Below are 72,089 nucleotides of genomic sequence, written 5' to 3'. Positions count from 1 at the left end.
TACCGTTTACGCTCACTTTTATCACTTGCTACCTTGCTGTTTTTCTATTTTCAGATTACAAAAACATATATCTACCTTCCATATTGCACTTGTATCACCATCTCTTCTCCGAACTAGTGCACCTATACAATTTACCATTGTATTGGGTGTGTTGGGGACACAAGAGACTCTTTGCTATTTGGTTGCAGGGTTGTTTGAGAGAGACCATCTTCATCCTACGCCTCCCACAGATTGATAAACCTTAGGTCATCCACTTGAGGGAAATTTGCTACTGTCCTACAAACCTCTGCACTTGGAGGCCCAACAACATCTAAAAGAAGAAGGTTGTGTAGTAGACATCAGTCTACATAGTTCTCGAACCCGTAGGGTCCTCACGCTTAACAATCGGTGACAATCGCTATTAGAGTTTATGTGTTTTGATGTACCGAAGGTAGTTCGGAGTCCCGGATATGATCACGGACATGACGAGGAGTCTCGAAATGACATAAAGATTGATATATTGGATGACTATATTCGGACATAGGAAGTGTTCCGGGTGATTTCGGAGAAAACCGGAGTGCCGGAGGGTTACCGGAACCCCCCGGGGAAAGATTGGGCCTACATGGGCCATAGGGAAGAGGGGAGGCAGCCCACAAGGGGTAGCCACGCCCCCTACCTATAGGGCAGTCCGAATTGGACTAGGGAGGGGGCACGCCCCCCCCCCCCTTTCCTTCTCCTCTTCCTCTCCTTTCCCTCTTTCCCCTCCTCTTCCTAGTAGGACTAGGAAAGGAGGAATCCTACTCCTACTAGGTGGAGGATTCCTCCTCCCTTGGCGCGCCCCTAGGGCCGGCCAGCCTCCCCCTTGCTCCTTTATATACGGGGGCAGGGGGCACCCTAGAACACAACAACAGACATTGTCTTAGCCGTGTGCGGTGCCCCCCTCCACCATAATCCACCTCGGTCATATCGTCTTAGTGCTTAGGCGAAGCCCTGCGCCGGTAACTTCATCATCACCGTCATCACGCCGTCGTGCTGACGAAACTCTCCTCGACACTCAGCTGGATCAAGAGTTCGTGGGACATCACCGAGCTGAACGTGTGCAGATCGCGGAGGTGTCGTACTTTCAGTACTAGGATTGGTAGGATCGTGAAGACGCACGACTACATCAACCGTGTTGTCATAACACTTCCGCTTTCGGTCTACGAGGGTACGTGGACAACACTCTCCCCTCTCATTATTGTGCATCACCATGATAGATCTTGCGTGTGCGTAGGATTTTTTTTGAAATTACTGCGTTTCCCAACATGATCCGCGCAGGGCTTTGCCTAAGCACTACGACGCTATGACCGGAGGAGTAAACTGTGGAGGGGGCACCGCAGACGGCTAAGAGAACAATTGATGTGCCTTTGGGGTGCCCCCTCCCCCATATATAAAGGGGGAGGAGGAGGTGGCCGGCCAGGAGGGGGCGCGCCAAGGGGGGAGTCCTACTAGGACTCCTAGTCCTAGTAGGATTCGCCCCCCCCCCCTTTTCCTTTCTCCACCGGAGTGAAAAGGAAGGGGAGGAAGAGGGAGAAGAAAGGGGGGACTGTTGGGGATCGTAGTAGAATTTTAAAATTTCCTACGCATCACCAAGATCCATCTATGGAGTATACTAGCAACGAGGGGAAAGGAGTGCATCTACATACCCTTGTAGATCGCGAGCGGAAGCGTTCCAATGAACGAGGTTGATGGAGTCGTACTCGCTGTGATCCAAATCACCGATGACCGAGTGCCGAACGGACGGCACCTCCGCGTTCAACACACGTACGGAGCAGCGACGTCTCCTCCTTCTTGATCCAGCAAGGGGGAAGGAGAGGTTGATGGAGATCCAGCAGCACGACGGCGTGGTGGTGGATGTAGCGGGATCTCGGCAGGGCTTCGCCAAGCTTCTGCGAGAGGGAGAGGTGCTGCAGGGGAGGAGGGAGGCGCCAAAGGCTGTAGTGTTGCTGCCCTCCCTCCCCCCCTTATATAGGCCCCCTGGGAAGGGGGGGCGCCGGCCAAGGGCCCATCTAGGGGGGGCGGCGGCCAAGGGAGGGAAACTCCCCCCCCAAGTCAAGTGCCCCCCCCACCCTAGGGTTTCCAACCCTAGGCGCAGGGGGAAGGCCCATGGGGGGCGCCCCAGCCCACTAAGGGCTGGTTCCCTTCCCACTTCAGCCCATGGGGCCCTCCGGGATAGGTGGCCCCACCCGGTGGACCCCAGGGACCCTTCCGGTGGTCCCGGTACAATACCGATAACCCCCGAAACTTTCCCGGTGGCCGAAACTAGACTTCCTATATATAATTCTTCACCTCCGGACCATTCCGGAACTCCTCGTGACGTCCGGGATCTCATCCGGGACTCCGAACAACTTTCGGGTTTCCGCATACTCATATCTCTACAACCCTAGCGTCACCGAACCTTAAGTGTGTAGACCCTACGGGTTCGGGAGACATGCAGACATGACCGAGACGCCTCTCCGGTCAATAACCAACAGCGGGATCTGGATACCCATGTTGGCTCCCACATGTTCCACGATGATCTCATCGGATGAACCACGATGTCGAGGATTCAATCAATCCCGTATACAATTCCCTTTGTCAATCGGTATGTTACTTGCCCGAGATTCGATCGTCGGTATCCCAATACCTTGTTCAATCTCGTTACCGGCAAGTCTCTTTACTCGTACCGCAATGCATGATCCCGTGACTAACTCCTTAGTCACATTGAGCTCATTATGATGATGCATTACCGAGTGGGCCCAGAGATACCTCTCCGTCATACGGAGTGACAAATCCCAGTCTCGATCCGTGCCAACCCAACAGACACTTTCGGAGATACCCGTAGTGTACCTTTATAGTCACCCAGTTACGTTGTGACGTTTGGCACACCCAAAGTACTCCTACGGTATCCGGGAGTTGCACGATCTCATGGTCTAAGGAGAAGATACTTGACATTGGAAAAGCTCTAGCAAACGAACTACACGATCTTTGAGCTATGCTTAGGATTGGGTCTTGTCCATCACATCATTCTCCTAATGATGTGATCCCGTTATCAATGACATCCAATGTCCATAGTCAGGAAACCATGACTATCTGTTGATCAACGAGCTAGTCAACTAGAGGCTTACTAGGGACACGTTGTGGTCTATGTATTCACACATGCATTACGATTTCCGGATAACACAATTATAGCATGAACAATAGACAATTACCATGAACAAAGAAATATAATAATAACCATTTATTATTGCCTCTAGGGCATATTTCCAACAGTCTCCCACTTGCACTAGAGTCAATAATCTAGTTACATTGTGATGAATCGAACACCCATTGCGTCCTGGTGTTGATCATGTTTTGCTCTAGGGAGAGGTTTAGTCAACGGATCTGCTACATTCAGGTCCGTATGTACTTTACAAATATCTATGTCTCCATTTTGAACACTTTCACGAATGGAGTTGAAGCGACGCTTGATATGCCTGGTCTTCCTGTGAAACCTGGGCTCCTTCGCAAGGGCAATAGCTCCAGTGTTGTCACAGAAGAGAGTCATCGGGCCCGACGCATTGGGAATCACCCCTAGGTCGGTAATGAACTCCTTCATCCAGACTGCTTCCTGTGCTGCCTCCGAGGCTGCCATGTACTCCGCTTCACATGTAGATCCCGCCACGACGCTTTGCTTGCAACTGCACCAGCTTACTGCTCCTCCATTCAAAATATACACGTATCCGGTTTGTGACTTCGAGTCATCCAGATCTGTGTCGAAGCTAGCGTCGACGTAACCCTTTACGACGAGCTCTTCGTCACCTCCATAAACGAGAAACATATCCTTAGTCCTCTTCAGGTACTTCAGGATATTCTTGACCGCTGTCCAGTGTTCCATGCCGGGATTACTTTGGTACCTTCCTACCAAACTTACGGCAAGGTTTACATCAGGTCTGGTACACAGCATGGCATACATAATAGACCCTATGGCCGAGGCATAGGGGATGACACTCATCTTTTCTCTATCTTCTGCCGTGGTCGGGCATTGAGCCGTGCTCAATTGCACACCTTGCAATACAGGCAAGAACCCCTTCTTGGACTGATCCATATTGAACTTCTTCAATATCTTGTCAAGGTACGTACTCTGTGAAAGACCAATGAGGCGTCTTGATCTATCTCTATAGATCTTGATGCCTAATATATAAGCAGCTTCTCCAAGGTCCTTCATTGAAAAACACTTATTCAAATAGGCCTTTATACTTTCCAAGAATTCTATATCATTTCCCATCAATAGTATGTCATCCACATATAATAAGAGAAATGCTACAGAGCTCCCACTCACTTTCTTGTAAACACAGGCTTCTCCATAAGTCTGTGTAAACCCAAACGCTTTGATCATCTCATCAAAGCGAATGTTCCAACTCCGAGATGCTTGCACCAGCCCATAGATTGAGCGCTGGAGCTTGCATACTTTGTTAGCATTCTTAGGATCGACAAAACCTTCCGGCTGCATCATATACAATTCTTCCTTAAGGAAGCCGTTAAGGAATGCCGTTTTGACGTCCATCTGCCATATCTCATAATCATAGTATGCGGCAATTGCTAACATGATTCGGACGGACTTCAGCTTCGCTACGGGTGAGAAAGTCTCATCGTAGTCAACCCCTTGAACTTGTCGATAACCCTTAGCGACAAGTCGAGCCTTATAGATGGTCACATTACCATCCGCGTCTGTCTTCTTCTTAAAGATCCATTTATTTTCTATGGCTCGCCGATCATCGGGCAAGTCAGTCAAAGTCCATACTTCGTTTTCATACATGGATCCTATCTCGGATTTCATGGCTTCTAGCCATTTGTCGGAATCCGGGCCCGCCATCGCTTCTTCATAGTTCGAAGGTTCACCGTTGTCTAACAACATGATTTCCAGGACAGGGTTGCCGTACCACTCTGGTGCGGAACGTGTCCTTGTGGACCTACGAAGTTCAGCAGTAACTTGATCCGAAGCTTCATGATCATCATCATTAACTTCCTCCCCAGTCGGTGTAGGCACCACAGGAACATCTTCCCGCGCTGCGCTACTTTCCGGTTCGGAAGGGGTGACTATCACCTCATCAAGTTCCACTTTCCTCCCACTTAATTTTTTCGAGAGAAACTCTTTCTCCAGAAAGGACCCGTTCTTGGCAACGAAGATCTTGCCTTCGGATCTGAGGTAGAAGGTATACCCAATAGTTTCCTTAGGGTATCCTATGAAGACGCATTTCTCCGACTTGGGTTCGAGCTTTTCAGGTTGAAGTTTCTTGACATAAGCATCGCATCCCCAAACTTTTAGAAACGACAGCTTAGGTTTCTTCCCAAACCATAATTCATACGGTGTCGTCTCAACGGATTTCGACGGAGCCCTATTTAAAGTGAATGCGGCAGTCTCTAAAGCATAGCCCCAAAATGAGAGCGGTAAATCGGTAAGAGACATCATAGATCGCACCATATCCAATAGAGTGCGATTACGACGTTCGGACACACCGTTTCGCTGAGGTGTTCCAGGCGGCGTGAGTTGTGAAACGATTCCACATTTCCTTAAGTGCGCACCAAATTCGTGACTTAAATATTCTCCACCACGATCTGATCGTAAGAATTTTATTTTCCTGTCACGTTGATTCTCAACCTCACTCTGAAATTCCTTGAACTTTTCAAAGGTTTCAGACTTGTGTTTCATTAGGTAGACATACCCATATCTACTTAAGTCATCAGTGAGAGTGAGAACATAACGATATCCTCCGCGAGCCTCAACACTCATTGGACCGCACACATCGGTATGTATGATTTCCAATAAGTTGGTTGCTCGCTCCATTGTTCCGGAGAACGGAGTCTTGGTCATCTTACCCATGAGGCATGGTTCGCACGTGTCAAATGATTCGTAATCAAGAGACTCCAAAAGTCCATCTGCATGGAGCTTCTTCATGCGCTTGACACCAATGTGACCAAGGCGGCAGTGCCACAAGTATGTGGGACTATCGTTATCAACTTTACATCTTTTGGTATTCACACTATGAATATGTGTAACATCACGTTCGAGATTCATCAAGAATAAACCATTGACCAGCGGGGCATGACCATAAAACATATCTCTCAAATAAATAGAACAACCATTATTCTCGGATTTAAATGAGTAGCCATCTCGAATTAAACGAGATCCAGATACAATGTTCATGCTTAAAGCTGGCACTAAATAACAATTATTGAGGTTTAAAACTAATCCCGTAGGTAGATGCAGAGGTAGCGTGCCGACGGCGATCACATCGACCTTGGAACCATTCCCGACGCGCATCGTCACCTCGTCCTTTGCCAGTCTCCGTTTATTCCGCAGTTCCTGTTTTGAGTTACAAATATGAGCAACCGCACCGGTATCAAATACCCAGGAGCTACTACGAGTACTGGTAAGGTACACATCAATTACATGTATATCACATATACCTTTGGTGTTGCCGGCCTTCTTGTCCGCTAAGTATTTGGGGCAGTTCCGCTTCCAGTGACCACTTCCCTTGCAATAAAAGCACTCAGTCTCAGGCTTGGGTCCATTCTTTGACTTCTTCCCAGTAACTGGCTTACCGGGCGCGGCAACTCCCTTGCCGTCCTTCTTGAAGTTCTTCTTGCCCTTGCCCTTCTTGAACTTAGTGGTTTTATTCACCATCAACACTTGATGTTCTTTTCTGATCTCCACCTCCGCTGATTTCAGCATCGAATATACCTCAGGAATGGTCTTTTCCATCCCCTGCATATTGAAGTTCATCACAAAGCTCTTGTAGCTTGGTGGAAGCGACTGAAGGATTCTGTCAATGACCGCGTCATCCGGGAGATTAACTCCCAGCTGAGACAAGCGGTTGTGTAACCCAGACATTCTAAGTATGTGCTCACTAACAGAACTATTTTCCTCCATTTTACAGCTGAAGAACTTGTCGGAGACTTCATATCTCTCGACCCGGGCATGAGCTTGGAAAACCATTTTCAGCTCTTCGAACATCTCATATGCTCCATGTTTCTCAAAACGCTTTTGGAGACCCGGTTCTAAGCTGTAAAGCATGCCGCACTGAACGAGGGAGTAATCATCAGCACGTGATTGCCAAGCGTTCATAACGTCTTGGTTCTCTGGGATTGGTGCTTCACCTAGCGGTGCTTCTAGGACATAATCTTTCTTGGCAGCTATGAGGATGATCCTCAGGTTCCGGACCCAGTCCGTATAGTTGCTGCCATCATCTTTCAGCTTGGTTTTCTCTAGGAACGCGTTGAAGTTGAGGACAACGTGGGCCATTTGATCTACAAGACATATTGTAAAGATTTTAGACTAAGTTCATGATAATTAAGTTCATCTAATCAAATTACTCAATGAACTCCCACTCAGATAGACATCCCTCTAGTCATCTAAGTGAAACATGATCCGAGTTAACTAGGCCGTGTCCGATCATCACGTGAGACGGACTAGTCAAGATCGGTGAACATCTCCATGTTGATCGTATCTTCTATACGACTCATGCTCGACCTTTCGGTCCTCCGTGTTCCGAGGCCATGTCTGTACATGCTAGGCTCGTCAAGTCAACCTAAGTGTATTGCGTGTGTCCTGAGGCCATGTCTGTACATGCTAGGCTCGTCAACACCCGTTGTATGCGAACGTTAGAATCTATCACACCCGATCATCACGTGGTGCTTCGAAACAACGAACCTTCGCAACGGTGCACAGTTAGGGGGAACACTTTCTTGAAATTATCATAAGGGATCATCTTACTTACTACCGTCGTTCTAAGCAAATAAGATGCAAAACATGATAAACATCACATGCAATCAAATAGTGACATGATATGGCCAATATCATTTTGCTCCTTTGATCTCCATCTTCGGGGCACCATGATCATCTTCGTCACCGGCATGACACCATGATCTCCATCATCATGATCTCCATCATTGTGTCTTCATGAAGTTGTCACGCCAACGATTACTTCTACTTCTATGGCTAACGCGTTTAGCAATAAAGTAAAGTAATTTACATGGCGTTATTCAATGACACGCAGGTCATACAAAATAATAAAGACAACTCCTATGGCTCCTGCCGGTTGTCATACTCATCGACATGCAAGTCGTGATTCCTATTACAAGAATATGATCAATCTCATACATCACATATATCATTCATCACATCTTCTGGCCATATCACATCACATAGCACATGCTGCAAAAACAAGTTAGACGTCCTCTAATTGTTGTTGCAAGTTTTTACGTGGCTTGTATAGGTTTCTAGCAAGAACGTTTCTTACCTACGTAAAACCACAACGTGATATGCCAATTTCTATTTACCCTTCATAAGGACCCTTTTCATCGAATCCGTTCCGACTAAAGTGGGAGAGACAGACACCCGCTAGCCACCTTATGCAACTAGTGCATGTCAGTCGGTGGAACCTGTCTCACGTAAGTGTACGTGTAAGGTCGGTCCGGGCCGCTTCATCCCACAATACCGCCGAAACAAGATAAGACTAGTAGCGGCAAGAAGAATTGGCAACATCTACGCCCACAACTGCTTTGTGTTCTACTCGTGCATAGTAACTACGCATAGGCCTGGCTCATGATGCCACTGTTGGGGATCGTAGCAGAATTTTAAAATTTCCTACGCATCACCAAGATCCATCTATGGAGTATACTAGCAACGAGGGGAAAGGAGTGCATCTACATACCCTTGTAGATCGCAAGCGGAAGCGTTCCAATGAACGAGGTTGATGGAGTCGTACTCGCCGTGATCCAAATCACCGATGACCGAGTGCCGAACAGACGGCACCTCCGCGTTCAACACACGTACGGAGCAGTGACGTCTCCTCCTTCTTGATCCAGCAAGGGGGAAGGAGAGGTTGATGGAGATCCAGCAGCACAACGGCGTGGTGGTGGATGTAGCGGGATCTCGGCAGGGCTTCACCAAGCTTCTGCGAGAGGGAGAGGTGCTGCAGGGGAGGAGGGAGGCGCCAAAGGATGTAGTGTTGCCGCCCTCCCTCCCCCTTTATATAGGCCCCCTGGGAAGGGGGGCGCCGGCCAAGGGCCCAACTAGGGGGGGCGGCGGCCAAGGGGGGGGACTTCCCCCCAAGTCAAGTGGGGCGCCCCCCACCCTAGTGTTTCCAACCCTAGGCGCAGGGGGGAGGCCCATGGGGGGCGCCCCAGCCCACTAAGGGCTGGTTCCCTTCCCACTTCAGCCCATGGGGTCCTCCAGGATAGGTGGCCCCACCCGGTGGACCCCCGGGACCCTTCCGGTGGTCCCGGTACAATCCCGATAACCCCCAAAACTTTCCCGGTGGCCGAAACTGGACTTCCTATATATAATTCTTCACCTCCGGACCATTTCGGAACTCCTCGTGACGTCCGGGATCTCATCCAGGACTCCGAACAACTTTCGGGTTTCCGCATACTCATATCTCTACAACCCTAGCGTCACCGAACCTTAAGTGTGTAGACCCTACGGGTTCGGGAGAAATGCAGACATGACCGAGACGCCTCTCCGGTCAATAACCAACAGCGGGATCTGGATACCCATGTTGGCTCCCACATGTTCCACGATGATCTCATCGGATGAACCACGATGTCGAGGATTCAATCAATCCCGTATACAATTCCCTTTGTCAATCGGTATGTTACTTGCCCGAGATTTGATCGTCGGTATCCCAATACCTTGTTCAATCTCGTTACCGGCAAGTCTCTTTACTCGTACCGCAATGCATGATCCCGTGACTAACTCCTTAGTCACATTGAGCTCATTATGATGATGCATTACCGAGTGGGCCCAGAGATACCTCTCCGTCATACGGAGTGACAAATCCCAGTCTCGATCCGTGCCAACCCAACAGACACTTTCGGAGATACCCGTAGTGTACCTTTATAGTCACCCAGTTACGTTGTGACGTTTGGCACACCCAAAGTACTCCTACGGTATCCGGGAGTTGCACGATCTCATGGTCTAAGGAGAAGATACTTGACATTGGAAAAGCTCTAGCAAACGAACTACACGATCTTTGAGCTATGCTTAGGATTGGGTCTTGTCCATCACATCATTCTCCTAATGATGTGATCCCGTTATCAATGACATCCAATGTCCATAGTCAGGAAACCATGACTATCTGTTGATCAACGAGCTAGTCAACTAGAGGCTTACTAGGGACACGTTGTGGTCTATGTATTCACACATGCATTACGATTTCCGGATAACACAATTATAGCATGAACAATAGACAATTACCATGAACAAAGAAATATAATAATAACCATTTATTATTGCCTCTAGGGCATATTTCCAACAGGGACGCGCCCCTTCCTCCTTGTCCTATTCAGACTCCCTAGGAGGGGGGCGCGCGCCACCCCCCGCGGGCTTCCCTCTCTCTCCCTTAGGCCCATGTAGGCCCAATACTTCCCTCGGGGGTTCCGGTAACCCCTCGGTACTCCGGTAAAATACCTGAATCACTCGGAACCCCAATGTCCGAATACTACCTTCCAATATATGAATCTTTACCTCTTGACCATTTCGAGACTCCTCGTCATGTCTGTGATCTCATCCGGGACTCCAAACAAACTTCGGTCACCAAAACACATAACTCATAATACAAATCGTCATCGAACGTTAAGCGTGCGGACCCTACGGGTTCAAGAACTATGTAGACATGACCGAGACACATCTCCAGTCAATAACCAATAGCGGAACCTGGATGATCATATTGGTTCCTACATATTATACGAAGATCTTTATCAGTCAAACCACAATAACAACATACGTTATTCCCTTTGTCATCGGTATGTTACATGCCCTACATTCGATCGTCGGTATCATCATACCTAGTTCAATCTCGTTACCGGCAAGTCTCTTTACTCGTTCCGTAATACATCATCCCGCAACTAACTCATTATAGTCACATTGCTTGCAAGGCTTATAGTGATGTGCATTACCGAGAGGGCCCAGAGATTCCTCTCCGATACTCGGAGTGACAAATCCTAATCTTGATCTATGCCAACCGGACAAACACCTTCGGAGACACCTGTAGAGCATCTTTATAATCACCCAGTTATGTTGTGATGTTTGATAGCACACAAGGTGTTCCTCCGGTATTTGGGAGTTGCATAATCTCATAGTCAGAGGAATATGTATAAGTCATGAAGAAAGCAATAGCAATAAAACTTAACAATCATTATGCTAAGCTAACGGATGGGTCTTGTCATTCACATCATTATCCTAATGATGTGATCCCGTTAATCAAATGACAACACATGTCTATGGTTAGGAAACTTAACCATCGTTGATCAACGAGCTAGTCTAGTAGAGGCTTACTAGGGACACGGTGTTTTGTCTATGTATCCACACATGTATCAAGTTTCTGGTTAATACAATTCTAGCATGAATAATAAACATTTACCATGATATAAGGAAATATAAATAACAACTTTATTATTGCCTCTAGGGCATATTTCCTTCACTAAGAATTGCAAGTAAGATGCTAAGAGCTAAGCAAGGTAAACAAGTAACACAACTATGTGAGTAAGCTAGCACAATATGATATAGGTAAGGCCTAAGAGACAAAACCTAAATGTAAAGTCAGCAACACTTCTAAATGCCACTTCTTCCCGCCGCATCCGTCTTCAGGAGTAACCACAAGTAGGAAGTTAGGGTTAGGGATAACCGCAACTTCGAGAGACGAGGATGTACGCCGATGTTCACTTCCTTGGAGGGAAGCTACGTCACCGTTAGAGAGGTGGATGTTACCGCGAAGGCACACCAACGCCACGAAGGCTCACCCTATTCTCCCTTTGAGACAACACCACGAAGGCGTTTCTCAACCACTAGTGGTAGACATTGGGGTGATCTCCAAACCCTCATAAACTTTTCGGGGGTAATCACAATGATCGATTCCTCTTGGAATGACTCCTACCGCCTAGGAGTCTCCAACGTCCAAGAGTAACAAGAACAATGGGGAAAAGCTCAAGACTTGCTCAAATCATGAATTCCTTTGGTGCAAAGAAGGGGAAGGAGTGGATCTATCACTTGGGTGGACAACTTCTCTCAAATGCTCTCAATCCCTTAGGGATCTAAGATTTGGTGTAGGAGAGTGAGAGAGTGAGTGAAAAGTGTTCTTGAGGATGTTTGAAGTGAATCGGTCAACTCTCACACGAGATGGGAGAGAGATATTTATAGTATGCCCCAATAAGTGCCCATTGGGACCAAAACAACACTGCAGCGTCGGACGTCCAGTACACAACGGATGACCGAGGGTTCGGCAGTCACCGGACGTCCTACAGGGACCGGACGTCCAATGTTTTGGCACGGAATAGAAGGTACCGGACGACCGGAGGATCCCGGACGCCCGATGTTTTGGTTCGGTAGAGGAAGTACCGGACGTCCGATGGACACCGGCCAACCGATGTTTTGGCTGTGTTGAAAAGGTATCGGACAACCGAAGAATACCAGACGTCCGATGTTTTGGTACTGATGAGAGGTTGCCGGACGTCCGGTGAATACCGGTCGTCAGACGGAGATGAAGATCAGACAGAGAGTTTTTTAGAAGAATATATTGAGCAAGACTCTCACAAGACCCCATGTTCCCCTCTTAATAGTGCGGGATCCCTATACTCAAGAATAAGCACAAATATCGACTTGTTTCTTCATTCTTGATGAAGATAAATATTTCCGAAATCATAATCCACACACACATGATCCCCAGGGGACTGAAACGTGAGATATACTTGACAAACTTTGTTAGTCCTCTATGAGTACACTGTCATCAACATCAAAATAAGATTAAGGGCATGATTGCACTTTCAGCAGTACCCCCTCCCCCCTTTGTTAGCTCGGTGGTTAGGCCGTTAGGCTAGGTGTAGGATCAATTTCCCACTAAACGAACCGTCGATGTCGACTAGGTTATGGACGCACGCATGAGGCTGATAATTCAGGCAGCAGCACTGATTAGTGTGATTCAGGCATGGGTCATGTTCATGCACCAGAGAGTTGTTCGTCGTGCTGGGAGACCTTTGATCCGCTATGGTCCATTGTTTATCCGGGAACAGGAGAGGATCCAAAATCTGAACTACATCTACAACTGCAATGACGTCGAGGCTCTATGGATGCTTCGAATGAAAAGAGCACCATTTGCCAGGCTTGTCGAGACCTTTAGGAGCAGGGGGACGCTACAAGATAACATCAACACTAGTGTCGAAGAGCAAGTGGCGGTTCAGGGTCATTCACAACACGTTCAAGAGATCAATGGAGACCATCTCTAGGTACTTCAAGCAGGTGCTTTGTGCTATTGGGGAGCTTAGAGGAGAGATGATCAGGAGACCATCTGGCCAGACTTCACCCAAGATTCGTGGAAGCCCAAGATGGTATCCATACTTCAAGGTGAGAATTGACAATATACACTTTTCATGGCTTGATATGCTTGTATTGTTCAAGTTGAGCACTAACATAGGCTTGTGATGCCACTTTGAGGATTGCATTGGGGCAATAGATGGTACTCATGTCACTGCCAGAGTTCCTAGGTCACAGTCTGCAACATACAGGGGGAGGAAGCACTACACAAGCCAGAATGTGCCTGGTGCTGTTGACTTTGATCTGAAGTTCAGATATGTGCTGGCTGGCTAGGAGGGGTCAGCGCATGATGCTAACATTCTCAGTGACAGCATGAGTCGACCTGATAGGATCAACATCCCCGACGGCAAGTTCTACCTTGGAGATGCTGGCTATGCATGTCGGCCGGGTATTATTCCACCCTTCAGGAAAACCAGGTACCATCTCAACAAGTTCTCTGGTAGGAACTATCCTAGGACTGCACATGAGTTGTTTAATCTCAGACACTCCAGCCTTAGAGTAACTGTTGAGAGGGCATTTGGAGCTCTGAAGAATAGGTTTAAGATCTTGGATCAGAAGCCATTCCACCCATACTCCACTCAGGTTAATCTTGTTCTTGCTTGTTGCATTCTGCATAACTAGATCCTCCAGTGGGGCTTTGATGAACACGTGCCTGAGGATGAAGAGGTCGAGCCTGACGATGTTGTTAGCTCCGGCCATGGTGTGGAGGCATTTGACAATGACGCTTGGAAGAACAAAAGGTTGGAGTGCGCAGAGGCAATGTGGCTTAACAGATGTCAGTGCAGGATTTGAAGAAGAGGAAGAAGAAGAAGAAGAAGAAGAAGGAGAAGCAGGAGCAGAAGTAGAAGAAGAGGAAGATCTAGTAGCAGCTGATACGTCTCCAACATATCTATAATTTTTTATTGTTCCATGCTATTATATTATCAATCTTGGATGTTTTATAATCATTTTATAGTCATTTTATATCAATTTTTTGGTACTAACCTATTGACATAGTGCCAGTTGCTGGTTTTTTCCATGTTTTTTACATCGCAAAAAATCAATATCAAACGGAGTACAAATGCCACGAAACTTTACAGAGAATTTTTATGGGCCAGAAGGAACACAACGGGCCCTGGCTGCGCCTGGGGGGTGCCCTGAGGGGAGCACAACCCACCAGGGCACGCCAGGAGGCCCAGGCACACCCTGGTGGGTTGTGCCCACCTCGGGTGCCCCCGGACTGCCTCTTTGCTCTATAAATACCCCAATATTCCCAAAACCCTAGGGGAGTCAAAGAAATATTGATCCAGCCGCCGCAGAGTCCAGAACCACCAGATCCAATCTAGACACCATCTCAGATGGGGTTCACCACCTCCATTGGTGCCTCTCTGATGATGCGTGAGTAGTTCTTTGTAGACCTTCGGGTCCGTAGTTAGTAGCTAGATGACTTCCTCTCTCTCTTGATTCTCAATACAATGGTCTCTTGGAGATCCATATGATGTAACTCTTTTGCGGTGTGTTTGTTGGCATCGATGAACTTTGAGTTTATGATCAGATCTATCTTTTTATATCCATGAAAGTATTTGAGTTTCTTTGATCTCTTTTATGCATGATCTCTTATAGCCTCGTATTTCTTCACCGATATTTGGGTTTTGTTTGGCCAACTTGATCTATTTATCTTGCAATGGGAAGAGGTGCTTTGTAGTGGGTTCGATCTTACGGTGCTTGATCCCAGTGACAGAAGGGGAACCGACACGTATGTATCATTGCTACTAAGGATAAAACGATGGGGTCTATCTCTACATAGATAGATCTTGTCTACATCATGTCATCGTTCTTATTGCATTACTCCGTTTCTCCATGAACTTAATACACTAGATGCATGCTGGATAGCGGTCGATGTGTGGAGTAATAGTAGTAGATGCAGGCAGGAGTCGGTCTACTAATCTTGGATGTGATGCCTATGTAATGTCATTGCCTGGATATCGTCATGAGTATTTGAAGTTCTATCAATTGCCCAACAGTAATTTGTTCACCCACCGTTTGCTATTTTTCTCGAGAGAAGCCACTAGTGAAACCTACGGCCCCCGGGTCTCTTTCTCATATTATTTGCCTTTACGATCTACTTTTATTTTCAGATCTATTAATCTAAAAACCCAAAAATACTTTGCTGCATTTTATTTTATTCACGATCTATTTATTCAATCTATTACAACTTTCTCCCGTCACTCACCAATTTCTGGCACCGTTACCCGAAAGGGATTGACGACCCCTTTAACACGTCGGGTTGCGAGGATTTGTTATCTGTGTGCAGGGGCTGTTTATGTTGTGTTGCTTGGTTCTCCTACTGGTTCGATAACCTTGGTTTCATATCTGAGGGAAATACTTACTGCCGCTATGCTGCATCATCCCTTCCTCTTTGGGCAAATACCGGCGTAGCTTCAAGCAACATCAAAAGGAATTTCTGGCGCCATTGCCGGGGAGCATCTTCAACATATACCAGGTTCCTAATCACAAATCTCATCTCCTCGCAATTTAGATTATTTGCCATTTGCCTCTCGTTTTCCTCTCCCTCACTTCACAAAAATTTGACGTTTTATTCGCCTCTTTTCCGTTCTCCTTTTTCTCGTTGGATCTTTTGTTTGCTTGTGTTGCCATGTTCCTTCTATATATATGCTTGCATCTACGCTTGCTAAAAATTTGTTGATATGGATCCCCATCCACTTGCTAATATTTTTAAAAGATCCAATCATGATGAACCAATTGCTAGTGAGTTGAGTGCACTAGATTATCTTTATGAAGTTTTGCTTAAGATTCGTGAATCTAAAAATTGTGATGAAGAAATTTATGAAGTGTTTCATGATAGCTCCTTGAATGAAAAGCGTGATTGCAATGATTTTACTATAAATTCTATTAATGTCAATTGTGCTAATAATATGCAAAACCCCAAGCTTGGGGCTGCTAATTTTGCTATGTCCACTACTTGTTGCAATGATCATGATTGGGGTGATGATTCTTATGATCTTGAAAATTTATTTATGTCTCATGATGAATATGTTTGCAATAATATTAAAAGTGGGTTCGGAAGAGTGTCAACTCTAGGTAAAAATAATCCCACATATTTGGAGAGTGTTCAGTCTTATGAATTTTTTGATAAAAGTGGGCTTGTAGAGGTCATGACTTTATTTAATGATAATCCCACTATTTTGGAAGAGTATCAACTTTGCATGCATGTGGATCATGTAGATAATATGTTATGTGATAGCTATATTATTGAATTTGAATATGATCCTACATATAATTACTATGAGAGAGGAAAATATGGTTGTAGAAATTTTCATGTTACTAAATTACCTCTCGTTATGTTGAGATCGTTAATGTTTTATTCCTCTACTTTGCATATGTTAGATGTTTCTTGTCTTGATAATTTGTTTGCTTATAAAATTCCTATGCATAGGAAATATGTTAGACTTAAATGTGTTTGTCACATGTATCATGATGCTCTCTTTGTGCTTCAATTCTTGTCTTTTACGTGAGCATCATTGAAATCTTATGCCTAGCTATGGGCATAAAACAATAGCGCTTGTTGGGAGGCAACCCAATGAATAAAATTTATTTTTGCTTCCTGTTTTTTAGTGTTAGCACAATTATGCTACTGTTATGATTGTGTTTTTTATATTTTAATTAGTGTTTATGCCAAGTAAGCCTTTAGGATCTTCTTGGATGATAGTTGTTTGATCTTGCTGAAAAAACAGAAAAAATTGCGCTGATGAAAATAATTTTCATTTTTTACCAGAGAGCGATAAAATACCCATTCCACTTTCAGTAGATCAATATACAAATTTCTCAGGTCGTCCTAATCTTTCAGAATTTTTGGAGTTACAGAAGTATTCGAAATAGTCGGATTTCTACAGACTGTTCTGTTTTGACAGATTCTGTTTTCTTTGTGTTGTGTGCTTATTTTGATGGCCCTATGGTTTTCTTTGATGAGTTTTTGCCATAGAAAAGTTGGAATACAGTAGATATAATGCAAGAACAAAATAAGAATTGGTTTGATACATCACTTATAGTAGTAATTTATTATTCTTATACTAACGGATCTCACGAAGGTTTTGTTGAGTTTTGTGTGATTGAAGTTTTCAAGTTTTGGGTTATCTTACGATGGATGAAGGAATAAGGAGTAGAAGAGCCTAAGCTTGGGGATGCCCCGGCATCCCAAGCTATTATCCAAAAATGAGCAACCAACTAAGCTTGGGGATGCCCCCGACTGGCATCCCCTCTTTCTTCTAACGACCATCGGTATTTTACTCGAAGCTATATTTTTATTCGTCGCATGCTATGTGTTTCGCTTGGAGTGTCTTTTATGATATGAGTCTTTGCTTGTTTTATTTTGTGTTTTAAGTCTTGATCCCTTGCTGGACACACCTATTTGAGAGAGCCAAAATTATGTCATGACTTGTTAGAATTGCTCTCTTTGCTTCACTTAAATTTTTTATGAGCTATGGACTTGCTCTAGTGCTTCACTTATATATTTTTGAGCATGGTGTGATTTAGTATTTTTGAAGAAATGCTCTCTTGCTTCACTTAAATTAATTTGAGAGAAAGAAATATTATGCTCATGATCTTCACTTATATTTGTTTGAGCTTGTCAATAGCAACACATGAAATTTAGTCCCAAAGTGATAGATATCCAAGAAGGATATAATAAAAACTTTCATGAAGATCATTGGACAAAATAAACTTGATTCTTTATAATAGTTTTGAGATATGATGATGTGATATGTGAGTCATCTTGATGAGTAATTATGCTTTAGTAAGTTGGTGTTAAGGTTTGTGATTCCCTATGCAAGCACGAAAGTCAATAGTTATGCAATGAAATTATATCCTACTTGTGGTGCATTATTCGGTGTTAGTTATGCTTAATTCTCGCTTATGAGATTATTCGTTTCTTGGTTGGTCGCTTCTCAATCTTTTGCTAGCCTTCATTTTGCACTAAGTATGATCACTACTTGTGCATCCAAAAACCTTTAAACCAGTTTTGCCACATGAGTCCACTATATCTACCTATATGCGGTATTCTTTTGCCGTTCTAAGAAAATTTGCATGTGCCATCTCTAATTTTCAAAAATAAACTTCTCTTTTGTGTGTTCGTTCCGCTCGCGGAGCAGTGAGGGGTGGCTAATATTTTCCATGCTAGATGTGTTATTCTCAAGATGAGTGTTTATTCACTTGTCATTGCATGAGAGTAAGGCAAAGGTATTAGGGATGCCTAGTCCCGAAATGAAAAAAATGAATTTACTTTATGTTGTCAAATAATAAATTCCTTGGAAAGTGTTGGTATGGAGGGCACCGTGGATACAGTTAGCCATGGAAAGTGAAAGTATGGTGGAAAAAGGAATAAACTTTATTTTCTGTTTGGGAACCGCCTATGACATATCTAGCATGGAAAGTGTTGGGAACTCTAAGTCATTTTCGTTGGTGGGATGGATACACCTCCCAAAATGTTTTTATCTCTAAGTTTTTCGCTTTGAGCTCTGGCACCTCTACAAATCCCTACTTCCCTCTGCAAAGGGACTTTCTTTTACTTTATGCAATTTTTATTTTGAATTTGAGTCTCCATCTTCTCTTATAAAAGCACCAACTAGGAGGCAATATGATCGTACTTGAGTATTGGGTGTAGCTAATATGCGAGTGTGTTTCATGAATGGATCAATGGTTGAGCATGATGGGCTAGGGATAGCTTATTTTAGCGTTGATATTTTGAAAGACTTGGTTGCTTGTTGATATGCTTGAATATTTAAATTATCATGTCAAAACTAGATTATTGCTTTGAACAATATAAAAGTCCAAATGTCCATGCTATAAAGAAAAGAATATGATATGACATGTTAGGCAGCATTCCACATCAAAAAATTTGTTTTTATCACTTCCCTACTCGAGGACGGGTAGGAGTTAAGCTTGGGGATGCTGATACGTCTCCAACGTATCTATAATTTTTGATTGTTCCATGCTGTTATATTATCAATCTTGGATGTTTTATAATCATTTTATAGTCATTTTATCTCATTTTTTGGTACTAACCTATTGACATAGTGCCAAGTGCCAGTTGCTGGTTTTTTCCATGTTTTTTACATCGCAGAAAAGCAATATCAAATGGAGTCCAAATGCCACAAAACATTACGGAGAATTTTTATGGGCCAGAAGGAACACAACGGGCCCTGGCTGCGCCTGGGGGTGCCCCGAGGGGAGCACAACCCACCAGGGCGCACCAGGAGGCCCAGGCGCGCTCTGGTGGGTTGTGCCCACCCCGGGTGCCCCGGACCGCATCTTTGCTCTATAAATACCCCAATATTCCCAAAACCCTAGGGGAGTCGACGAAATATTGATCCAGCAACCGCAGAGTCCAGAACCACCAGATCCAATCTAGACACCATCTCGGATGGGGTTCACCACCTCCATTGGTGCCTCTTCGATGATGCGTGAGTAGTTCTTTGTAGACCTTCGGGTCCGTAGTTAGTAGCTAGATGGCTTCCTTTCTCTCTCTCTCTCTCTCTCTCTCTTGATTCTCAATACAATGGTCTCTTGGAGATCCATATGATGTAACTCTTTTGTGGTGTGTTTGTTGGGATCGATGAACTTTGAGTTTATGATCAGATCTATCTTTTTATATCCATGAAAGTATTTGAGTTTCTTTGATCTCTTTTATGCATGAACTCTTATAGCCTCGTATTTCTTCACCGATATTTGGGTTTTGTTTGGCCAACTTGATCTATTTATCTTGCAATGGGAAGAGGTGCTTTGTAGTGGGTTCGATCTTACGGTGCTTGATCCCAGTGACAGAAGGGGAACCGACACGTATGTATCATTGCTACTAAGGATAAAACGATGGGGTCTATCTCTACATAGATAGATCTTGTCTACATCATGTCATCGTTCTTATTGCATTACTCCGTTTCTCCATGAACTTAATACACTAGATGCATGCTGGATAGCGGTCGATGTGTGGAGTAATAGTAGTAGATGCAGGCAGGAGTCGGTCTACTAATCTTGGATGTGATGCCTATGTAATGATCATTGCCTGGATATCGTCATGAGTATTTGAAGTTCTCTCAATTGCCCAACAGTAATTTGTTCACCCACCGTTTCGTATTTTTCTCGAGAGAAGCCACTAGTGAAACCTACGGCCCCCGGGTCTCTTTCTCATATTATTTGCCTTTACGATCTACTTTTATTTTCAGATCTATTAATCTAAAAACCCAAAAATACTTTGCTGCATTTTATCTTATTCACGATCTATTTATTCAATCTATTACAACTTTCTCCCGTCACTCACCAATTTCTGGCACCGTTACCCAAAAGGGATTGACAATACCTTTAATACGTTAGGTTGCGAGAATTTGTTATCTGTGTGAGGGGTTGTTTACGTTGTGTTGCTTGGTTCTCCTACTGGTTCGATAACCTTGGTTTCATATCCGAGGGAAATACCTACTGTCGCTGTGCTGCATCATCCCTTCCTCTTTGGGGAAATACCGACGTAGCTTCAAGCGACATCAGCAACAACACCGATGAACTATCCCCTATTTAGCCAATGGCTCTTAATAATTTGAACTGTCATTTGATAGTAGTTAGGATGAACTGTCATTTGTTTAACTAGCTGGCACTACATGTTCAGATTGTGTGTGGTAAGCTCATCACTAGTTAGAAATGGTGACAACACCTTATGCAGGTTGCAACCAAACACCATGTCATATGTGTGCGTAATGCAATGCGGGCAATCAAACGCCGAGTCAAAAATGGTTGTCTCACGCAACTAGGTACATGCAGGCAACCAAACTATGTGCATCTGGGGTCTTTTTGCATGCATCCCCTCAAACCGGCTCACTAGAGCCAGGCTCGCCAGGCCAGGCTGGATTGGCCATGTAACCAAACACGCCCCAAAGCAACCAGCTAGTACGGGTACATATGGACTCAGGATCTCAGAATCTCCATTGCATGCATCCATTAGCTCAAGGCAATCAGATTTCACCACCACCTTAGAGCAGCCAACATCAGAGCATCGTTAGCCACGTACCTCTAATTCGACCACTCAAACGCCCGCGGACGTGCCCGGTCAGTGACCGGGCGTGTCCGTTTTGAGCCCCTACTTTTTCATCCGCGCAGCCACACTTCTCATTTTTTTCTCATATGTCTAGTCACTTGCACGTGATTGATAGAGAAGAAGAGAGAGAAAGAAAAGAATGAATAAAGAAAGAGAAAAGGTGGTCTGGGGTGGGGTCGCGTCATACGTGGCGGACTGACCGCGCGTGTCCAGGTGCGTCCGCGTGCCCTCATATCATCCTCATATTTGAGATGGATATGAGGGGTGTCGGTCAGTCCGGACGTTTGAGACGGGTATGAGGGGTTCGGTTGGGTCGCGTTTTTGTGACCGGTCACTGATCGGACTGCCTGTCCGGGCATTTAAGATGGGTATGAGGGATCCGGTTATAGATGCTCGCAGATAGCAATTTGAGCCTCCTAGTGCTAGAGCTTCAGCAGTTGGAGCATTCAATGTGTGATTTATAGGCTCCGCGGCTCTGGCGATTGTCTCGCCTCTGCAGTTTCGTATAACAGCAGCTACTACTCCACTTCCGTCCTCAAAGAAAGCTGCATCTGTATTCAACTCATAATACCCTCGAGAGAGTTTTTTCCATCTTGTAGTTGGCGGTGGAGTACCCATAAAATGAGCATAATTGATAGTTATTGCCTAAATGGCGAACACAGTGTTCCTCACATTTTTAAGTTTGTGATTTTTTTTAAACTTCATGGACATTATTGAATTCATGTTTTTTTGAACTTTTTACTTTAAAAACATTTTTTTCAAAAGTCAACGAGATCGAGGGATTTGGGAAACCAGTCCCTTTTTTAGAATCATTTGGGAAAACACGCATCAGCCTTCTTCTTGGGTCGGCCCACGAGCGGTGGCGTGTGGGCGCCAAGAAGCTTAATCGGTATATGCGAGCAACTAGTCAACGATCGCTCCTTCGGTAGTCTCCTAACGATCACTTGGGGTGGGCTAAGAGCGCTATGGGCGTTCCTATGGTTTTTTATTTCATTTTTCGCACGCATTTTCGATTTTTTAGACTGTTTTTTCAGTTTTTTGGTTTTTCACTGTTCTTTTTTTAGCTTTTTGGGCAAAACAATTCAAAAAAAAATAGCGAGAAAAACTTTCTTTCGCTTCTGCGAAAGACATGATTTCGCTTTCGCGAGAGGCACTGTGCCTCTTGAAAACAAAAAAACACATTTCTTTTTTCCTTCCGCAAGAGGCACGGTTTAGCTTCCACGAGAGGCATAGTTTTGCTTCCGCGAGAGGCATGGCCGTGCCGCTCGGAAAGGAAAAAAACACATTTTCTTTTTTTCTTTCGTGAGAGATATGATTTTGCTCCCATGAGAGGCACTCGGATACGTAAAAAAACGCGTTTTCTACTTTTTTGTTTCTTTCGTGAGAAGGCACGGCCGTGCCTCTCGAAAACGAAAAAAACACGTTTTTCCTTCTGTGGGAGACACGGTTTTACTCCGCGAGAGACACGGCTGTGCTTCTCGAAAACCGAAAAAAACTTGTTTTCTATTTTTCTTTCACGAGAGGCATGGTTTTTTCGTCCCCTTTTTTATGAAGAAAAAGTTCGTCAAAATCTATCAACATGGGATCTAGTTTTGAAGATCTCGACGCGATGTATCCAACGGTGAAAACAATTTGAGATTTGGACGATCTCGACGTGATGAATCCAACGATGAAAACGGTTTGAGATTTGGACGCACGGTTTAAGAGATAAAACGTTTTAAATAATTGGATTTTCAAAAAAGGAAAAAACACTCATTTTTTTAGGGTAAATAATTGGATTTTCGAAAAAGGGAAAAACTCTCATGCTACGATAAGTTGAAGGAGTACTCCTCAATTTGGCCCGTGTAGTAAGCGTGCTTTAGCCCAGGTCAGGCCGTGCCAGCCCATCTGGCCAGGTCTGACTCCATGACAGGCCCAAAGGGGAGCGGTAGAAGCGTCTAGCACTCTCCACTGACTCCGTGGGCGTTCGTCAAGCCGGGCACGGAACGCGCTGCCGCTGCCGCGATCCGAGCGAGCTCCACAAGCCGACGCCGGCGGCGAGGAGGGAGGACGGCTCCGATGGACGCGTCGGGCGAGTTGCAGTGCGTGGGGCGGCTGGAGATCGCCGCGCCCCCGCCGGCGCGCTACCTCCGCGTGGGCTCCCTCCCGGTCCCCACCGACGACTCCGCCTACCTCCCCGCCCTCCTCCCCTCCGCTTCCCCGTGAGCTCCCCCTCCTCTCGATTCTCCGCGCCCCTGCGCTTGTTCGATCGAAGTGGCCCGTGTGCGAGTCTAGGTGCCTCTAGCTGATGCTTCGTGCGATTTGATGGGCTCTGATGCAGGCTCCTGATCGAATCCATCGGGAGGCTGTTCAATCCGAATCTCCCGAGCGATTATGTTGCTTAGGGCTTGCGTGTTGAATGCGGCTGTGGGATGTCGAGGGCTGTGCTGGCGAATTTGAGCTAGAATGCGATTGGGGGAGAGATCACTATCTGCTTTGCTTGTGCAGTTAGAATTGTTCCTGGTTGTGATTCGTTGGTGAGGGCTTAAGACGGTACTTGTATAGTAGATCCTGGAGATGAAATGTGAATCCCTTCTTCAGTTACTGGGTTTATGATACTATTTTGGGGGAGAATGACTATGGCGAAATGATCAACGGGCGTGCTTGCTGCTTGCAGCAAAGATCGGTCTAGCGAATGGTGAACGTTCTGTATCTCATTGTAGTGGTTACAACTTACAAACTAGCAGAACATAGATTTTGTGTTGGAACCTACTCTACAACCTAGAGTGGGGGACACTATCTCCACCCTTTCTCTTTTCATTTGGACAGCATCAACTAACGAGTATGTAGTCACAATCATGCTGGGAAGTGTAAAGTGACGCGTAACTGTTACCGAATGAAATTTCTTGTAGTCCGCAAATGCCCAAGTAGAGCCTGGAGATGAAATGTCAATCGCTTCTTTGGTTAGTGGTTTGTTATGGTATATTTGGGGGCAGAGTGACTATGGTGAAGTGATTACGGGCGGGCTTGCTGCTTTTAGCAACGACTGGTCCAGTGATCATGAATGCACCGTATATCAATGGAGCAGTTACAACTTACAAACCTGCAGAATATAGATATTTTTGCTGGAACATAGAATGGTGGTGGACACTATTTCCACACACACGCGCGCGTGCGCTCTCTCTCTCTCTCTCTCTCTCTTTTTTGCATTCAGACAGCATCAGCTAAGGAGTATGTAGGCAAAATCATGTTGGGAAGTGTAAAGTGACACATTACTGCTATCAAATGAGATTTCCCCTTGTCTGCAAATGTCCGAGTAAGGAGAATCACTAGTTTAATCTTGCTCTTATTGTCACTAATATTGTAGGACTGGGACTGGAGCTCCAAGGTATCAAATGCTGCCACTGGAGACTGACCTCAACACACTCCCCGTGATTCCAAACCTCCCGGAGAAGGTTTTCCCAACGGATGCGAAGAGTACTGAAGGTGACCTCTGTCGAGCCTTCGTTGTTATAGTTTGATCATCAAAACAAGATTCTAGGCTTCTTGGCAGTTTCTAGTATAAGGCGGCATTACTGATGGTAAAAACATGCGCGTGCTATTAAAATTATAACTGTTTTAGCGTGTGGTAAGCATATGTGAGTCAAAACTGTCACGATTGGCTGCCTTTTACATGTATCCAAGTGATTTCTCAGCCACACCCTATATAATTAAATGATGTTTGGTATTTACAGTTGATGGATGCTATACCTGTGAAAACTCTAGGTAACATGACCTGGTGAATTATTATTCAAGCATATTTGGTCGGTAGCAATAAACAACCCCCCCCCCCCCCCCCCCCCCCCACCCGGTACATTTCGGTTAACAAACTTGTATATGCTTCTTCTTGTGAGTATTACCCTTGTAAATCTGAGGTAAGAAGTGAGGCTGTGAGAGAGTGAAAATACCAGCTTTGGGGTTTGCTATTTCATGTTCATGATACCTTTCTATCTCATCCGATGAGCTTTTGCTGCAGTGGTACATGCAGCAGCAAAACCTTTCAAATAACGGGAATCAGTCTGTTTGAGATACCAGTGGTGTAGTGTAACTGTGTAAAGCACAGGAGGTGAAACTGTAGTAGTCCATAGCGCACAGCAGGAACAGTACATAAATTGGTAATCCAGGACGAGAGTTAGGCATATTAGAAAGAGTCCAGAAGAAGATTATGCAAGCTAGAGATATAGAAATAGCTAAGAATCTGTATCATGTTGGGAATTCATAGTAGTGGGTTATTGTCTTCAAAGGCAGGCAAGAAACATAGTTCTCTCTTCCTATTGCTGTCGACAACATCTATCTTCCAGCCCACTAACCTTGTTCTAATTATCTGAAACGGCACTTACCCGCAGGATGCCACCTAGGCCACTGCTACATCATTCCTACAATTTGCAAAAGTGATCTGCTGTCCACCAGTTTTGCTGAAGACAAAATACGGGTGGCGGACTTAAATGCGCCGCGGTGCTGCCTACCGATTATATGGAAAACTATGTGCTTGCATTAATGCATTGATATATTTGGAATTAATAAAAACAGACTAAAGAATATCGGGGTGGTTAGTAGAAAGCCTAGCAAGCCGCTTCAGACAAACAAACAACAGATGATAAAGGCGATCCTACGTAATAATATAAGGAAGCACCTCCCCTTTTGGTTATGTGAGCCTTCGCCTTTCCCTTCTTCATCTATCTTCCTGTTCCCGTTCTTAGCTCTCCACCTTCCCTTTGCCGTTTCCAATAAAAGCTCTAACCCCATCGGCTCAAGGGATAAACTGTGAGGCGAGCATTCCATCTAGCACACGAACAGGTTCAAAAGGCTTAGGCGACATCATGGGGTGGTACTGACATCTCCGATGGTACCCGTCCGTGATTGCTCTGCTTCGTGTCAGCAGATCTGGTAAAAACCTTGTGTTCTTTTTTGGACTTTACGAATTCGTTCCGTGATTGCACAGAAATTATCGGACTAATTGCATTAGTCAGGCGATTATAAACATCTAATGGTGCTGATAGGCCTCTGGATCAGGTATTCGTGGTTCCCCACTAGCACCAAATACGCGTCCGACTACCATCTAGGCAGTGTGCTTATCACACCGCTGTCCGCATGATCCAATAGTCCCAAATTATTAAAGTTGTTTGGCATGAAATAAATTTCTGTTGATATATGTTTGTTCATATTCTTCAGGATTACGGTGTGGAAGCGGACTTTTCAACCAAAACTTATCAAGGAAGTGTGAAGCACTAGCTGTGTCAGGCCTAGCCGAATATGGCGATGAAATAGATGTGATTGCTCCAACTGATATTCTAAAGCAGATCTTTAAAATACCTTACTCTAAGGCACAAGTATCTATTGCTGTTAGCCGTATTGGGGACACACTCATTTTAAACTCAGGGTAAGGTGCTCACTACTTTAAAACGACCATACTCAATGTTGTGGATGCTAATGCTCCACTCCACATTGTGTTGCAGGCCTGATGTTGATGAAGGTGAAAAGATATTTAGAAGACAAAATAACCAACCTAAAGGATCTGATCCATCAATTTTAAAGAACTTCGCGATGCACTCGGTTAGGGCAGAGGCCTGTGATTGCCCACCAAGTCATCAACCATCACAGGACAAGCAAACAGCATCCATGTTGCATGGACCCTTCGGTCATAGGGAGGGTTCCTTGGATTCGTCCTCCTCGTCTAATTTTAGCACGTCGCCGTATTTGGATCAGAATATCAGTAGAAGTAGAAAACCGTCACATGGTACTTGTGAAAGCCTGTACTGGGGTGCAAGGGAAAATAAGCAAAAAGTTCCAGGATCGGACCCCATTAGGAAAACCACTCGTGTTGGTGAAACCCCCAGTTGTGAGGTGCAAGAATCTGAGAAGAGTAGGAGAGTGGGGAACAATGGATTTCGGAAGGTTTGCTTTTGGCAGTTCCACAATTTCCATATTCTCTTGGGTAGCGACTTGCTTATATTTAGCAATGAGAAATATATCGCAGTCAGCTTGCACCTATGGGATGTTTCTAGACAGGTATGCTTTTTTTTAATATGGCTTGATATTTTCTTTCCTTACTCTCTGTTGACAAATTGCCTTACTCTCTCTGTTGACAAATTGCCTTTGATAGGTTACTCCATTGAACTGGCTAGAAGCTTGGCTTGACAATGTTATGGCAAGTGTGCCAGAATTGGCCATATGTTATCATCAGAATGGTGTTGTCCAAGGCTATGAGCTTCTAAAAAATGATGATATATTTCTACTTAAGGGTGTGTCCGATGATGGCACACCTGCATTTCATCCACAGGTCGTCCAGCAAAATGGCCTAGCTGTCCTAAGGTTCCTTCAGAATAACTGTAAGCAAGACCCTGGTGCATATTGGGTATGGCTTTTGAACCTACTTATGAAGTTATGATAGTCAACATGTGTTAGATATGTTCCTGTTCAACCTTTTAGTCTCTGGATATTTTTATGTACAACTTGATTTATTTAGCAATAGACTGGTAACCACCAATGCTAGTTCTTGTGCACTTATACTGAAGGTTTGCTTTCTCAGCTCTACAAAGGCGCTGAAGAAGATGTTGTGCAGTTATATGACTTGTCCATATTACCTGAAAAACGTACTGCTGGTGATCATATATCTACGTGCAGTCCTGTGTCTTCTTTAATGAACAAGGGGAGAAGGGAATCACTCTTCTCTCTGGGCACACTCCTCTATCGTGTTGCTCATAGGATGTCTTTATCGAAGGTGCCAGGGAATTGTCACTCTTACTTTGCTCATGTACAGTTTTTTTTTGAAGATGTACTTAGTACAGCTTTACTGATTGTTAAAGGTCTTATATGTTTGCAGGTACCTAGTAATAGAGCAAAATGTGCAAAGTTCTTCAGAAAATGTTTAGATTTCCTCAGCAAGCAGGATCACCTGGTACTTATCTATCATCTCACCGTTCTACAAATCTGTTATTTTCTCAGTGAGAAATTTGTCTCACGATTTATTCTTTCGTCTTTTAGGTTGTCAGGGCATATGCTCATGAACAGTTTGCAAGGCTCATCCTTAAATGTTACGAGGAATTGGAACTGACAACAGAATCATTTCTGCTTGAATCGGAAGTTACTCTTACCGACTTGGATGACGAGTCTCCACAGTTGAGCCTTCAGAATTTACCATCAAAGCAAGATGATGTATTGACAGAGATAAGCAAGGATGAGCCAGCGGCCATAGATATTATGTTGGAGTATTCACAATCAGAATCTTCACGTGGTCATGTTGATACTGGTACTGCATCTTCAACTACAAAAGATGTCTCTGATGATAGCTTGCTAATGTGTCAGGCTGGAAACTCTCAGATATCAAAACCAATTGCTGATGCTATCTCCTCAAAGTTGGCAGCTATACATCACGTATCACAAGCTATCAAATCTCTAAGATGGAACCGGCAGCTGCAGAACACTCAGGATGATTGTGTTGACAATGCAGACACCATTTGGGAGAGACCTGTTGACTTCTCTTTATGTAGATGTGGTGATGTTGATTGCATTGAAGTTTGCGACATTAGGGAGTGGCTACCAAAACTGAAAATGGACCATAAATTGTGGAAACTTGTTCTTTTGCTGGGGGAATCTTATCTGGCACTGGGAGAGGCGTATAAAAATGATGGGCAGCTTCATCGCACTCTGAAAGTTGTGGAATTAGCTTGCATGGTTTATGGGTCTATGCCTAAACATTTAGATGGTGATGAATTCATCTCATCCATGTCCAATAGTTCGCTGTGCCTTGAAGATGGTGATCTAAACTCAAGCCTTGTATTGGATGAAGCAGAATATTTCAAGAATGCAAAATGCTTTGGTTATGATATTTCTGCTCAACAGTTGCCTCCAAACTATTTATTCTGGGCCAATGTGTGGATGCTTGTAGGCGATGTCTATGCGGAATATCACCGATTGGGCAGCCATCAAGCACCGGTGCTCCAGGAGCAAAAGCCTGAAGGTGAACTTAGGATGTCAAATGAAGTTGCAATGGAAGTCAAACGTCTTAAGAGAAAATTGGGAAAAGATAAGCAGAATTGTGGAACATGCTCACTGATAAACTGTAGCTGCCAAAGTGATAGGGCAAATAGTGGCAGTAGTGCAAGCAGTAGTAGTCCTGAGGCCTCTACATTGCATGGAAGAAAGAAAAATAAAAAAGCGTCTGGCAGGAACATTCGTTCACAATCTACTGAAATTAAAGAGAAACCTAATGCGCAGGAAGCTATGGAGAGTTCTGAAGAAACTCAGAACAGCACGAATGATACTCGTCTTGAGAAAAGGACGGTGGCAAATGCTGAACTTGATCATGATCACACCATGGATAATCAGTCAAGTAATGCTTATGCTATTCCTGATAAACCTAATGGCGATGTTTCCAGTTCGAGCGGTGGTATTTTCAAGTACCTTGGAGGTCCTAAACCAGGAGATGCTGAATACAACTTGTGTTCTGCTATTCACTGCTATGGTGCAGCTAAGGGAGCCATGTTTACATTTCCTGTGCGCTCGGCAGAGTTCTCCACCATCCTTAAGAAAAGAGGTTGGGCATTCAATGAACTTGGCCGCATTAGACTTGAGAGTAAAAATCTGAGTAGGGCTGAGATTGCTTTTGCTGATGCTATTTGTGCATTTCAAGAGGTCTCTGATCACACAAATGTTATATTGATCAACTGTAACTTAGCTCATGGTAGAAGAGCTTTAGCAGAGAAATTGGCGTCGAAGATAGAAGAATTTCAGATGTATGATCTTCCTGAAGGCTCATATATGCAATCTGTGAAGTCTGCCAAGTCGGAATATTTTCAAGCAATAAACTACTATACCGCAGCTAAGAGGCAACTGAAGTATGCTATTGCTGACAATGAAGTTGATAAATCACTGTACAACGAAGTTTACACCCAGTATGCCCATACCCACCTGAGGCTCGGAATGCTTTTGGCAAGGGAAAGCTTTTTAACTGGCAGCTACGAAGGTGGACTTGTTGATGAATCATCTAACAGAACAGTTCTTGAGATTTCAGCAAGTGATGCTTTTCGGGAGGCTTTGTCTACATATGAGTCCCTTGGTGAACTTCGCAAACAGGAGGCTGCTTTTGGCCATTTTCAGCTTGGTTGCTATCAAAGGGATCTGTGCTTGAAGTTCCTGGATTTGGTTAACAAGGAGGTCAAACAGAAGAACGAGGATAAATTTCGTAAGAAAGCTAAGTGGTATGGTTCACTAGCAGAGAAGAACTGGCAGAAGGCTTTAGAATTCTATGGTCCGAAGACGCATCCTACCATGTTTCTTAACATCCTTATGGCGCAATCTGCCCTTTCTACTAGCATCTCTGATTCGTTTCATTCTAGTGCGGTATGTTCTTCCTGGCTTGCCATCTCCCCCTATTCTAGTTACTCAGTCTGCTAGATCTTAGTTACGATTATTCTTTTCTGGCATTCCGGAAAGGGCGTTACCTGTCGTACAATTTGAACCAAAACCACGACACTTATTTTGGAATAGAGGGAGTAGTTGCGTGCAGAATCGAGCGGCGCAATGTCATTTGATTATAATCGTTTATTATGTTGCATTTTGCATTTGGTTAATACATTATGATTGTAGTGTTAAGAGTAATTTTGCTGAGTACTGTTTTTTTACTGCTAAGCAGCAGGAGTTCTACGTAGGGATATTTGGGGGGAAAGGCATCTGTAGCGGTACATAAATCACAATAGTTCACTGCATTCTGGGTTGTGTTTAGTAACAGCAGGTCGAAACCGGTTGAGCATTTAGGTTTGAGTATGTGTTCACTTACGCGCGCGCCTAGGATGTCTTATTTGTGAATGTGGAACGGGATTTCTTCTGTGATGTCATAATCATGTTTCTTGGTATCTGTTTGAAGATGCTTGAAGCCGCGCTGATGCACTTGCTGGAAGGCCGCCACGTGGTCGAAGCGAACGAGGAACGCTCAAACGATGTGAACCTGGACATAAAGCCGAAGTTCTGGAGCCAGCTGCAGAGCCTGCTGAAGAGCATGCTGAAGAACGTGGACACAAGCAGGCCAGCAGCCTCTGCCGCCAGTCAGGCCAACGGCGGCGGCAGAGGTGACGCAGCCAAGCTGAAAGAGATGTATCGTCTGTCTCTAAAATCTTCCTCTCTGGGCCAGCTGCACGCGCTGCACAAGCTCTGGGTCTGAGCAGAACCTCCGGTTCACAGTATGGCTACCGTGCTGTGCGTGTATGATATGTTGTTGCTAGTAAGCATCTGCTTTGAAGTTTGTGACTATTGTGACGATCCTGTTGTCTCTGTGTACTTGTCTAGGGAGCTATAAGTCGTAATGCTATGTTAACCAGTACTGCTAGCAAGTGAATAATAGCCGTGTAATAAAACTGTAAACTTATACTAGATGATGAAGCAAACAATGAGTTGCTGATATGGTTGGTTTGCTTTTGGAGTGGACACCTCGTTCCGGTCAGAGGAGTCTGAATGCGTCTGCTATCCTGGAAAGCATCCAAAGAGTAAGAACTTCTCACTGTTCGGAGTCCATATCCAAGAAAGCTTGTCGCCGGTCCACATTCGAGATTGCACGGCAGTTCATACGTTTGGTTGGGCTTTTCCCTGGCTTTTGCACCTTGCAAAAAAGCACCTATCTAGGGGATTTCGGCTTCTTTTTTGTCTCTAACAAGTAGTCCCAACCACTGCAGGAGGAAAAGGACCCTGCAGAACGTTTGTTCCATCCTGTTTCCTGGCAACGAGATGGACTTCTTCAGACGCCACCTCCTGTTCTTGAAGATATTGCACAACGCTACGAGGAAAAACTCAAAACTTATTCAACACAATTGTTGTGTTATTACAACACAGGGTTAGGATCCTCTGCAGCAGTGTACTCCCTCCGTAAACAAATATAAGAGCGTTTAGATCACTAAAGTAGTGATCTAAAGGCTCTTATATTTCTTCAGAGGGAGTACCATGCAGTACAGTCACTGCCATGTGGACCCGGCCCCACATGTCATCCGCACTACAACACCGTACAATACTGCAGAGGATCTCAACACACAATGCTGTGTTATTATTTCTTTATTATACACCTGAAGGCACACCGGTATGACCCAACAGAGAACCTTCTCAACCCAGACGCAAAACAGGATGACCACCAAGGTGGAATTGCTTCTCGAGAGACACAATCAATGGAGTGTACAATGCAAACCTAAAACAAACAATACATCGACTGAAACATCCCGAGGCCGACAAGGGTGAAACAAAATGTCACACTAGCAACAGAAAGCGTTGTGTGCTTTGGTATTCACATCAGACAGGCAACATCATCTACAACATCCCTCACAAACCCCCTACAACAACATCATCCTCACACGACGGCGCGGTTTCTACAGTCCACAAGTATACAACACCTAGCTTCGACGCAACCGGTTTGGTCATGGTATGGTACAACACGATGTCTCTGCAAAATTTTCACATTTTTTCAGGTCAGGATGGCCTTGAGGGCGGTGTACCGTCGGTAACAGGCCCCGGCATCCACCCTCTCCACGTGAAGGTCTTGAGGCTGGCTGGCACATATGAAACGCATATGCCGTCATGAGAATTTTCTAGACGAAGTAGTCCTGGCGCACGACGGTGATGAAGTCGCAGGGAAGCGACTCGTCCTCCTTTTGCTTCCCTACGTCACCGTTTCCTTGGATGTGCCAATATATCTTTGGAGGGAGGGGCGCAGTGAGAGATGCATAAAGGTCTGCAGTCATATGGAGAGAAAAATGATCAGCACGTCGGAATATGATATTTCTCCTGCCATTGTACCAGGCTTCACGAACATGTACCTGGGGACAGATTTTGATCAGGTTCTTTGGTGGAATGTAGCACAATAATACCGGCAAGAACTGTGAGAAATCCACAAGTCTCGGAGGCAATAATGCTTGCGCTCTGCCCAGACCAATCCTGGATAGTCAGGAAAACACAAGTAAGCTAACCGATTAACACAGGGGTCAAGAATGCCTGATGTTTTACATTGCTCACCTTGAACATTATGGCACTTGCTAAAATAGTGAGGGTTGTGAACATGGCATAATAGATGGGAGAAACCAGCGCTGTATTGAAAGTATCCAATGCCTGAAAGTTGAACATAACAAGTGATGTAGAGATGAGGATATTACGATGTGATCGGCAGATCATGCGACACATTATCTAACAGAGCTTCTTCTTTTTTCTTTTTTATGAATATGTTGCTGAAAAAACTGTAAGGAACAAAAGTTCCCTTTTTACATATCAAGATCAGGCAATGAAGTACCTTGTTCAGGTAAACTAACTGGATGATTAAGCATATAGCTGAAACCGTCACAAACATCCACGTCTGGAAATACCCAGCCTGGTTTACGCCCTGAATGGTAAGTTTAATCGCAATGCCCACGGCCTTGATGCTCATTACCTAACAAGACACGGCATCAAACGGATGTCAGTACTCATATAGCAACAAACCTGTAAGAAACCAGAGGCGCAGTCATGCAGAGCATTTACCGTGAGGGATCCGATAACAGAGCAAATACCAACATAGATCATTATGTTCGTCTGCCCATACCGTGGAGCACAATATAGCATAAGAAGCAATGAAACAGCCACTGCTAGAGCAGCATAGCAAAGGAAGGCTGAAATAGCATTGCAGATGACATGTCAAAAGACAGGTCCATTTTAATGGCAAGTAGCTAGATGGAGACACCATGGGAGCTTACTAGGCTGCGTTGCCAGGCGCCAAATCTGCTCCACCGAGTCCGGGGACCTCTCCTCGGGAGCGTGGAGGATGATCACCGTCGACCCAACAATGCAGAGAATACAGCCCAGGACGCCCACCCGCTGCAACTTCTCATTCAGCATGAAATGGGCCAGAACAGCACTGCCCCCAAAAATCACCAAAGAAACACACACATGGATATGTCAAACGAACCCGACAATCGAATTCGAAATGTTATACGTGCGAGCTAAAGCGTGGGCAATTTTACCTGACAATGATGCTGAGTGCTCCCAGCGGAGCGACGAGGACGGCTGGCGCAAACATGTAAGCCACGAAATTGGCGGTCTCCCCAACAAGCACTGAAAAAATGTCAGGTTGCAATGAGACATCTGGATCCAATTCTCACATGACTAAGGAACAGACGAAGGGCAAGAGGATGAGGAGAGGCTTACTGGTGACCATCCCGACCCACCAGAGCGGCTCCCAGAGGTACCCATACCCTCCGACACCTGCAATTTTCAGAGGACAGCGAAGGTCACGTCACCGCAGATACGCGGAACCGGGGCGCAAAGGATCCGCCTTTCTCACGAACCAGAAAGACCTAGAGCTACATCGAGGGGCACGAGAGCGACAGGCGGCGCCCTCGGGGGGAGGAGGCGGACGGACCTGCCCGGGAGCCGACGGCGCCGGCGCGGCGGAGGCCCTTCTTCTTGACGATGAAGCTGACCCCGACGAAGGCGGAGGAGGCGACGGCGAGGAGCGCGCCCTTGAGGTTGGCGGCGAAGAGGTCGCCGCCGGCGTCCGTCGCGGCGGGGCTCATCGTGCGGCGGCGCGCGGCCGGCGGCGCATTTGAGGCGGGACTCTGCCTCTGGGTGGGTCTCTTCTTGTCCCTACGAGGGGCCGCTGTGTGTCTGTATGTATGCCTTGTCCTGACCGGCGATGCGCACGATGGCGTCGGGAATCGAACGACGGAGGGGGAGAGAGAGAAGGGGGGGTGGAGAATTTTTCGAATTTATACGCCCCCCGTTTTCCATTCCATTTCGCCTTTTGACATTGCTTGGGGCACATCGGCCCCGCCACATCAAAGTTTCGTGTTCCACTTGTGCTTTGGGACTTGGCGGTCAAGTAAAAATTCTCGGGGGGTTGAGTCAAGCTTGTATTTTTATTTTATTGTGTTTTCAATACAAGCAATCATGCAGTAGGACGTGTCAAGGCACGTTCTAGATAGTGCAGCTGAAAACAGGAGTATTTCAAGAGATATGTATTATGTATTGATAATTAATCGTGCAACGGGGCATACATGTTCTAGTGGTTCAACAACAATTATATCCATTATATTCTAGAATTTGGTAAGATTTGATTTTATTTGGGTATGGGTGTGGGAAGGCAACCAGAATTTGATTTAGTTGGGTTTTTGGTAAGATTTGATTTGATTGGGCATTGGGTAGAGAAAGTCAAGAATTTTTTTTTTTGACTTGGTTGAGGTTTAGGTAAGATTTGATTTGATTGAGTTAATGCAGGACATGATTTTAGTAAGATTTGATTGATTAGCCGAGAACATGGTTTTCATAAGGACAAGCAAAGGAAAGCACTGATTTAATTTAAATTATTCTAAAACAGGAGGGAGGGGGGGGGGGGGGGGGCGAAACTACATTTGATGGCGTACAAACATCAACTCCCCTTTAGTAGTAGAGATAAATACATGGCATTTGGAATATTTTTTTTACCAAAGAAGCATTTGGAATTTTTGTTGAACGAATTCTAGTGTGTAAATGTTGTCTACTATTTTGGTGGTCTTATATTTGGTTCTATCATAGCGAGAACCTTGTTTTTCAAAGGGACGATGCCAGTCTTTATTAGGGATAAGCAACTATAAAATACCGGACAAAAGGGTCCAACAATGATTGAGACGGCGAAGCGCTGCCAACAAAGCGGGGAAACACACACATTTCAATGGATAGAGGGAGCACAAGGCTCCAGCAATGTGGTAGTTTAGCAGGTAAATCATGCAACCTCACAGCTATCCACATCCCAGCCCAATGTTACCAATTAAAAAAAATCTTAGATGTTACTGAAGGTTCTGTTCAACGTTATTATGTTCCTCTCTTTCCAAATGCACATACACACTAGGATAAGCATTGTGTTGAAGTCGTGCCTTAAAAGAACTTCCTAGTATGAAGCCACTAGTCCTCATTGTTGTTCAAAGTTGTTGCCAGAGATGAAAAAGTCGACCGAGGCTATTGTTGGGCTAGCTGCATCATTTGAGGTTTTATGGGTAGGGAGGCAACACTGGTGAATCACTAGCCACATGAAGAACTTGCACCGAGAAGGAGGATTACCCTTAGGCCAGACAATATTGCGCAAACAAATGTGGTGTTCAACTCGAAGAACCAAAGATAGGTGTTGCAAGAAGAGTAAAGGGCATCGTGGAGGGACGGCAAACAATGATGGCAGGAGTATTAGGGAGAACCATGTGTTGAGTAACCAACCGCTAATGAGTAAATTATACTATAGCATATGGCCCATGCAAATGTAAAATTGAATGGTTAATCTAGATACGATCATTCACTGCATAACCACCGCATTTGGCAAACAAGAATTCTACAACAATCTGATAAATCCAACAAGAGGCTAATACTCGGTTGTGGTTGCTGAACTATACTGGTTACAATGCAAAGCATGATCTCAATTGTGGGCATCTGTGTTTACATTGTGTTAAAAAAAGTGAAATATGGCGTACACATGTGATCTTTCAAGACCTGGTTCAACGTGTCTTTGATAATCAGTAATCCCTCCGTAAAGAAATATAAGATCGTTTAGATCACTGCTACACAAATAATTACTTCAATATCAAAATTTGCCACTTAAATCAGTACAAAAAAATAGATTCTGTTTTACCCATCTGAATACATGAACCATGTAAAGGGCACACCAAGCCGGAGGTGTGCGCATGGCAGAAGCCCAGACCCTTTTCGCCCATAGTACTAGAAGCACAGGGCTAGAAAACATAGGGCTCGCTGGTGCCTCCTCCAATCGGAACGTGGCGTGAGACGAGACAAGGGTAACATGGCCCGGGGTCAGCATCTGCCCAGATCAGGTACAGGTACAGGTACAGGTACAGGTACAGCCAATCCCGCGATCCAGATCTCGTTTTCCCTCGGACGCTCGGATCCGTCTTCCTCACTCTGCAGTGACGACAACGAGCGCCTTCAATGCCGCCGGAGCGGACGATGGTTGATCGGCCGGAGCAGGCGGGCCCGCGCGTTTTCGTGGAGTCAGACAAAAAAACGCAAGCCGCCGGCGCATAGCTCGTTGATCTCGCCTCGTTGGCGCCTTTCGGCCGGTAGGTCGGGGTGGGAGCCGTCGCCTCGAGACCGGTGATCGCAAGAGCCGATGCGTGTGTGGCCGGCACCGGGTGCCAGTGTCTAGTGTCTACTGTCGTTGCAAGTGCCACTTGTCGTCTTTTTAAGATAATCCGTTATATGTGGTTAGCAAAAGTTAGGCCTCTCGCAATCTTCAAAGGACGGAGGCACTTTCGCTTTAATAGTGCACATCAGATTTTTTTATGTCCACCTATGTACTTTCTCCGTCCGAATTTGTTAGTATTTTACGTTAATATTTTAGGGCATTTCTAACCAATCCCCTATCCGGCTTTAGGGGAGTAAAAAGTCGGTTTTACTCCTCTAACGAATACCTAACCGATTTCTAATCGGCCGTAGTGGAGTAAAAATTATCCTCCAACGCCAACCATTTCTCTAAATATACTCACTCGACTGAGTCTGGAATAAAATTTCTGCCGCTCCCTCGCCCACGCCCACCTCTGCTCCCCCTCCTCCCCGGCAACCCCGCCCGCCGTCGGTGCACCAAGGGTTCAACTAATTTGTCCTGCAAAACCTCAACCGATTCGGGGGCTAATGATGGGGTCACCTACTAAGGGTGGGGCCACGGAGCTGTCATTTTGGACCCACCTAAGACCCCACGTCAGCAGACCAACAGTCTCCTGAGCCATAAGCACATTCCGATACCCGCTTCGGATATTCACTCGGATGTTATTCATCCACTCAGACACGCTACAGTCGCTCGGCTATACTCACTCGCACTCGGACAAGGGAGACGAAGAGGCCGAACGGGATCTCGAGCGTTTGAGGAGCACGATGCCTAGCATAAAGTATAGTTAAAGCATCAGTTACCAGGAACGCATGTAATAAACTCCATCCTTCATCTCCCCTTGTAACGTAGCCATGATGAGGGGCGGCAAACTCTATATAAGCCGCCCCGTAGCGCTGAGACAAGGATTCACATTCTATTGTAATCATTAGACACCAGAGAAATATAGCCTCCGTGCTTGAGACGTAGGGTTGTTACCTCTCCGCGAGGGGCTCGAACTCGTAAAATCCGAGTTTCACACCTGTGTAGTAGCTAGGATCAGCCCTCATTCATACCCCTATTACTCATTGTCAGGTTCTTTACCTTGACACCTAGGTTTAGGCCACCATAGAGGGTAAAACTCTACCTATGCTTTGTTCTAAATATGTTACAGGGTGATGAACTAGCTTCTCTCTCTCTTCTTTGGTTAGCCAACTATCCAAGAGATCCAACCTTGTGCTGAAGATGGAGGTAGGGACTAGAGTGGCGGATGGCCATATGTAGGTGGACGGTTTCTCTCCTAGAATTTAGGGTTTTCCCCAATTAGAGGAGAGGGGGTTGCATTATATAGCCAGTGTTCGATGGGCTAGGTGATTAAGTGGGTTAGGCTAGATGAGAGAAAGGCTTAGTTGGCTTGTTTACAATTTTAAAAAAAAAGCAAATTGTTTTATTATTTAGACATGCTATATTGCTTTCATATTTGAACGTTGGGCCATCAAATTAATTTTGATTCGAACGAAATTTTATATGTGGCCTCTCTACATATAAAAAGGCCACACACAAAGATTCAACCCATTTGGACTATGTTTAACTACCAAACTTGGAAAATATATCCATTCAATTAAATGAATGGGTATGAACTACGAGTGATATCTAGGCTTGTGCTAAAATAGCGAAACCATTTGGGTAGCTCCCTGATGTCACAAAAAGAGTGTCTCCAAGGTTTGGGGCGATTCTTAGTGCGGAAGATTGAAAGGGATAGGGGATTTACCTATTCACCATTTGACAATATGAAAAAATAGAATATCCAAATTAATTACTTATTCGATGCAATATGATACCGATGCAAGCTTATGAGGCACACATGATGTACAAACATTACATTAGGCAAAAAATATTTGGCGGATTACCCCAGGCTGTTACACCAAACGCCTCCTGAAGGAAATATGCCCTAGAGGCAATAATAAAGTTGTTATTTATATTTCCTTATATCATGATAAATGTTTATTATTCATGCTAGAATTGTATTAACCGGAAACTTGATACATGTGTGGATACATAGACAAAACACAGTGTCCCTAGTAAGCCTCTACTAGACTAGCTCGTTAATCAAAGATGGTCAAGTTTCCTAACCATAGACATGTGTTGTAATTTGATGAACGGGATCACATCAGGAGAATGATGTGATGGACAAGACCCATCCGTTAGCATAGCATATTGAACGTTCAGTTTTATTGCTATTGCTTTCTTCATGTCAAATATATATTCCTTCGACTATGAGATTACGCAACTCCCGGATACCGGGGAATGCCTTGTGTGCTATCAAACGTCACAACGTAACTGGATGATTATAAAGATGCTCTACAGGTATCTCCGAAGGTGTTTGTTGGGTTGGCATAGATCGAGATTAGGATTTGTCACTCTGAGTATCGGAGAGGTATCTCTGGGCCCTCTCGGTAATGCACATCATAAGAAGCCTTGCAAGTAAAGTGACTAATGAGTTAGTTGCAGGATGATGTATTACGGAATGAGTAAAGAGACTTGCCAGTAACAAGATTGAACTAGGTATGAAGATACCTACGATCGAATCTCGAATAAGTAACATACCGATGACAAAAGGAATAACGTATGTTGTCATTACGGTTCGACCGATAAAGATCTTCGTAGAATATGTAGGAACCAATATGAGCATCCAGGTTCCCATATTGGTTATCTACCGGAGAGGTGTCTCGGTCATGTCCACATAGTTCTCGAACCCGTAGGGTCCGCACGCTTAACGTTCATTGACGATATAGTACTATATGAGTTATGTATGTTGGTAACCGAATGTTGTTTGGAATCCCGGATGTGATCATGGACATGATGAGGAGCTCCAGAATGGTCCGGAGGTAAAGATTGATATATGGGATAATAGTGTTTGGTCTCTGGAAGGGTTCCGGAGTTCACCGGAAGGGGTTCCGGATGTTTCCTGAAATGTTTGGGTACGAGAACACTTTATTTGGGCCAAAGGGGATAGCCCACGAGGCTTTTGGAAAGTGCAAAAGGGGTTTGTAGAGACTAGAGGCTAGACGCCAGGAACCCTGGCGTCTAGGGGGTAGACACCGGGAACCCTGGCGTCTAGCCCTGGAGTCCGAGTAGGACTCTTGCCTTTCGGGCAAAACCGACTTTGAGGAGGCTTTTACTCCAAGTTACGACCCCAGAGCTCAACATATAAATAGAGGGGCAGGGCTAGCACCCAAGACACATCAAGATTCACCAAGCCGTGTGCCGGCAACCCCGTCCCCTCTAGTTTATCCTCCGTCATAGTTTCCGTAGTGCTTAGGCGAAGCCCTGCAGAGATTGTTCTTCACCAACACTGTCACCACGCCGTCGTGCTGCCGGAACTCATCTACTACTTCACCCGTCTTGCTGGATCAAGAAGGCGAGGACTTCATCGAACTGAACATGTGCTGAACGCGGAGGTGTCGTACGTTCGGTACTTGATCGGGACGGATCGTGAAGGTGTACGACTACATCAACCGCGTTGTCAAATGCTTCTGCTTTCGGTCTTCGAGGGTACGTAGACACACTCTCCCCCTCTCGTTGCTATGCGCATCTCCTAGATAGATCTTGCGTGAGAGTAGATTTTTTTTGAAATTGCATGCTACGTCTCCCAACAGTGGCATCAGAGCCAGGTCTATGTGTAGATGATATGCATGAGTAGAACACAAAGAGTTGTGGGCGGTGATCATCATACTGCTTACGACCAATGTCTTATTTTGTTTTGGCGGTATTATTGGATGAAGCGGCCCGGACCAACCTTACATGACCACGTTCATGAGACCGGTTCCACCGACAGACATGCAACTAGTTTTGCATAAAGGTGGCTGGCGGGTGTCTGTTTCTCCAACTTTAGTTGAATCGAATTTGACTGCGGCCGGTCCTTGTTGAAGGTTAAAACAACAAACTTGATAAATCACTGTTGTTGTTTTGATGCGTAGGTAAGAACGGTTCTTACTAGAAGCCCGTAGCAGCCATGTAAAACTTGCAACAACAAAGTAGAGGATGTCTAACTTGTTTTTGCAGGGCATGTTGTGATGTGATATGGTCAAGACATCATGTGATATACGTTGTTGTATGAGATGATCATGTTTTGTAAAAGTTATCGGCAACTGGTGAAGGAAATATGCCCTAGAGGCAATAATAAAGTTGTTATTTATATTTCCTTGTATCATGATAAATGTTTATTATTCATGCTAGAATTGTATTACCGGAAACTTAGTACATGTGTGAATACATAGAAAAAACTGAGTGTCCCTAGTATGCCTCTACTTGACTAGCTCGTTTATCAAAGATGGTTAAGTTTCCTGACCATGGACATGTGTTGTCATTTGATGAACGGGATCACATCATTAGAGAATGATGTCATGGACAAGACCCATCCATTAGCCTACCATTATGATCATTTAGTTTTATTTCTATTGCTTTCTTCATGACTTATACATATTCCTCTGACTATGAGATTATGCAACTCCCGAATACCGGAGGAACATCTTGTGTGCTATCAAACGTCACAACGTAACTAGGTGTTTATAAAGATGCTCTACAGGTGTCTCCGAAGGTGTTTTTTGGGTTGGCATAGATCGAGATTAGGATTTGTCACTCCGAGTATCGGAGAGATATCTCTGGGCCCTCTCGGTAATGCACATCACTATAAGTCTTGCAAGCAATGTGACTAATGAGTTAGTTACGGGATGATGCATAATGGAACGAGTAAAGAGACTTGCCGGTAACGAGATTGAACTGTGTATGATGATACTGACGATCGAATCTCGGGTAAGTAACATACCGGTGACAAAGGGAATAACGTATATTGTCATTGCGGTTTGACCTATAAAGATCTTCGTAGATTTAGGAACCAATATGAGCATCCAGGTTCCGCTGTTGGTTATTGATCGAAGATATGTCTCGGTCATGTCTACATAGTTCTCGAACCCGTAGGATCCGCACGCTTGACGTTCAATGACGATTTGTATTATGAGTTATGTGTTTTGGTGACCAAAGATTGTTCAGGGTCCCGGATGAGATCACGGACATGACGAGGAGTCTCGAAATAGTTGAGAGGTAAAGATTGATATATTGGAAGGTGGTATTCGGACATCAGAATGGTTTCGAGTGGTTCGGGTATTTTACCGGAGTACCGAGGGGTTACCGAACCCCCCGAGGGAAGTCATGGGCCTCATGGGCCACGGGAGAGAGAGGGGATAGCCCACAAGGGGTGGCTGCCCCCCCATGGTAGTCCGAATAGGACTAGGGGAGGGGGCGGTGCCCCCCTTTCCCTCTTTCCCTCTCCCTCTCCCACTCCTTCCTTTTCCCCTCCAATGAAGAAAGGAAAAAGGGGGGGGGCGAATCCTACTAGGAGTGGAATCCTAGTAGGACTCCCCCCATGGCGCGCCCCTCTTGGCTGGCCGCCTCCTCCTCTCCTCCTTTATATACGAGGGCAGGGGGCACCCCAAAGCACAACAGTTATTCTCTTAGCCGTGTGCGGTGCCCCCCTCCACAGTTTACTCCTCCGGTCATAGCGTCGTAGTGCTTAGGCGAAGCCCTGCACGGATCACATCACCATCACCGTCACCATGCCGTTGTGCTGACGAAACTCTCCCTCGACCCTCTGCTAGATCAAGAGTTCGAGGGACATCATCGAGCTGAACGTGTGCAGAACTCGGAGGTGCCGTACATTCGGTACTAGATCGGTTGGATCGTGAAGACATTCGACTACATCAAACGTGTTAACCTAACGCTTCTGCTTTCGGTCTACGAGGGTACGTGGACACACTCTACCCCTCTCGTTTTTATGCATCTCCTAGATAGATATTGCGTGATCATAGGAATTTTTTTGAAATTGCATGCTACGTTCCCTAACAGTGGCATCCGAGCCAGGTCTATGCGTAGATGATATGCACGAGTAGAACACAAAGAGTTGTGGGCAATAATAGTCATACTGCTTACCACCAACGTCTTATTTTGATTCGGCGATATTGTTGGATGAAGCGGCCCGGACCAACATTACATGACCACGTTCATGAGACCGGTTCTGCCGACGTGCTTTTAACACAGGTGGCTGGCGGGTGTCTGTTTCTCCAACTTTAGTTGAATCGAATTTGACTACGGCCGGTCCTTGTTGAAGGTTAAAACAACACACTTGACGAAAAATCGTTGTGGTTTTGATGCGTAGGTAAGAACGGTTCTTGCTAGAAGCCCGTAGCAGCCACGTAAAACTTGCAACAACAAAGTAGAGGACGTCTAACTTGTTTTTGTAGGGCATGTTGTGATGTGATATGGTCAAGACATGATGTGATATAATTTGTTGTATGAGATGCTCATGTTTTGTAAAAGTTATCGACAGCTGGCAGGAGCCTCATGGTTGTCGCTTTATTGTATGAAATGCAATCGCCATGTAATTGCTTTACTTTATCACTATGCGGTAACGATAGTCGTAGAAGCAATAGTTGGCGTGACGACAATGACGCTACGATGGAGACCAAGGTGTCAAGCCAGTGACGATGGAGATCATAACGGTGCTTTTGAGATGGAGATCAAAGGCACACGATGATGATGGCCATATCATGTCACATATTTTGATTGCATGTGATGTTTATCTTTTTTATGCATCTTATTTTGCTTAGTACGACGGTAGCATTATAAGATGATCCCTCACTAAATTTCATGGTATAAGTGTTCTCCCTGAGTATGCACCATTGCTACAGTTCGTCGTGTCGAGACACCACGTGATGATCGTGTGTGGTAAGCCCTACGTTCACATACAACGGGTGTAAGACAGTTTTGCACGTGCAGAATACTCGGGTTAAACTTGACGAGCCTAGCATATGCAGATATGACCTCGGAACACTAAGACCGAAAGGTCGAACGTGAATCATATAGTAGATATGATCAACATAGGGATGTTCACCATTGGAAACTACTCCATCTCACGTGATGATCGGACATGGTTTAGTTGATATGGATCACGTGATCATTTAGATGACTAGAGGGATGTCTATCTAAGTGGTAGTTCTTAAGTAATATGATTAATTAAACTTTAATTTATCATGAACTTAGTCCTGATAGTTTTTGCATATTTATGTTGTAGATCAATGGCCCGTGCTACCGTTTCCTTGAATTTTAATGCGTTCCTAGAGAAAGCTAAGTTGAAATATGATGGTAGCAACTACACGGACTGGGTCCGTAACTTGAGGATTATCCTCATTGCTGCACAGAATAGTTATGTCCTGGAAGCACCGCTAGGTGCAAGGCCCGCTGCAGGAGCAACTGCGGACGTTATGAACGTCTGGCAGACTAAAGCTGATGACTACTTGATAGTTCAGTGTGCCATGCTTTCCGGCTTAGAATCGGGACTTCAAAGACGTTTTGAACGTCATGGAGCATATGGGATGTTCCAGGAGTTGAAGTTGATATTTCAAGCAAATGCTCGAGTTGAGAGATATGAAGTCTCCAACAAGTTCTGTAGCTGCAAGATGGAGGAGAACATTTATATCAGTGAACACATACTCAGAATGTCTGGGTACCATAACCACTTGACTCGGCTGGGAGTTAATCTTCCGGATGATAGTGTTATTGACAGAGTCTTTCAATCACTGCCACCAAGCTATAAAGGCTTCATGATGAACTATAATATGCAAGGGATGGAAAAGACAATTCCCAAGCTCTTCGCGATGCTTAAAGCTGCGGAGGTAGAAATCAAGAAGGAGCATCAAGTGTTGATGGTTAACAAGACCACTAGTTTCAGGAAAAAGGGCAGAGGGAAGAAGGGGAACTTCAAGAAGAACAGCAAGCAAGTTGCTGCTCCCAGGAAGAAGCCCAAGTCTGGACCTAAGCCTGAAACTGAGTGCTTCTACTACAAAGGGACCGGTCACTCGAAGCGGAACTGCCCCAAGTATTTGGTGGATAAGAAGGATGGCAAAGTGAAAGGTACATTTGATATACATGTTATTGATGTGTACCTTACTAATGCTCATAGTAGCGCATGGGTATTTGATACTGGTTCTGTTGCTCATATTTGCAACTCGAAACAGGGGCTACGGATTAAACGAAGATTGGCTAAGGACAAGGTGACGATGCGCGTCGGAAATGGTTTCAAGGTCGATGTGATCGCCGTCGACACGCTACCTCTACATCTACCATCGGGATTAGTTTTAGACATGAATAAATGTTGTTTGGTGCAGCGTTGAGCATGAACATTATATCTGGATCTTGTTTGATGCGAGATGGTTATTCATTTAAATAAAAGAATAATGGTTGTTCTATTTATATGAGTAATATCTTTTATGGTCATGCACCCTTGATGAGTGGTCTATTTTTGTTGAATCTCGATAGTAGTGATACACATATTAATAATATTGAAGCCAAAAGATGCAAAGTTAATAATGATAGTGCAACTTATTTGTGGCACTGCCGTTTAGGTCATATTGGTGTAAAGCGCATGAAGAAACTCCATGCAGATGGATTTTTGTAATCACTTGATTATGAATCATTTGATGCTTGTGAACCATGCCTCATGGGCAAGATGATTAAAACTTCGTTCTCCGGAACAATGGAGCGAGCCACTGACTTATTGGAAATAATACATACCGATGTATGCGGTCCAATGAGTGTTGAGGCTCGCGGCGGGTATCGTTATTTTCTGGCCTTTACAGATGATTTGAGCAGATATGGGTATATCTACTTAATGAAACATAAGTCTGAAACATTTGAGAAGTTCAAAGAATTTCATAGTGAAGTGGAAATCATCGTAACAAGAAAATAAAGTCTCTACGATCTGATCGTGGAGGTGAATATTTGAGTTATGAGTTTGGTCTTCATTTGAAACAATGTGGCAACCCACGCCACCTGGAACACCACAGAATGATGGTGTGTCCGAACGTCGTAACCGTACTTTATTAGATATGGTGCGATCTATGATGTCTCTTACCGATTTACCACTATCGTTTTGGGGTTATGCTTTAGAGACGGCTGCATTCACGTTAAATAGGGCACCATCTAAATCCGTTGAGATGACACCATATGAACTGTTGTTTAGCAAGAAACCTAAGCTGTCGTTTCTTAAAGTTTGGGGATGCGATGCTTATGTGAAAAAGCTTTAACCTGATAAGCTCGAACCCAAATCGGAGAAGTGCGTCTTCATAGGATACCCAAAAGAAATTGTTGGGTACACCTTCTATCATAGATCCGAAGGCAAGACATTTGTTGCTAAAAATGGATCCTTTATAGAGAAAGAGTTTCTCTCGAAAGAAGTGAGTGGGAGGAAAGTAGAACTTGATGAGGTAATTGTACCTTCTCCTGAATTGGAAAGTAGTTCATCACAAAAATCAGTTCCAGTGATGCCTACACCAATCAGTGAGGAAGTTAATGATGATGATCATGAAACTTCAGATCAAGTTACTACCGAACCTCGTAGGTCAACCAGAGTACGGTCCACACCAGAGTGGTACGGTAATCCTGTTCTGGAAGTCATGTATACTAGACCATGACGAACCTACGAACTATGAGGAAGCGATGATGAGCCCAAATTCCGTGAAATGGCTTGAGGCCATGAAATCTGAGATGGGATCCATGTATGAGAACAAAGTGTGGACTTTGGTTGACTTGCCCGATGGTCGGCAATCCATAGAGAATAAATGGATCTTCAAGAAGAAGACCGACGCTGACGGTAATGTTACTGTCTACAAAGCTCGACTTGTTGCGAAAGGTTTTCTCCAAGTTCAAGGAGTTGACTACGATGAGACCTTCTCACCCGTAGCGAGGCTAAAGTCTGTCTGAATCATGTTAGCAATTGCCGCATTTTATGATTATGAAATTTGGCAAATGGATGTCAAAACCGCATTCCTTAATGGATTTCTTAAAGAAGAGTTGTATATGATGCAACCAGAAGGTTTTGTCGATCCTAAAGGTGCTAACAAAGTGAGCAAGCTCCAGCGATCCATTTATGGACTGGTGCAAACCTCTCGGAGTTGGAATATACGCTTTGATAGTGTGACCAAAACATATGGTTTTATACAAACTTTTTGAGAAGCCTGTATTTACAAGAAAGTGAGTGGGAGCTCTGTAGCATTTCTAGTATTATATGTGGATGACATATTGTTGATTGGAAATAATACAAAATTTCTGGATAGCATAAAAGGATACTTGAATAAGAATTTTTCAATGAAAGACCTCGGGGAAGCTGCTTATATATTGGGCATCAAGATCTATAGAGATAGATCAAGACGCTTAATTGGACTTTCACAAAGCACATACCTTGATAAAGTTTTGAAGAATTTCAAAATGGATCAGTCAAAAAAGGGTTCTTGCCTGTGTTACAAGGTGTGAAGTTGAGTCGGACTCAATGCCCGACCACTGTAGAAGATAGAGAGAAAATGAAAGTCATTCCCTATGCCTCAGCCATAGGTTCTATCATGTATGCAATGCTGTGTACCAGACCTGATGTGTGCCTTGCTATAAGTTTAGCAGGGAGGTACCAATGTAATCCAGGAGTGGATCACTGGACAGCAGTCAAGAACATCCTGAAATACCTGAAAAGGACTAAGGATATGTTTCTTGTTTATGGAGGTGACAAAGAGCTTGTCGTAAATGGTTACGTCAATGTAAGCTTTGACACTGATCCGGATGACTCTAAGTCACAAATCGGATATGTATTTATATTGAATGGTGGAGTTGTAAGTTAGTCCAGTTCCAAGCAGAGCGTCGTGGTGGGATCTATGTGTGAAGCGGAGTACATAGCTGCTTCGGAAGCAGCAAATGGAGTCCGGATGAAAGAGTTCATATCCGATCTAGGTGTAATACCAGTGCATCGGGTCCAATGAAAATCTTTTGTGACAATACTGGAGCAATTGCCTTGGCGAAGGAATCCAGATTTCACAAGAGAACCAAACACATCAAGAGACGCTTCAATTCCATCCGCGATCAAGTCAAGGAGGGAGACATAGAGATTTGCAAAATACATACGGATCTGAATGTTGCAGACCCGTTGACTAAGCCCCTTCCACGAGCAAAACATGATCATCACCAAGACTCCATGGGTGTTCGAATCATTACTTTGTAATCTAGATTATTGACTCTAGTGCAAGTGGGAGACTGAAGGAAATATGCCCTAGAGGCAATAATAATGTTGTTATTTATATTTCCTTGAATCATGATAAATGTTTATTATTCATGCTAGAATTGTATTAACAGGAAACTTAGTACATGTGTGAATACATAAACAAAACTGAGTGTCCCTAGTATGCCTCTACTTGACTAGATCGTTTATCAAAGATGGTTAAGTTTCCTGACCATGGACATGTGTTGTCATTTGATGAACATGATCACATCATTAGAGAATGATGTGATGGACACGACCCATCCGTTAGCTTAGCATTATGATCGTTTAGTTTTATTGCTATTGCTTTCTTCATGACTTATGCATATTCCTCTCACTATGAGATGATGCAACTCCCGAATACCGGAGGAACATCTTGTGTGCTATCAAACGTCACAACGTAACTGGGTGATTATAATGATGCTCTACAGGTGTCTCCGAAGGTGTTTGTTGGGTTGGCATAGATCGAGATTAGGATTTGTCACTCCAAGTATCAGAGAGGTATCTCTGGGCCCTCTCGGTAATGCACATCACTATAAGCCTTGCAAGCAATGTGACTAATGAGTTAGTTACGGGATGATGCATTACGGAACGAGTAAAGAGACTTGCCGGTAACAAGATTGAACTAGGTATGATGATACTGACGATCGAATCTCGGGTAAGTAACATACCGATGACAAAGGGGATAACGTATATTGTCATTGCGGTTTGACCGATAAAGATCTTCGTAAAATATGTAGGAACCAATATGAGCATCCAGGTTCCGTTGTTGGTTATTGATCGGAGATATGTCTGGGTCATGTCTACATAGTTCTCGAACCCGTAGGGTCCACACGCTTAACGTTCGATGACGATTTGTATTATGAGTTATGTGTTTTGGTGATCGAAGATTGTTCGGAGTCCCGGATGAGATCACGGACATGACGAGGAGTATTGAAATAGTCGAGAGGTAAAGATTGATATATTGGAAGGTGCTATTCGGACATCGGAATGGTTTCGAGTGGTTCAGGTATTTTACCGGAGTACCGAGGGGTTACCAGAACCCCCCGGGGGAAGTCATGGGCCTCATGGGCCACGGGAGAGAGAGGGGACAGCCCAGAAGGGGTGGCCGTGCGCTCCCCCCATGGGTGTCCTAATTGGACTAGGGGAGGGGGCGGCGTCTCCCTTTCCCTCTTTCCCTCTCCCTCTCCCACTCCTTCCTTTTCCCCTCCGATGAAGAAAGGAAAAGGGGGGGGGGATTCCTACCAGGAGTGGAGTCCTAGTAGGACCCCCATGGCGCCCCCCTCTTGGCCGGCCGCCTCGTCCTCCCCTCCTTTATATACAGTGGCAGGGGGCACCCCAAAGCACAGCAGTTATTCTCTTAGCCGTGTGCGGTGCCCCCCTCCACAGTTTACTCCTTGGGTCATAGCGTCGTAGTGCTTAGGCGAAGCCCTGCGCGGATCACATCACCACCACCGTCACCATGACATCGTGCTGATGAAACTCTCCCTAGACCCTCTGCTGGATAAGAGTTCGAGGGACGTCATCGAGCTGAACATGTGCAGAACTCGGAGGTGCCGTACGTTTGGTACTAGATTGGTTGGATCATGAAGACGTTCAACTACATCAACCGCGTTAACCTAACGCTTCCGCTTTCGGTCTACGAGGGTACGTGGACACACTCTTCCCTTCTCATTGTTATGCATCTCCTAGATAGATCTTGCGTGATCGTAGGAATTTTTTTGAAATTGCATGCTACGTTCCCTAACAACTGGCAGGAGCCTTATGGTTCTCGCTTTATTGTATGAAATGCAAACTCCATGTAATTGCTTTACTTTATCACTATGCGTTAGCGATAGTTTTAGAAGCAATAGTTGGCGAGACGACCACGATGCTATGATGGAGATCAATGTGTCAAGCCGGTGACGATGGAGAACATGACAGTGCTTTGAAGATGGAGATCAAAGGCACAAGATGATGATGGCCATATCATGTCACATATTTCGATTGCATGTGATGTTTATCTTTTATGCATCTTATTTTTCTTAGTATGGTGGTATCATTATAAGATGATCCCTTACTAAAATTTCGAGGTATAAGTGTTCTCCCTGAGTATGCATCATTGCGACAGTTCGTCGTGCTAAGACACCACGTGATGATCGGATGTGATAGGCTCTACGTTCAAATACAACGGGTGCAAGATAGTTTTGCACATCCAGAATACTCGGGTTAAACTTGACGAGCTTAGCATGTACAGACATGGCCTCAGAACACTGGAGACCGAAAGGTCGAACGTGAATCATATAGTAGATATGATCAACATAGAGATGTTCACCATTGATGACTACTCCATCTCACGTGATGATCGGACATGGTTTAGTTGATTTAGATCATGTGATCATTTATATTACTCGAGGGATGTCTATCTAAGTGGGAGTTCTTAAGTAATATGATTAATTGAACTTAATTTATCATGAACTTAGTCCTGATAGAATTTGCATATCTATGTTGTAGATCAATAGCTCGCGTTGTAGCTCCCCTATGTTTTTGATATGTTCCTAGAGAAAACTAAGTTGAAAGATGATAGTATCAATGATGCGTACTGGGTCCATGATCTGAGAATTATCCTCATTGCTGCACAGAAGAATTATGTCCTTGATGCACCGCTAGGTGACAGACCTATTGCAGGAGCAGATGTAGACGTTATGAATGTTTGACAAGCTCAGTATGATGATTACTTGATAGTTTAGTGCACCATGCTTTACGGCTTAGAACCGGGACTTCAAAAATGTTTTGAATGCCATGGAGCATATGAGATGTTCCAAGAGTTGAAAATGATATTTCAGACTCATGCCGGTGTTAAGAGGTATGAGACCTCTGACAAGTACTTTGCCTACAAGATGGAGGAGAATAGCTCAGCTAATGAGCATGTGCTCAGAATGTCTGGGTACTACAATCGCTTGAATCAAGTGGGAGTTAATCTTCCAGATAAGATAGTGATTGACAGAGTTCTCTAGTCACTATCACCAAGTTACTAGAACTTTGTGATGAACTATAATATGCAAGGGATGACGAAAATGATTCCCAAGCTCTTCGTGATGCTGAAATCAGCGAAGGTAGAAATCAAGAAATAGCATCAAGTGTTGATGGTTAACAAGACCATTAGTTTCAAGAAAAAGGGCAAGGGAAAGAAAGGGAAACTTCAAAAAGAATGGCAAGAAAGTTGCCACTCCCATGAAAAATCCCAAAGCTAGACCCAAGCCTGAAACTGAGTGCTTCTACTACAAAGGAAATGGTCACTGGAAGTGGAACTGCCCTAGATACTTGGCGGATAAGAAGGATGACAAAGTGAACAAAGGTATATTTGAAATACATGTTATTGATGTGTACTTTACTAGTGTTTATAGCAACCCCTCGGTATTTGATACTGGTTCAGTTGTTAAGAGTAGTAACTCGAAAGAGGAGTTGCAAAAATAAACAAAGACGAGTTAAGGACTGTTGGGAAACGTAGCATGCAATTTCAAAAAAAAAAATCCTACGCTCACGCAAGATCTATCTAGGAGATGCATAGCAACGAGGGGGAGAGTGTGTCTACGTACCCTTGTAGACCATAAGCGGAAGTGTTTGACAACGCGGTTGACGTAGTCGAACTTCTTCTAGCTACGACCGATGAAGTACCGAAAGCACGCACCTCCGAGTTCTGCACACATTCAGCTCGGTGACGTCCCTCACCATCTTGATCCAGCAAGACATTGAGGTAGTAGATGAGTTCCGTCAGCACGACGGCATGGTGACGGTGATGGTGAAGTGATCCTCGCAGGGCTTTGCCTAAGCACTACGAAGATATGACCGAGGGTGTAAACTGTGGAGGGGGGCGCCGCACACGGCTAGGCAATTGTCTGTTGTGTGCTAGGTGCCCCCCTCCTCATATATATAGGTGGGAGGGAGGGAGGAGCAGCCATAGGAGGCGCCCAAGTAGGAGGAATCCTACTTGGAGTCCCTCCCAAGCCGCGCGCCCCCTGCCATATATAACCGAGGTGGAAGGAAAGAGGGGGGAGAGGGAAGGAAGTAGGAATGCTAATCCACACTTTCCTTGCCCTCCCCTCTTTCCTTCTCCTCCTCATAGGGATGGCCTCTATAGGGCGCACCAGGGCTGGTGTGTTCCCTCACTTGGCCCAAAAGGCCCATATTTTTGCCGGGGGTGCCCGAAACTCCTTTCCGGTGACCCGATAAGTACCCGGTACCCTCCAGAACACTTCTGGTGTCCGAATACCATTGTCCTATATATCAATCTTTACCTCTCGACCATTTTGAGACTGCTCGTCATGTACGTGATCTCATCCGGGACTCCGAACAACATTCGGTCACCAAATCACATAACTCATATAATACTAAATCGTCATCAAACGTTAAGCGTGCGGACCCTACGGGTTTGAGAACTATGTAGACATGACCGAGACACCTCTCCAGTCAATAACCAATAGCGGAACCTGGATGCTCATATTGGCTCCTACATAGTCTACGAAGATCTTTATCGGTCGAACCGTTATAACAACATACGTTATTCCCTTTGTCCATCGGTATGTTACTTGCCCAAGATTCGATCGTCGGTATCCACATACCTAGTTCAATATCGTTACCGGCAAGTCTCTTTTACTCGTTCCGTAGTACATCATCCTGTAACTAACTCATTAGTCACTTTCCTTGCAAGGCTTCTTATGATGTGCATTACCGAGAGGGCCCAGAGATACCTCTCTGATACTCGGAGTGACAAATCCTAATCCCGATCTATGCCAACCCAACAAACACCTTCGGAGATCTTTGTAGAGCATCTTTATAATCACCCAGTTACGTTGTGACGTTTGATAGCATACAAGGTATTCCTCCGGTATACGGTAGTTGCATAATCTCATAGTCGAAGGAATATGTATTTGACATGAAGAAAGCAATAGCAATAAAACTGAACAATCATTATGCTAAGCTAATGGATGGGTCTTGTCCATCACATCATTCTCCTAATGATGTGATCCCGTTCATCAAATGACAACACATGCCTATGGTTAGGAAACTTAACCATCTTTGATTAACGAGATAGTCTATTAGAGGCTTACTAGGGACACTGTGTTTTGTCTATGTATCCACACATGTAACAAGTTTCCGGTTAATACAATTCTAGCATGAATAATAAACATTTATCATAATATAAGGAAATATAAAATAACAACTTTATTATTACCTCTAGGGCATATTTCCTTCAGTCTCCCACTTGCACCAGAGTCAATAATCTAGTTCACATCGCCATGTGATTTAACACCAATAGTTCACATCTTTATGTGATTAACACCCATAGTTCACATCGCCATGTGACCAACACCCAAAGGGTTTACTAGAGTCAATAATCTAGTTCACATTGCTATGTGAACACCCAAAGAGTACTAAGGTGTGATCATGTTTTGCTTGTGAGAAAAGTTTAGTCAATGGGTCTGCCACATTCAGATCCGTATGTATTTTGCAAATTTCTATGTCTACAATGCTCTGCATGGTGCTACTCTAGCTAATTGCTCCCACGTTCAATACATATCTGGATTGAGACTTAGAGTCATCTAGATCAGTGTCAAAGCTTGCATCGACGTAACTCTTTACTACGAACTCTTTATCACCTCCATAACCGAGAAACATTTCCTTAGTCCTCTTTAGGTACCTAAGGATAATTTTGACCGTTGTCCAGTGATCTACTCCTAGATCACTATTGTACCCCCTTGCCAAACTCATGGCGAGGTATACAATAGGTGTGGTATACAGCATGGCATACTTTATAGAACCTATGGATGAGGCATAGGGAATGACTTTCATTCTCTCTCTATCTTCTGCCATGGTCGGGTTTTGAGTCTTACTCAACTTCACACCTTGCAACACAGACAAGAACCCTTTCTTTGACTGATCTATTTATAACTTCTTCAAAAAAAATTGCCAAGGTATATATACTTTGTGAAAGGCCTATTAAGCGTCTCGATCTATCCCTATAGATCTTGATGCCCAATATTTAATTAGCTTCACTCAGGTATTTCATTGAAAAATTCTTATTCAAGTATCCTTTTATCCTATCCAGAAATTCTGTATCATTTCCTATCAACAATATGTCATCCACATATACTATCAGAAATGCTACAGAGCTCCCATCCACTTTCTTGTAAATACAGGCTTCACCGTAAGTCTGTATAAAACCATATGCTTTGGTCACCTTATCAAAGCATACATTCCAACTCCGAGATGCTTGCACAAGTCCATAGATGGATCGTTGGAGCTTGCACACTTTGTTAGCACCTTTAGGATCGACAAAACCTTCTGGTTGCATCATATACAACTCTTCCTTAAGAAATCCATTAAGGAATGTAGTTTTTGACGTCCATTTGCCAGATTTCATAAAATGTGGCAATTGCTAACGTGATTTGGATAGACATAAGCATCGCTACGGGTGAGAAAGTCTCATCGTAATCAACTCCTTGAACTTGTCGAAAACCTTTTGCGACAAGTCGAGCTTTGTAGATAGTGATATTACTATCAGCGTCAGTCTTCCTCTTGAAGATCCATTTATTTTCAATTGCTTGCCGATCATCGGGCAAGTCCACCAAAGTCCACACTTTGTTATCATACATGGATCCTGATGACCCACAAGTATAGGGGATCAATTGTAGCTCTTTTCGATAAGTAAGAGTGTCAAACCCAACGAGGAGCAGAAGGAAATGACAAGTAGTTTTCAGTAAGGTAATGTCTGTAAGTGCTGAAATTGGAAGTAGCGGAGTAGTTTGATAGAAGATAATTTGTAACGAGCAAGTAATGATAATAGTAACAAGTATGCAGCAAGGTAGCCCAATCCTTTTGAGGCAAAGGACATGATAAAACGGTCTCTTATGATAAACAAAGTGTTCTTGAGGGTACACGGGAATTTCATCTAGTCACTTTCATCATGTCTGTTTAATTCATGTTCGCTACTTTGATAATTTGATATGTGGGTGGACCGGTGCTTAGGTGATGTTCTTACTTGAACAAACCTCCTACTTATGATTAACCCTCCCACAAGCATCCGCAACTACAAGAAAAGTATTAAGAATAAATTCTAACCATAGCATTAAACTTTTGGGTCCAATCGGTCCCTTACGGAATAGCGCATAAACTGGGGTTTAAGCTTCTGTCACTCTCGCAACCCACCATCTATTTACTACTCCACAATGCATTCCATTAGTCCCAAATATGGTGAAGTGTCATGTAGTTGACGTTCACATGACACCACTAAGGGAATCACAACATACATACCATCAAAATATCGAACACATATCAAATTCACATGATTACTTGCAACATGATTTATCTCGTGACCTCAAGAACAAAAGTAACTACTCACAAATAATAAACATGCTCATGATCAGAGGAGTATTAAATAGCATCATGGATCTGAACATATAATCTTTCACCAAATAAACCATATAGCAATCAACTACAAGATGTAATCAAGACTACTAGTCACCCCCTAGCACCAATCTATAGTTCCGGTAACAAGATTGAATACAAGAAATGAACCAGGGTTTGAGATGAGATGGTACTGTTGAAGATGTTGATGGAGATTGCCCTCCCCAAGATGGGAGAGTTGTTGGTGATGATGATGACGATGATTTCCCCCTCCGGGAGGGAAGTTCCCCCGGCGGAATTGCTCCACCGGAGGGAAAAAGTTCTCCTGCCCAAGTCCCACCTCGAGACGGCGGCGCTCCGTCCCGAAAGTCTTCTCTTTATTTTTTCTAGGTAAAAATGACTTATATACCAGAAGATGGGCACTGGAGGTGGGTCGAGGAGGGTACAACCCACCAGGGGCGCCTGGGCTCCCTGGCGTGCCTGGGGTCCCTGGCGCGCCCAGGTGGGTTGTGCCCACCTGGTGGCCCCCCTCTGGTAGTTATTTGCTCCAATATTTCTTATATATTCCATAAAAAATCTCCGTAAAGTTTCAACGTGTTTGGAGTTGTGCAGAATAGGTGGCCTGACGTAGATTTTTCAGGTCCAGATTTCCAGCTGCCAGAATTCTCTCTCTTGGTGTGTACCTTGCAAATTATGAGAGAAAGGCATTAGAATTACTCCAAAAAGCATTATTATGGAAAAAACATTATAAATATCAGTAAGAAAACATGATGCAAAATGGACGTATCAACTCCCCAAGCTTAGCCCTTGCTTTTTGTCGGCGTCCAAGGAACGGGGGTGCCCAGACTTGCCTGCCTGCGGCCCACGACGTGGCTCCACCAATGGCCCGATATGGGCCAGCTTCGACAGCAACTACTCAAGACCCTCGCGAGGGGCCAAGCCTCGCGAGGCGGACGACACCAAGACCTCCCTGGGGGCGGCCTCGCTAGGCTGGCTCCCGAGGAGCGGAGATATCTATGCAGGGGGCACCTCACGAGGTTCACATGACGTGAGCCGTGACGACCAAGGCCAGGCGGGCATCATCGGGCGTAGTGTACCATTTTCCTCTTTGGTGCTAAAGGGGCAAGCGCAGGCGAGGAGTCCCGAGGCATCAGGCAAAGGTTTCCATATCGGTGCAACAAGACCAAGACCAGCAGGACGGCAGGACGGAGGTCATCGCGGAGCCCACAGCAGCGTCACCACCAGAGGCTTTGGCAGGCGAAGACTGCTTTTGTCAGGATAGCTTGTACTAGTTGTCTCCCTTCAAAACTGGCCATTGTGGGATCCCTTCCCACCTACATTTGGGAAGAGGACCAGGGCCTCTATAAATAGGACTTAGGCACCACCGTAGGAGGCATCTCATCTTGGATCGGATCCATTCCATCCTCACACACACACCTGCTCATCAGGCTCAAGAAAACCTCACCTCTTGAGGTTGTTCTTCCTCTGTACTAGTTCATCCTCAGCCCCCCGAGGCAATCCGCCACCACACTGGAGTAGGGTATTACACCACACGGTGGCCCGAACTAGTATAAACCTCTGTGTCTCGTGTTCTTCGGGTTCGTCGAGCTAGGTCATGGAATCGTTGGGTAGGCAGGCTAGGGAGAAAGAGTCCTTCGTGCGCACCCCAAAGTTCGAACCTCTCAAGGGTCCGCGGAACCATGAATCCAACATTTGGCGCACCAGGTAGGGGTGCGCTGAAGCTTTCTCCTCCATCGATCAACCCGCCATCACCCCGTGGTTCCGATATCTGACGATCCGAGGACCCATGCCGACTACTGGGCTGCCTGGCCCGCCCAGGCGCCATCGTCCGCTCAAGAAGACCTCAACTCTGCACTCCAGGCAGCCCGCGCACCGCCCAACACCCCCGGGCGCAGGCGGCGCGGACCGGCGCCCTCCGCCCTCGCGCCGCGGTGCACGCGCTCCACCACACAATCTTCAGGGTACGCTGCGGCAATGAAACCACACACCCGACGGGAGAAGGTGTGACACCCAAAAATTTTTATTTGGCTTTTTCAAACTTTTATTTGATTTAAGGGAGGTTATTTAAATTATTTTTTCTAAAGAACTCTCCCTCTCAAAAATCTTCTTTTATGACAAGTATTTTGTTTGGATTCACCCAAGACTTGATCTTTGGTCCTGGAGGCTTTTCATCTCATGTTGGCTCAAATGTTTTTCATTTGGATTTTTTTGAAAATCTTTTAAAATAGCCTATGGCATTTGGAGTGATCCTTTTCCCTTTCAAAAACTCCTCTTGCCATGACATGAGTGGAAATCCCCTCCCAAAAGCCATCTCCCATCTTTGGGTCAAGATATACTTCAAATACAACAAGTTGAACCTCCCCATGATTTTTCTTCCATTTATTTCTTATCAAAAATAATTTCTGCCCTCTACTTTGGCTCTTGGAGATTTACAAAGGAACTACCTTTTCTCCTTTGAGTTTTGCCTCCAAACCATTCTCCCTGGCTAGTCCTTAGAACCCTCAACCAAGATCCATGATGATCCACTGGTCTCCAGTTCAAATATTTCAAATTGTGCTGGCTGCAAGTTTGGACCATATTTGCCAAATTTGATGAAATTCAATTGTTTTCTCCTCCTAAAAATCTGAGAAAATTCAGGCAGCCTCTGGATGCATTGAGAGGTCACCTCACCAAGTCCCAGCTCCAGAATTTTTTTTCTCCATGCCAAATCATTTCGTCGAACACCTGAAGGGCACTGTTACTGTCAAATTCAGAAAGTTCAGTAAACAGTTGCAGAAGCTGCTGTCGTTTTCTTCAGAACCCCTTCTCGATCTCGCCAGTGGCCGCGGTGGTGCCGTGCGCCCTGTGCTTCCTTCTTATCCCTGCGCCGCACGATCGCCTGGAGGTTTGCGGGCGTCGGCGACGAGCAGGAGGAGGTGCGCCACCCCGTGAGCGATGGCAGCAGCGGCCTTTGCGGCTGCCAGAGACAGGCGCAGCATTGGACGGCACCATCCAGCGCCGCCCAAGCCACCAGAGGCCACCGCGTGGCCATCCACCCACCCGTGCACGCTGCAGTCAGTCGTCGTGAACTGGTAGGCGCGGAGCGCGCTCCCTGCCGCCGCCGTGCCCGTACGGCCGTCCCGTCGAGGATCGGCGCATTACGCCTAGCCCGACCGAGGTTTAGCGGGGGAACGGCACCAGTGATCCTCCCTGATGGTGCCTAGCCGCTTAAACCCCCTGCCCAACCTCTGCCTCGCCGTAATTGCTCGCCGGAGCTACCCGTTCACGGCCACCCCCTCGGATCGCCTATAAAAGGAGGTCCCGAGCTTGAACTCGAACCCGCACCACCTCTACACACCACCAATACCACGCCAAGCCACTGGGCAGCCCCCGAGGGAGTCTTCTTCCCCAACTCCGGCCGCCCCGACCCGCTTCGGGACCCAGCTCGATTCACCCCCGTGCGTGCACCCCTATCCCTCAGCTCTTGCCAGTAGCCTCCTAGTACATCCACTCTTCTGACCCGCGCATCAATTTGGAGTTTGCAGCACCCACCGGAGTACTCCACCATCGCCCGAACCACCGTCCGCCGGAGAAAGTGTCGCCGTCGACGTGGTGCTCTCCGACGGCCAAGTCCACCACCCACCGACGCGGAAGATCACCCTGAACCTATTGGTACCCTCCGATCTCTCTGCCTCGCCGTGGTTCAACGCCGGCGACCACCGCAGCCTTCGGGCGCCGGCGAGCTTTGTTGGGAGTTTTAAACCTGACGGGTGGGACCCCCCGTCAGCCTCTCTTCTTTCCCCCCTCGAACCGTTTTCTGATAGCGCCTTCGGGCAAAATGCGTTTTCTCTTTGGGCTGGCACATTTCATTCCGAACCGTTTTCTGTTTTCTCAAACAAGTCCCTGGATCTTTTCTGTTTCATCACAGATCAGTCCCTGGACTAAAACCCTTATATCTTTTTAATAAAAGATGATTTTTTGATTGATTCTTTTTCTGTCAGTCTTGTATTCTTGTCTAGTTTTTTATAGTATTTATTTGGAAATTTTTTGGAACAATTTTTATGCACGCAACGATTTTCACGTTAGTGTACGGTTTCGTTATACCGTAGGTTCCGGAGGAGGTGACGGAGCCGCGAACTTCGCCGAGCTAGGCTTCGACTTCTCCGAACCAGGCAAGCATGTTTGAACCTTTGATATGATAGGTGTTTTGCATGTTTGCTTGAATGGTTCATGCATGGCATGTGAACATCGGTGAGTATTACGTTGCAATGCAAGGCAACCAACCGTGTGTTTCAAAGTTACTGTGATCTTTGATGAGAGATGACCTGATCATGTGGTGACATGAAAGGTAGTAAGATGGTATTGTTGTAGCATGCCAGTCTTACGTCATCCGATAAACTCCGACGTTAACGTGGACTGAGTCACGTTACCGTTCTTCCCCTTTCGTGCTGCCACATGTCTTCTGCAAAGAATACGGTTTAGTAAGTTGTTAACCTCTTTCCTTGTACACACCAAATAGAGGGGCCAGGATGAGGGTTCCATGGCCCTGGATTAAAGCCAGTCATCCGGTCAGGGGGCATGGGTGTTTCCGGTTGGGACCGAGAGGGGGGCACCCCTTAGAGCGCGCGGTATAAATTTGATCCCATGCTACGCGAGGTTGTAGCCTCCCCGTCTCAAAGTTTTTCTTGAACGTTGCCGAGGGTGATTCCTGGCATCGGAATGTTGAATGGGTGTGTACTGGTTAGATGTGTTTCTCCTAAAACACCGTAAACGGAACTAGTCCCTTGTGACTACTGAAATCCGTTGGCTGTGGTTAAATAGTACAAACTCTGCAGAGTCAAATCCTTCCGAGTCATCGTGTCCATGGTCAAGGACCATGGCCAGTATATCCATATCTATGTCAGTCCTCGTGGTAAATCCCCGGTGAACAAGCTTGAGTGGAAAACCCGGTTGAATTGTTATTCCTGTGGATGGACTAACCTTTTATTTATCTCGTATCTGAATATTTCCCTTGCAATGATTTAAATTCATGAGCTACTGAAATATTAAGTTATGAAATATAAGCCCTTTATGTGATGTCGCTTAGACGTCCGACTGTGGCACTCTTGTCATTTACCTTCAATATAAGCCCTTTATGTGATGTCGCTCAGACGTCCGACTGTGGCACGCCCGTTATTTACTTTTGATATAAGCCCTTTATGTGATGTCGCTCAGACGTCCGACTGTGGCACGTTCGTTATTTACTTTTGATATAAGCCCTTTACGTGATGTCGCTCAGACGTCCGACTGTGGCACGCACTGTTATTTATTTTTCCATTATAAGCCCTTTATGAGGTGTCGCCTTGACGCCCGACTGCGGCATTGTTATTTCATCTGTATCCTTTCGAGGAGTCATTCAGACACTCGATTGGCCTTCAGTACTACATTGGGATTTCGGGAGGACTACCGCCCGACTTCCCTTTTATTTTCCCATGCATTGCTATCTCATTCTCTGAGTGCGCTTTGTTAATCTGTTCATATGCATCATGTTTACATTTGTTATATCTTATGTCCGAACTGTCTTGCGAGTACTTTCATAGTACTCACCTGGCTTGTTGATTTGGCCAGATGTTGACGAAGGCGATCTCATGGATGAAGAGTTTGATAGTGAGTCCAACGCCTAGAGGAATCCCAGTCAGTCCCGTGCGATCCTGGATTTTGGTCACTTGTATTATATACGCTTCCGCCACCCACAATAAGAATCCTCGAGCCTCACTCCGACGCTCGAAGAGCTGTTAGATTCAGGAGTCTTGTCACCCACTTCACTGTGATATATCCACCACCGCTTTTATTGTGAGCCGGTAGTTATGCCACCCTATCCGCCTTTATGTGTAATATCGGCGTGCTTGTAATAAATTGTTGAGCCGTCTCCGCTCAACCTTGTATTATATTTAGTACTCCTGGTTTTTCTTCTGTGATCAAGAAATTGTCTGCCAGTGAGGAGGATTCTTCTCTACTGGTCCGTAAAAGGGATCGGTTTCTCAATAAATATTTTTATTGGAAAACCGGTCGTGACAGAAGGCGAACATGCGAGCCGCACTCATCGTAGCGCGGGAGCTGCTGCGATGCAGGTTGGCGGAGAGTGGCCGCGATGCACAGCTGGGGCGCGTCGCCGAACTGCTAGACGCTGCCTGCAGAGGTACGCCACCTTTCTGCTCCTTGGCCACGCCTCAGGTTGTGGCGGAAGCGCGCGCAAGGCCCCGGCGAGCTCGCGCACCCCTGGGGTGCCAGGGGGATCCGACAACACCAGCACAGACCTTGGCGCAGGCCGTCCTGCCTGGACAGTGCCACCACCAGGAGGGACAAGTGCTGGCGGTCCGCCACGAGGATGCGCTGGAATGCCACCCAGCGGCCACCAGGGCCAAATGCCATGACTAGCGCCTCAAGGTGCGGGGCACCTTGGTGACGGTTCCAGCGGGGCGGCCGCGGACGCCTATGTGCCCCGCATGGTGAACCTGGAGTACTTGCCGGGGGAAGGCCCCAACCCGTTCCCCGAACCAGGATGGGTGGGTGGAACGCCCGAGGCGCGGGCCTTCCATGAGTCGCCCGGAGGCTTCTGATACATCTCCAACGTATCTACAATTTTTGATTGTTCCATGCTGTTTTATTATTAATCTTGGATGTTATATCATTTTTGGTACTAAACTATTGACATAGTGCCAAGTGTTAGTTGCCGTTTTTGCATGTTTTTTACATCGTAGGAAATCAATATCAGACGGAGTCCAAATGCCACGAAACTTTACGATGATTTTTTATGGACCAAAAGGAAGAAGTTGGGCCTTGGTTGCACCTGGGGGGAAACCCACCAGGGCACGCTAGGAGGCCCAGGCGCGCCTTGGTGGGTTGTGCCCACCTCGGGTGCCCCCCGGACCGCCTCTTTGCTCTATAAATACCCCAAAAATCCAGAAACCCTAGAGATGTCGACAAAATGTTCATCCAGCCGCCGCAGAGTCCAGAACCTCCAGATCCAATCTAGACACCATCTCGGATGGGGTTCATCACCTCCATGGTGCCTCTCCGATGATGCGTGAGTAGTTCTTTGTAGACCTTCGGGTCCGTAGTTAGTAGCTAGATGGCTTCCTCTCTCTCGCTGAATTCTCAATACAGTGGTCTCTCGGAGATCCATATGATGTAACTCTTTTTGCGGTGTGTTTGTTGGGATCTGATGAACTTCGAGTTTATGATCAGTTATATCTTTTTATATCCATTAAAGTTATTTGAGTTTCTTTGATCTCTTATATGCATGATCTCTTATAGCCTCGTATTTCTTCTCTGATATTTGGGTTTAGTTTGGCCAACTTGATCTATTTATCTTGCAATGGGAAGAGGTTCCCGGTAGTGGGTTAGATCTTACGGTGCTTGATCCCAGTGACAGAAAGGGAAACGACACGTATGTATCATTGCTACTAAGGATAAAAACATGGGATCTATATCTATGCAATAGATTAATGGATCTTGTCTACATCATGTCATCGTTCTTATTGCATTACTCCATTTTTCCATGAACTTAATACACTAGATGCATGCTGGATAGCGGTCGATGTGTGGAGTAATAGTAGTAGATGCAGGCAGGAGTCGGTCTATTGATCTTGGACGTGATGTCTATGTAACGATCATTTCCTGGATATCATCATAATTATTTGAAGTTCTACCAATTGCCCAACAGTAATTTGTTTACCCACCGTTTGCTATTTTTCTCGAGAGAAGCCACTAGTGAAACCTACAGCCCCCGGGTCTTCTTTCTTATATATTTGCTTGTGATCTACTTTTCCTTTGCATTTTTATTCAGATATATTAAACCAAAAATACAAAAATACTTTGCTGCACTTTATTTTATTTGCAATCTATTATTTCAATCTATTACAAATTTCTGGCATCGTTACCCGAAAGGGATTGACAACCCCTTTAACACGCTGGGTTGCGAGGTGTTGTTATTTGTGTGCAGGTGTTGTTTACGTTGTGTTGCTTGGTTCTCCTACTGGTTCGATAACCTTGGTTTCATCACTGAGGTAAATACCTAACTTCGCTGTGCTACATCATCCCTTCCTCTTTGGGGAAATACCGACGTAGTCCTAGCAGACAGGAGCTTTCTGACGCTATAGTCAGGGAGAAATCAAAAGGAATTTCTGGTGCCGTTGCCGGGGAGGATCTTCAACATAACTAGGTTCCTAATCACAAATCTCATCTCCTCGCAATTTACATTATTTGCCATTTGCCTCTCGTTTTCCTCTCCCCCACTTCACAAAATTTGCCGTTTTATTCGCCTCTCCTTTTCCGTTTGCCATTTTCTTGCCGGATCTGTTTTTGCGTGCATTCTTGTTTGCCGTTATGGATAGTTCTTCCTCTACTGCTTGCACTCCAGAGGATGAGGTCCTCAACTTTAAACAAATGGGAGGAGAAAATTTAAAAGATGCTTGGTATAGAATTTGCAATGCTCATAATAGATCCATCCGTAAGCAATCTACCGTTGTGCTTCTGCGTTGTTTTATGTTGGCATCACCACTTGGTATAGATTTGTCCTTGATACGATTACCAGTGAAAATTTCTTAATGAGTCCTCCTTTTGATGCTCTTAATGCTATGGGAAATTTAGTGGGCTCACCATCTTATGGTTAATGAAACAATTTTGACTCTTGAGCATGTTATGGAAAGATTAGATGCTATCGAAAAGAAAATGCTCACTGAAGATCATATGGAAATTATACATAAAAAGATGCATAATTTTTCTACTAATCTTGGGTCAAAAGTGGGCGATATTTTTAAGTCGTTAAAAGAGAGGGGTACCTTAATCCATGAAAGAATAGAAGGAAGTCCGTCTTGGAACGATAAGTTGGAAGAAATCTTTAGTAATCTAAGCACGGCTTTTACTACCACTAAAATTATTGAGGAAACTCCCGTAAGGAGTAGGAGATCTAGGAACAAGGGTGCAACTTCTAGTAATAATGATAAGGGAGACCTTAAGATGATTAGCATCCATCCGAATTTTGTTGAAGTGATAAGAGATCCTTTTTGTAAGAATGAAATATTTAAATTTACTCTGAGGAGTATTGCTATTGAAGGTATTTATGCTAAATATTTGAAGGATTCTAAGTGCTTGATTGAAGAGTTGGACAAAGATGACAAAACTTAGATCCTTGCTTTATGCCTAGCTAAGGGCGTAAAACTATAGCGCTTGTTGGGAGGCAACCCAATGAATAAAATTTATTTTTGCTTTTTGCTTTCTGTTCTTGAGTGTTTACACAATTATGCTACTGGTATGATTGTGTTTTTATGTTTTAATTAGTGTTTGTGCCAAGTAAAGCCTATAGGATTTTCTTGGGTGATAGTTGTTTGATCTTGCTGAAAAAGATAGAAACTTTGTGATCACGAAAACAATTGTTAAAAATCACTAGAACGTGATAAAATGCCAATTCTTTTTGAAGAAGATTAATATAAAAATTACGCAGGTCGTCCTATTTTTTCAGAATTGTTGGAGTTACAGAAGTATTTGCAAATGTCAGATTACTACAGACTGTTCTGTTTTGACAGATTCTGTTTTCTTTGTGTTGTGTGCTTATTTTGATGGCTCTATGGTTTTCTTTAATGATTTTTTGCCATAGAAAAGTTGGAATACAATACATATAATACAAAAACAAAATATGAATTGGTTTGATACAACACTTATAGTAGTGGTTTGCTTTCTTTTACTAACAGATCTCACAAAGGTTTTGTTGAGTTTGTGTGATTGAAGTTTTCAAGTTTTGGGTTATCTTACGATGGATGAAAGAAGGATAGAAGAACCTAAGCTTGGGGATGCCCCGGCAATCCAAGCTATTATCCAAGAATGAGCAACCAACTAAGCTTGGGGATGCCCCCGAGTGGCATCCCCTCTTTCTTCTAATGACCATCGGTATTTTACTCGAGGCTATATTTTTATTCGTCACATGATATGTGTTTTGCTTGGAGCGTCTTGTATGATATGTGTCTTTGCTTGTTTTATTTTGTGTTTTAAGTCATGAAGCCTTGCTGGACACACCTATTTGAGTGATCCAAAATTATATCATGACTTGTTAGAATTGCTCTCTGTGCTTCACTTAAATATTTTATGAGCGAGGACTTGCTCTAGTGCTTCACTTATATCTTTTTGATTACGGTGTGCTTAGTATTTTTGAAGGAATGCTCTCTTGCTTCACTTAGATTTATTTGAGAGTTAGTAGAATTTTGAAGAAATTCTCTCTTGCTTTACTTATATTATTTTGAGAGAAAGAAATTTTTTTATGCTCATGATCTTCACTTATATTTGTTTGAGCTTATGAAAAGCAACACATGAAAATCAGTCCCAAAGTGATAGATATCCAAGAAGGATAAAGAAAAAAGAAAAAATGTCATGAAGATCATTGGACAAAATAAACTTGATTCTTAGTAATAGTTTTGAGATATGATGATGTGATATGTGAGTTATGTTGACGAGTAATTGTGCTCTAGTAAGAATATTGGTGTTAAGGTTTGTGATTCCGTATGCATGCACGAAAGTCAATAATCATGCAATGAAAATTATATCCTACTTGTGGTGCATTATTCGGTGTTAATTATGCTTAATGCTTGCTTATGAGATTATTTGTTTCTTGGTTGGTCACTTCTCAATCTTTTTGCTAGCCTTCATCTTGCACTAAGTATGACCTCTACTTGTGCATCCAAAATCCTTTGGACCAGTTTTGCCACATGAGTCCACTATATCTACCTATATGCAGTATTCTTTTGCAGTTCTAAGTAAATTTCTATGTGCCATCTCTAATTTTCAAAATAAACTTCTCTTTTGTGTGTTTGTTTCGCTCGCGGAACGGTAATGGGTGGCTAATATTTTCCATGCTGGATGTGTTATTCTCACATGAGTGTTTATTCACTTGTCATTGCACGAGAGTAAGGCAAAGGTTTTAGGGATTCCCAGTCCCGAAATGCAAAAATGAATTTACTTTATGTTGTCAAATAATAAATTCCTTGGAAAGTGTTGGTATGGAAGGCACCCGTGGATATGGTTAGCCATGGAAAGTGAAAGTATGGTGGAAAAAGGAATAAACTTTATTTTCTATTTGGGAACCGCCTATGGCATATCTAGCATGGAAAGTGTTCGTAGCTCTACGTCGTTTTTGTTGGTGGGAGGGATACACCTCCCAAAATGTTTTTATCTCTAATTTTCTCGCTTTGAGCTCTGTCACCTCTACAAATCCCTACTTCCCTCTGCGAAGGGTCTTTCTTTTACTTTATGCAATTTTTATTTTGAATTTGAGTCTCCATCTTCTCTTATAAAAGCACCAACTAAGAGGCAATATGATCATGCTTAAGTATTGGGTGTAGCTAATATTCGAGTGTGTGTCATGAATGGATCAATGTTTGAGCATGATGGGCTAGGGATAACTTGTTTTAGCGTTGATATTTTGAAAGACATGGTTGCTTGTTGATATGCTTGAGTATCTAAATTGTTATGTCAAAACTGGACTATTGCTTTGAATCACATAAAAGTCCAAATGTCCATGCTATAAAGAAAAGAATATGATATGACATGATAAACATCACTCCACATCAAAAATTCTGTTTTTATCGCTTACCTACTCGAGGACGAGCAGGAGTTAAGCTTGGGGATGCTGATACGTCTCCAACATATCTACAATTTTTGTTTGTTCCATGCTGTTTTATTATCAATCTTGGATGTTTTATAATCATTTTATAGTCACTTTATATCATTTTTTGGTACTAACCTATTGACATAGTGCCAAGTGCCAGTTGCTGTTTTTTGCATGTTTTTTACATCGCAGGAAATCAATATCAGACGGAGTCCAAATGCCACGAAACTTTACGATGATTTTTTATGGACCAAAAGGAAGAAGTTGGGCCCTGGTTGCACCTGGGGGGAGTCCCGAGGAGGGGACAACCAACCAGGGCGCGCCAGGAGGCCCAGGCGCGCCCTGGTGGGTTGTGCCCACCTCGGGTGCCCCCCGGACCGCCTCTTTGCTCTATAAATACCCAAAAATCTAGAAACCCTAGAGACATCGACGAAATATTCATCCAGCCACCGCAGAGTCCAGAACCACCAGATCCAATCTAGACACCATCTCGGATGGGATTCACCACCTCCATTCACTACAAAAAAGACACATCCGTGACATTTTCGGCCGAACAATTTTTTTTCTGTCATGCTTATGACACTTCTATGATGATAATTGTGACAAAACCCGGTATCATCATAGATGTGGTGGGCTCCTACTTCTATGACAAAAAATCATGATAGAAAATGGGCTTTTCATCCTGGGCGGGCCGGAGAAGCAGCTGCATGACATTCTTTGGGCCGTCCATGACGGAGAAAACCGTGGTAGAAGCGAGGGCGAGGAAAATATCGAGGGAGTTCCCGGTTACGGTGGGTGGTCGGGGGCCGAGCGATGCGCGTTTCTCTCACACGTACGCGCGTGTGTGCGAGCCGTTGCGCTCTAACTGAACCCGAGTGAGGCGTTGGGCTCTAACTAAACCCGAGCGATTGCACTGCAGACTACGCGTTACTGAACCCGAGCGATCGATCGATCCCTTGTTGTTAACTGAACCCGAGTGATTCCTTCGCTACTGCTGCTAACTGAAGCCGATCGATGCTGCCTCTGGATGAACAGTGAGCGTTGTTGGGGGGGGGGTTGGATGAACAGTTCCCGGTGGGGGGTTGGATGAACAGGACCCCGTGGTAGTAGAGGCCGTTGCCGCTAGATGAACATGACCCCGACCGATCGAGCCGGTGGATGAACAAGACCCCGTGGAGGGCTGGTTGAACAGTAGCCGGTGGAGGGCTGGTTGTACAGTAGCCGGTGGAGGGCTGGTTGAACAGTAGCCGGTGGAGGGCTGGATGAACAGTAGCCCGTGGATGGGTGGTTGAACAGAACCCCGTGGAGGGGTGGTTGAACAGAACCCCGTGGAGAGGGCTGGTTGAACAGTAGCCGGTGGAGGAGCGCGTAGTGGAGGCTAGATGAACAGGAGCCCTTGGATGAACAGTTGTAGGTGGAGGCTGGAGGAGGTTGACGGTGGATGAACAGTAGCCCGTGGAGGCTGGAGGAGGTCGATGATGGAGATGAACAGTATCCCGTGGAGTCCCGTTTTGCAGTACGCCACACCCCTCCTGATGAACAGGACCCCCATTTCGACCGTAGCGCTCCAACACAAGTCTGTTTCCTCCGTTTTGCGGTACGCCACACCCCTCCCGATCAACAGGACCCCGTTTCGACCGTAGGAGGTCCGTTTCCTCCGTTTTGCGGTACGCCAGACCCGTCCTGATGAACAGGATCCCGTTTCCACCGTGGCCGGTCGAACACAAGGCCGTTTCCTCCATTTTGCGGTATGCCAGGCCTCGTTTCCATCGGCTGTTCTGTCCAAGCCAGTTGGCTCCCGATGAACAACACGCGTTCCGTTGGCTCCCGCTGAACACGACGCATTCCGTTGCCTCCCCATGAACACGACGACGACGCAGTTTCTCTGTTCCGACCCAGCCACAACCATGTACATGAGCCCTGGCCGTATGTATGCGCGAGTAGGTGTTCGAAACCCCGCTCGCATGTACGTACGTGGCTGTATTTACTTTCTTGCACCCTGGCCGCTATACGTACGTGTACATGGTACGTGCGCGCCTCTACTACGACACGCACGCGCCTCTACTACCACACGTGCGCGCCTCTACATCGACCAGTATGTACGTACACGTTCATGACCAGAATGACAATGCTACGTACGCTTCGACCGGGTGTGTCCCGACTGTCAGGCACTTCCTTGCGTGCGAAGATGTAGCTGGTGGGTCCCAGCAGTCGGGGGGCAAATCATTTTTTTCCTGTAATATGGACGCACTTCCTTGCGTGCGAAGATGCACTACAAAAAATACACTTCCGTGATGATACGTGTTTGTCACAGTAGGTCGCATTTTTGTCATGCATGTACATCCATGACAAATTTATGACAGAATCAAGATAGTCATACCTGTGCTGTCGTAGAAGTGTTCCATGACATTACCAAAATTATCATCACAGAAGTGTCCACTTCCATGACGATAAATCGCGCGTCACAGAAGTGCTTTCGTCAAGGGTGACCAACACGTGGCATCCACTGTAACGGAACGCCGTTAAGCTATCAGGTCGGGTTTTGGATCCGATAACCCGTTAACAGCCGCGACCAATGAGGATTTTCCACGTGTAAAATCATCATTGGCTGGAGGAAACACGTGTCGGCTCATCGTTGGGACAAATGTCATCCACTCATTGGACAGAAGGCGCCTATGATACGTCGACACGTGGCACGACCCATCAAGTTTAAATGGGCCGGCCCAACTAAAGGCCCACAAGATTTTTGCGGACCATAATGGGCCGGCCCAGCTAAAGGCCCACGAGATTTTGCGGACCATAATGGGTTGGCCCAGCTAAAGGCCCACAAGATTTCGCGGGCCATAATGGGCCGGCCCAGGTAAAGGCCCACAAGATTTGTGTGCCATAATGGGCCGGCCCAGGTAAAGGCCCACAAAATTCTTGCGGATCATAATGGGCCGGCCCAGCTAAAGGCCCACGAGATTTTGCCAACACTAATGGGCCGGCCTAGCTGTAGGCCCACAAGATTTTGAGGACCCTAGTAGGTCGGCCCATTAATTGGCTGCCATGTTTTGGGCCAAATGCCGGCCCATATTTGATCCGGTCCATTAATGGCCTGCCACGTTCCGGGCCTAATAATGGCCCATATGAGATCCGGCCCGTTAAAAGCCTCCCACGTTCTGGGCCAAATCACGGCCCAGATCAGGTCCGGCCCTTTAAGAGGCTTTGGCCTCAATTATGGCCCATATCAGATTGGGCCCGTTAACTGAACGCTATGCTTTTGGGCCCACTTGCTAAAGGCCCATTTAGTAATTCGGCCTGATATTAGTTTCGGCCTGTTAAGGGCTCGTTTAACATTTCGGCCCTATATTAATTTCGGCCTGTTAAAAGCCCGTCATATAGTTGGGCCTAACTACGGCCCGGTTTGCATCCGGCCTGCTCGCAGCCGATATCTGATTGGGCCAAACAAGGACTGAGACAAGTTTGGCCTGTTAAAAGCCCGTGATTTGATTCGCACAATCATGGGCCGGGGTCCATTTCGGGCTGCTGCCGGCCCGTGAGCTATTCGGCACGTTTCAGGCCCAACCTACTTCTCAGCCTCCTAAAAGCCCATTGAGTTTTCTTGCGAAAAGAGGGCCGGGGGTTACTCGGCCTATTAAAGGCCCGAACCTACTAGTGATGCGGACCATACATCGTGATTGCATGACGGCCCGATTATGTACCGTAATTTTACAGTTTGGCCGGTTTACTGCGAAGACAGGATATATATACAGTAAAATAACTGTAGCATCGTGAATAAGAAAAAACCTAGACTATACAATAAAGAAATTACGGCATATTACATCCACTGGGCATCAAAGTTCGCCACTATGATAATAAAGCACAAGCAGACATCAGATTACATACACTGGGCATCAAAGATTGCCACCAGTGCAAATAAACACGCCGACAAAATAATATACAAAACCGACAGCACTTCAATAGAGTTCAAGAAAGGTTAGCCCTGCTGGTGAGCTGCAGCGCAACCACCTGAGCAAGATGATGAGACTGCGCTTGTTCAACACTTATATCTTCCTCACTCTGAAAGATAAACAAGCAGACAGATGACAGGTTTTGCACATAAAAGTATCAGTGCTGACAATTCATCACATTTCTTACTGACGAATAAAGTGACACAGTTTAAAATTGCATTAACACAATATGGTATTGTTCAGGTCAAGACATGGCAGGAAATGACATTGTGAAGGAGTTGGCAGCTTCACGACACCACTGGATTACAGATCAAGAACTCATAAGTATCAATGGTTAGTGTGCTGTCAATTTATCCCATTTCAGATTGGCAAATAAAGAGACGGTTTAAATAATAGTAGAATGATATGACATTGTTCATAGTTAAGACATTGCAGAATATGACATTGTGTTGTAGTGGGTAGGTTCACC

At 45.0% G+C, this 72,089-nt stretch overlaps 2 protein-coding genes across 3 annotated transcripts; one reads left to right on the top strand and one right to left on the bottom strand.

Annotated features, from left to right (window-relative positions):
• The first annotated feature begins 23,354 nt into the window (after positions 1–23,354).
• On the top strand, positions 23,355–31,865 carry LOC123079924 (uncharacterized). 2 transcript variants are annotated; one of them, XM_044502758.1, is made up of 9 exons: positions 23,355–23,626; positions 24,772–24,890; positions 26,616–26,823; positions 26,900–27,452; positions 27,547–27,798; positions 27,973–28,164; positions 28,267–28,341; positions 28,428–30,785; positions 31,309–31,865. In XM_044502758.1, the coding sequence occupies exons 1-9, from the start codon at positions 23,484–23,486 to the stop codon at positions 31,600–31,602; spliced, it is 4,194 nt and encodes a 1,397-aa protein (XP_044358693.1). In that variant the 5' UTR covers positions 23,355–23,483; the 3' UTR covers positions 31,603–31,865. The 2 variants fall into 2 exon arrangements, with proteins under 2 accessions (XP_044358693.1, XP_044358694.1); XM_044502759.1 differs by lacking the exons at positions 23,355–23,626; positions 24,772–24,890 and adding an exon at positions 25,316–26,330.
• Positions 31,866–32,594: 729 nt separating this feature from the next.
• On the bottom strand, positions 32,595–35,136 carry LOC123079923 (probable magnesium transporter NIPA6). Its single transcript, XM_044502757.1, has 9 exons — positions 34,810–35,136; positions 34,596–34,652; positions 34,412–34,502; positions 34,145–34,305; positions 33,933–34,060; positions 33,706–33,843; positions 33,435–33,527; positions 33,239–33,356; positions 32,595–33,153 (listed from the first exon to the last, which is right to left on the bottom strand). Exons 1-9 carry the CDS (start codon positions 34,961–34,963, stop codon positions 33,011–33,013), a joined length of 1,083 nt encoding a protein of 360 aa, XP_044358692.1. The 5' UTR covers positions 34,964–35,136; the 3' UTR covers positions 32,595–33,010.
• Positions 35,137–72,089: the final 36,953 nt, after the last annotated feature.

This window comes from Triticum aestivum, chromosome 3D (genome assembly GCF_018294505.1).
Source record: "Triticum aestivum cultivar Chinese Spring chromosome 3D, IWGSC CS RefSeq v2.1, whole genome shotgun sequence".
Taxonomy (NCBI): Eukaryota; Viridiplantae; Streptophyta; class Magnoliopsida; order Poales; family Poaceae; genus Triticum; species Triticum aestivum.
This window is presented reverse-complemented; position numbering and strand designations above follow the sequence as displayed.

Bases quoted from the DNA above. Each gene is read 5' to 3' on its own strand.
- LOC123079924 (XM_044502758.1), top strand. From the start codon at position 23,484: ATGGACGCGTCGGGCGAGTTGCAGTGCGTGGGGCGGCTGGAGATCGCC. The intron at 24,891-26,615 runs GTGACCTCTGTC...CATATTCTTCAG, and splicing joins GGATGCGAAGAGTACTGAAG to GATTACGGTGTGGAAGCGGA. The intron at 27,799-27,972 runs GTATGGCTTTTG...TTGCTTTCTCAG, and splicing joins AAGACCCTGGTGCATATTGG to CTCTACAAAGGCGCTGAAGA.
- LOC123079923 (XM_044502757.1), bottom strand. From the start codon at position 34,963: ATGAGCCCCGCCGCGACGGACGCCGGCGGCGACCTCTTCGCCGCCAAC. The intron at 33,357-33,434 runs GTGAGCAATGTA...CTGACTATCCAG, and splicing joins CAAGTGCCATAATGTTCAAG to GATTGGTCTGGGCAGAGCGC. The intron at 33,154-33,238 runs GTACATGTTCGT...ATATGACTGCAG, and splicing joins TGATCAAAATCTGTCCCCAG to ACCTTTATGCATCTCTCACT.